The 65939-nt window shown below is 37.8% G+C and overlaps 1 protein-coding gene across 7 annotated transcripts; it reads right to left on the bottom strand.

The window, feature by feature from the left end:
• Positions 1–6505: 6505 nt before the first annotated feature.
• LNPK (lunapark, ER junction formation factor) lies at positions 6506–54677 on the bottom strand. 7 transcript variants are annotated; one of them, XM_068138532.1, is made up of 15 exons: positions 54600–54664; positions 53067–53294; positions 51015–51096; positions 50823–50904; positions 49571–49615; positions 48265–48452; positions 44616–44674; positions 41501–41541; positions 34626–34706; positions 34488–34539; positions 27213–27431; positions 23803–23908; positions 23164–23234; positions 21784–21954; positions 12992–14683 (listed from the first exon to the last, which is right to left on the bottom strand). In XM_068138532.1, exons 4-15 carry the CDS (start codon positions 50847–50849, stop codon positions 14493–14495), a joined length of 1251 nt encoding a protein of 416 aa, XP_067994633.1. In that variant the 5' UTR covers positions 50850–50904; positions 51015–51096; positions 53067–53294; positions 54600–54664; the 3' UTR covers positions 12992–14492. The 7 variants fall into 7 exon arrangements, 6 of the variants coding, with proteins under 6 accessions (XP_067994633.1, XP_067994630.1, XP_067994631.1 ...); XR_010987363.1 differs by lacking the exons at positions 51015–51096; positions 53067–53294 and adding an exon at positions 6506–9710 and having other exon boundaries at positions 14430–14683; positions 54600–54677; XM_068138529.1 differs by lacking the exon at positions 51015–51096.
• Between the last annotated feature and the right edge of the window lie 11262 nt (positions 54678–65939).

The raw sequence follows: 65939 nt of genomic DNA, 5'->3' as shown, positions 1-65939 counted from the left end.
GGATTTTTTTTCTTCTGGAGTCCAATTGGAATCCCCCTCCCAAGAGTAACTTGTACCTATTACATCTTTTCCATGTGCCTTGTTGCAAAAAGGGAGTCTCCATCATTCTGATAGCCACACTTTGTGTACTGGTATGCAGTAATAAGGTCTCACTTATGCCTTCCTTTCTCAAGGCTGAACAAACCCAGTTCTCTCAGTCTTTCCTCATATGTCAGGTCTTCCAGTTCTCTGATTATTCTCAAGGCCCTTCTCTGGATGCTTTCGAGCCTGTCTGCATCTTTTTTTGTACAGCAGGGACCAAAACTGCATGCAGTACTCCAGGTGTGGCCTGACAAGTACTGAGTAGACTGGGACAATGATTTCTCTCTCTCCTGGTAACACGTTTGTTGATGTAACCCAGCATCTTGTTAGCTTTATTTGCACACCATTCATTCATGACAAGCTTGTTACTCACCGCGGTCCCTCGACACATGGCTGCTCTCCAGCCAGGTGGATCCCAGTCTGAGCTGCACTCCTGGGTTAGGTATTCCTGTAGGTATCCATACATATGTCCCTGATGAACTTCACTAGGTTCTTGCTAGCCCACTCATTCAGGCTGTCCAGGTCGTCCTGGAGGATGGCTCTCCCTTCTGGAGTGTCAAGCACCCCATCCATTTTGGTTTACATTTGTGCAGGTTTTCGGTTTTGTTTGCTTTCTGTTTGGGGTTTTTTTAACCACTTATTTAAGGCTTCTCATTTCATAATACTGCATTGCAGTTGATTTCCCTCCCCATGTATCTGTTACTCAAGGCTGAGGAGAGCAAAAGGGACATGTCAATTTGTTTAGGCACTCTTGCTGTTTTAAGGCCAAGACCAAGCCCAAACCAAGGGAAACATAAGGGAAGGGAACAAGCCTTTGGAGTTAACCAAACAGGCACTCACTCAGCACCGGACTCAGCCACATGCTCCTGAAAAGCAGAGGATGGGATGGGCTAGCTCTACTTCACACAAGTGCAGTGTGACAGGAAAGTCTGTTAGTGTCCTTAACAGCTCCCAGCTGTCCACTCTTAAGAGCTAAAGACAGCTCCTGCCATTTGAAGGCACTATTTATAAGTACTCCTGCAAAGTACTGCAAATAGCAGAGGCATAATAGCCTGGAAATGGGCACTGGCCAAAGCATCAGAAGTCAGAACTGGCACACCTTCCTCTTGGGGATTCTTAGCTTCATGCTTGAGACAACATTGCCAGCAGTACCTGCTGTTGGTAGTCCACAACCTCCTCTCATGTGCTTCACCATGTCCTTCACCTTCCACAGACTGGGATTGGAGGTCTCTATGGTGCAAAGATGCTAGTCTCGCACAGAATCAGTTTTGCTGTTAACAGTCTTCAGAGATTTTCTTGTGCATTTGTTTAAATGCTCCAACAAAAAACAACAGTAGTCAGGTACACTGAAAAGCAAGACCAAACCTTGTATTGTCCCTTCATCCCATTCATACACTTTCTCATACCACAAATACCATGTCACTGTTGACATAAGTGCTTCTTCCACTCCTACCTGCATTTCCCAGAGCTCCCTGTGATTGTGTCTGTGATAACTCTGCAGTAACTACTACACAAGTATTTTTTTTCTCCTAAAAGAAGTCTGTAAGCTGACTTGAACTTCAGCCAGATGCTGTCTCTATATTTAACTTCTTGAGATTAACTGAATTCAAAACTGCCTGTATGGGGTTCTAGAAGGGATGGGGTGAACTTTTCACACAGCAGCTCCTCTGGTGCTGTGTTGTACAGTTGTGGCTAAAACAGCACTGGTAACACAGCAATATTTTGGCTGCTGCTGAACAGTGGTTTGCCCACCTCAAGGCTTTCTCTTTCCCACTCTGCTCCCCCAGTGAGAAAAGAGTGGGCAAGAAGAAATCTTCTGGAGATTTAATTGACAGATTAATAGTAAATGGGATCCACAAAAACCCTTTGCAGATTCTCCAAAGCCACTCAGCTCTTTAACCCTTTGTCCTTCCTCTGCCTGACACTTGAGCCACCATAGAGATGTGGGATTAAGTACAGGTCAGATTGGACATAAGAGTTTATAAATATTGTTTACAGACATTTTAGTAAGTCTTACAGTAGTGAGTTTGGCTATAGAGTTAATACTTCTATTCCTTCTATGAGTACATATCACCTTTCTAGTATAATCTATCTTACAGGTGTCTTATTAACTCTTTACTAATCATAGCAGGAACTTGACTGTCAAGTATGGCCAAGCTCCTGCCTGTGATAAAAAACTGACATGTTCTGCAATAGTCACTTCAGATAGCCTGCCCCAGCATGAAGCACTCCCAGGGGAACCCCAGACCTCTCTGTTACCCATGTTCTCCCTGCCTGGAGGGAAGCAGGAAGAAGACTGGTTTGGGGTTGTTTTTTTTGAGTGCCTTGGTTTGGTTTTCCTATTCTCCTCCAGTATTATTTCAGTCAGTGAAAACAGATTCATCCAATTAAGTTCTCTAGAGACACTCCCTGGAACTCCAGTAGTAATTCAAAAAATAACTTACTTACACAGTCATACTACACTTTCAGCACAAAAACCAGTAAGCAAACTACTGAAAAGTGCTTTTTCCCCTCTAAGGTCTCCTGGTTTCCTACCTTACATGGAAAATGACACCCACTGCCCACAACCCAGGAACTTTCAAAGAAGCATTATATAAACCATTAACTATTTTATCAAATATGATAAGCAAGAAATTAAATTCATACTTAGAGAAATACCACATTAGAACAAAATTTCTGAGGAAATAAATTATGCAGGTCAACAAAATGGTTCAATAAAATGGTTATGTCCCCTCATGGCTATACATAAAGTCCTTGTCCTTAAATCAAAGTGGGAAAAAAAAATATCACTGGTAGACAAATCATAAATCATGCTGTACTGAAGCAATCGAGCCTTTTTCTAAAGAGAAACATGAAATGAATCTTGGATAGATCAGTAACAGTTAAATGTTTTAGGAGTTAATATTACCATGTTGGGGGAAGTCCCTCCCCCTAAAAGAAGGCTGGGGAGGGACTTCTCAGGATATCAGATAGTGATAGGACTAGGGGGAATGGAATGAAGCTGGAGGTGGGGAGATTCAGGCTGGACACGAGGAGGAAGTTCTTCACCATGAGAGTGGTCAAGCCCTGAAATGGGTTGTCCAGGGAGGTGGTTATGGTCCCGTCCCTGGAGGTGTTTAAGCCCAGGCTGGATGAGGCTCTAGCCAGCCTGATCTAGTGTGGGGTGTCCCTGCCCATGGCAGGGGGGTTGGAACTAGATGATCCTTGTGGTCCCTTCCAACCCTGACTGATACTATACTATGTTCTTTTCTTTTTACATTTCTATACATAAGTATCTATTTTGATTATTCATAGAGTGCCATGTGCTCAGTTACCACCACCATCATTACATATGGCAGTGAACACATACAAGCCTAAGACAAAAACTAACTTTTCTAAATTCCAGCCCTGACCCTGATAAAAACTACCTACTGAAGACTTTTTTCATTCAAAGAACAGAGATCCACTCAAATGTTATTGGACTGATAACCCCCCTTTTGTTTTGTTATTAAAACAAAATATCAGTTAATATTTCAGTGTAATACAAGCTCATAAAAAGTTTATTAAATCATTCTTTTTGCAAAGGCTGAACAATTAAAACAAATACTTTTTTGGTTGCTATTTAACATGTGTATTTACCAAATACATGTAATCCTGTACTTGATGGATGTATCATAGATTTTAGGCTGAGATGGAGTCCATTGACTATGAAACCTTACAAACACATCATTAAAGTTGTTTTTAACCAACTCTGTAGAGAGCATAAGTCCAAAGCGTAATGAAAGCCTTGAAGACTTACACTCCTCAAACGCAGCAGAAAGCCCACTTCCTTGACAAATAAGGTTTTGGGAGACGTAGATACATGCTTCTTTGGCCAGTCTTGGGCAACAGGGCATTTGTAGAAGCATGACATTTGATTTTTCCACCCTGATGCTCAAGGAATTTTTTTTGCACTTAAGCTTTTACGCTGGTGGAGGAAAATAATGGCGTTAGCATCCTTACACTGCAGAGTGTGTGCGCCTCTGGAAACCACAAGACTCAGAGGAAGCTCCCTTTATCCTCAGTGTGTCAGCCTTTGGTAGAACCTGCAGAAAAGCAACAGCCATGCAAGACACATACTTTATATCCCCTGTGGAAGGCTCTTGCAACCCTTAAGCTTAGTTTTCAGTGGGGCACTAGACTCAGGGAAATCTCAAGACTTTAACCAGGACACACTGTTGCAAAAAAGGTAGCTGGATGCCCCACACCAATGTGAACATTTGGCTGTTTATCACCTCACAACGCAAGCCTGTGTTTGGCAGCTGAGCTTTTTGATATTTGTTAAGTTTATCAAGCTACCTTCTGATCCCAGAAGCAAAGATAATGGAGAATCGCCATTAGTTTCTTTGAGGGAAGGCAGTAGGAAAGCACATACATTCTTGTACCATTTGTTATGCATGTTTTTAGGAGTTATACAACTTTAGTTTTGCAAAGCAGTTTTCTGAACTTTCACTGACAAACAAATCTTATCCGAAAAATCTTACATCAGCAGGGTTGGTTTGCAGATGTTATTTGCACCATTTATTTATCAAAAATAACTAGAAAATGTTTTTAAAACATCATTCCAGACTGTACAAATAGGAATGTGACATGGGCTGTCTGTTTTACTTATACCGTTTTACTGCTTCATATTCTGAGCAAACAGAGAGGCTATTTTCCCCAGGGGTTCAGAAGGGCATACTATTTCATTTCTTCAGAAAATTGTTTCTCTGGATTTCAATCTTTTTGGCTAGATATGACAAAATATAATATCAAGAACACTTATGCTTTTTATCAGCTCTACTTTCAAAGCATAAATAATAGATCAGTATATATTTAAGTCAGGTGACCAAGTCTTATTTCAGAAATCAAATAAGCATTTTGCAATTTTTAAATGATGCTGTATATTTTCACTACAGTATCATTATGCCTTTAAAATGCTTTCAAAAAGCCCAATTTGTAAGCACGGAGCAATTCTGAGAATATTTCACTAGCGTTAATAATACCTCACTCGGGTGGCATTCAATTTTCTGAATCCTTGGGTTAATGAGCAAAATAAATCAAAATTAAATTGGCGTTGGGAAAAAAAAAAATTCAAACAAAATTGCATCTATCACTTCATACATCCTGAGGCTTCCTCAGTACCGCTCACAATGGCTAACAATATTCCAGCTCTCAGAACCATTACACTTACTCATAAGGCAATCTGAGCTTTTAAAAAAAATCAAATAGATCAGACTTCATGACTAGACAAACATAACACCTCATTATATCAGGAGTATTCACAATAATTTGCACACAGCATTAGTTGAGTACTTTCCATTAGGTGTTCCTAAATTTCAGCTGCCCACCATTTGTTCAATAATTCAACAATCTCCTTCCAGGAGGATTTCACCATTGCAAACCATTACGTTTTAAGATACGCCGTAAAAATAAAATACGTTCTGCAACCGAGCTGTCATTCACCATCTCTTTTAAAAAAAGCCCCAGCAACACAGAGATGTAGTGAAGGAGCTGAAATAAAAATCCTAGCACTTTTTAAAAATAAGTATTTCGAGTCGTATTGCTGTAGTAGCAATGGTGGGGAAAAAAATACATATTCCCTTCACTCTCACTAAAATATGAGGGAAAGGAAGTATTTGCCAGGTATTGTAAAAAGGATTCTACCACTGGGGAATGTCAGTGTGTCAATAAAATCACACATGCTTCGTGCCAATACAGAGTACTAAAGATACTTAAGTTGTTATCAGAAGTAATAAGTGCATCATAAATGAACAACCACCAACAAATACTGACATGTAATGACACTGCAGTTGCCATTATTTTGTTGCTGTTACTTGTAATGTCCAGTTCTGGGCCCCTCAGTTTAGGAAGGATGTTGACTTGCTGGAACGAGTCCAGAAAAGAGCAACAAAGTTGGTGAGGGGTTTGGAACACAAGCCCTATGAGGAAAGACTGAGGGAGCTGGGATTGCTTAGCCTGGAGAAGAGGAGACTCAGGGGTGACCTTATTACTCTACAACTACCTGAAGGGAGGCTGTAGACAGGCAGATGTTGGTCTCTTCTCCCAAGCAGCCAGTACCAGAACAAGAGGGCACAGTCTCAGGCTGTGCCAGGGGAGGTTCAGGTTGGATGTTAGGAAGAAGTTCTATACAGAGAGAGTGATTGCCCATTGGAATGGGCTGCCTGAGGAGGTGGTGGAGTCGCCGTCATTGGAGGTTTTCAGGAGGAGACTTGATGGGGTGCTTGGTGCCATGGGTTAGTTGCTTAGGTGGGTTGGACTGGTTGACGGGCTGGACACGATGATCTTGAAGGTCTCTTCCAACCTAGTTTATTCTATGTAATCAAGTAACAAATGAACTTTTCCACTCATGGAGTCACCTACAGGCAGGAGGGCATCCATTCACCCAAAGGAACGTCCTAGGAACACAAGGAGGAGTTAAAAGCCCAAGCATCCTTACATGACTCAGGCTGAAAGTAACAAGGAACAGCACAGAAACGTGTCTGCATTATTTCCCCCGGCAGCATCTTCCCTGTGGCTTTGCGTAAGTTTTTATGAGCAGAAGTTTAAATAATAGCAAACTGCTAATCTAATGTATTGGGTTTGCTTCTCATCCCAGAGTTAAAACTGACACTACAAATATAGTCAAGAATTTTCTAGCTGTTGCTAAAAAAATGGTGCGAAAATCTGTTAGAAAGACTGTTACATTTTGATGAAACTTCCATTACAAAAGTTTTTCAATTTATTATCAAAATGCAACTAGTGTATATGGCCAGCTAACAAGCAATCTCCACAGACTGGAAGATAAATCTGCTCTAGAGAAAGCACAGCCCTCTGCTCACAGCAAATTTGGGAAAGATAGGCTCCATTCAGCTCCCATCCCACATCGGCAACTTGGGTCACCTGTTTTGTGCACCAGGGTCCCGGGGCAACCCATGTTATTGGGAAGTAGCAGTTTGGACTTTTGACAGCTTAAAGAAAACCTTTCCAAAAGGTGTTGATTTCCCACTACTACAGAACAAAATAAGCACTATACCAGCTCCTGAATTAAAGTTCAGTGCCTAATTCCAGCATGCCACCAGTGCTCAGTACCCAGCTGATGAAAAAGCAAATATTTCAGTAGAACAAGTAGTTCTATTTCAAGTTATTCCTTCGAGTTTTGGTTGTGACAGACAGCATCGATGAAAAGTCACCATTCAATGGTTACTCAATTGCTTGCTCAGAATGACACACTAATTTTATTCTGATTTTTAAGTCCATGGAAGAGAAAGTCCAACTACTATCAGTCCTTTCAAGGTTTTGATCTTAGGCAGAATATTGATTTGTGTTTTTATAGCACCTGCCAGATAGCGGTTGAGCACTATTATTACACAATTTCTAACAACTGGTGAGGAAGAAGATTTGGAAACTAAACCAAGTGCACAATGATGTGCTCAAGAAAAAAAAAAAGAAAAACATGAAACACTGCTAGATCAGCCAAAACCACCTTCAAAATCAGTACATGGTGCATGTCTGAGATACTCTCATATATTCCAAACAGCACTGAGAAGCATGTATGCTTTCATTATTATCACACAATCAACTCTTACAAGTATTACCATGGGAGCAACACAGAGGCATGTCAACTACTTGCAGGATCAGGCTTTAGTCAAAAATCAGAATATGAAATGTAGATTACATCAGAAAACAAGGAAAAGGTTTAAAGAAACTCTCCTAGATATAATAAGTATTTTAAAAGAAGTCAGTGGCACAAGATTACTTTCCACCACTGAAGCAATGTTAATTTAAAAGCCAAGAGTAATTTGGAAACATCCACCTGTAAATCAAAGAGTCCCCAAAGATTAATTTCTGCATTTATACTATTTGCAAAATATATTTAACTTAGAGGCATCCTTTTTTTTTCCCCTGAAATAATTGCTTACAAGATGAGAGCTAAAACAATCTCAAGTGTAGTAAAGGTAATTGCTGCACTTACGGCTCATGTCATGTTGATGTATTACTACGTATCAAAGGTCACAGTTCTGTACTCATACATTATCAAATTTGAAAGAGCAATATTCGATTGTGACCAACCTTTAAACTGCCCAGAATGTGTGTGAAAATGGATGTTGGGCTAACCTGGGTTTTAAAAAAAATGAACCCATGTTTTGGAAGCTGAGGGGTCAATCAAGCTAGATTGACAGGGTTAGGTGTCACTTCTATGCGTCTAATACTCCCCTAGATTGTCAATGAGGAGCAGTACACTGATCACAAGCTAAAGCAGCTGTACTAATGAAAATGAAACAGTCTGAAAAAAAATAGGTAATACAGGTCTGTGACACAAGGCAGTACCTTGTGGACAATAATGTAGGAATAAGGACATAAATCACCATTTAGACACAATAAACCTGTAACACCCACCCTGCAGTGTCTGTGGAATCACAGGTCAAAGTCAGCATCTTCAGAACTTCACAGTTCTCTCTGAAGCTGCCTTCCCCCCCCCACCCCCGACTCTAGGCAGGTTTTCCATGCATCTACTTCAGTGAGCACACAAAATTTTGCAGTCATATGCCAGCCTGACCTTTGAAGGTGGCTAGCTGGTCCATGCCATGAGCCAGCTGTCCTCACAATTGGTTGTAGCACAGATAAATGGGTCTTATCAGAACCTACTCAACCTTGAACAACTTTCTTTTCCTACTTATGCCAGTCCAGCTTAGGGGTGCACTGAGGAATCTGGGGCACCGTCATCCTTGTTTTGGTAGCATACCAGGCTCTCTGGAAAACTCAAAAAAGCCCTCCCCCCTCCCTCTTTTTTTTTAAATCAGCTATGAAATCCAAGTTGAGTACAGATAGCACAGAACTGTCATCTAAAACCACAAATCACTGCTATCCAAAGAGCAATCTGAATCATCCTAGCCATCATCTGCATCAGAATATTCAATAGCTTTCTCAGAATAAGTTTTCCTCAAGCAACCACAAACACTGAAAAGACAGCATATATAGTTCAACATCAACCTATATAATCTAATTTCACACTCTAGAATTTACTTAGTTTTGTAAAATACCAGATTTCAAGATAAATGAAATACAAGTTCAATTACCATCTCAGTGACAAACAGAAAAGCTGACAGCCATATCATGAAGTCTGTTAGACCCTAAGAATTTACACTAATTAACATATTTTCCATTGATTTTAACTGAGTTTCAGCTGCAGGTGATAAAACTTCCAGTGAAGGCCATAGCTAGGATTAAAATAATACTTGTGATTAAAGATACTATTCAAAAGTACCTAAAACACACACATACTTCACTAATGTGGCAACAAGGCTATTAAAACAATGAGAAATTATAAATGGACAGGATCTCCTGTTTAAACAAAAGTTCAGTATACAAAACATACAAGATACACATACAAATGTTAACTTAAGAAATACCGGCTTTCACATGTCTTCTGAAACATCACTTAAATAGTTTTCTTAAAATGCATTTTCTCTGTGTTTTTGTAAAGTGTTTTTCTGTCTACTGACAAGGTAAAAATTAAGTTTCATCAGCTTAGTAGAGCTCTTTGAAGCGATGCAAGGAATTATAGGGCAGACCATTTCAGGAAAGCTGGAAGGCCTTTGTTTCTTGAGTTTTCTACAAATCCAGCATCTCTATTTTCATTTAGGCAGCAAAAAGGAGAGAGAAAGAGAGAAAGAATTATTTCAATATAAGTTACAAATTTAGACTTGAATTTGAATTTACAAATCGAACATCCAAAATTGCCAGATCTCCAGCATCTGCACCCCTTGTTTCCTCCTATATCTGATTACTTCAGGATTTTGCTGCATGTATTTCTCTCTGGCAGCTGCAATCTCCCTTGTGACAATTATTCTTGTCACACAATAGAAGAAGAATACATCATTTTACTGTGGCAACAGCTCACAAAGCCCTCCTGAAAAGCATTGCTAATTTTTTTACTGAAAGTTCTAGCAGTGCAATGCTGGGTACAGAACCAGCTCTGAAGTAGTTTGTTCCCCCACTAACTAGCGTCAGAAATCACTAGCATTACAAGAACTGGTCAGAAGCCTTCCTCCTATGCAAAAATTAAATCGTGATCAAATTGATTTTATGCAACCTTGAAAGGGTTATATTATGATTCAGTGCTTTAGATTTTGCACTGTTGCCAAGTTAGATAATCTATCAAGAATCTTAGAAGTATTTGCTTGAATCTCAAAACCCCATGGCCCGGGAGCAAATTATTGTATAATCAATATGTTTCATTTTAAAGCCCTTCTCTCTATCCTGCCCATCATACACCTCTCCAGATCCTACTCTTGCAGAGGAAAGATTGAATGTGACCTGACAGGACCTCAGAGAGCTTCACAAATCAAAAGCAATGTGAAGATAAGTCAAATTCCTTGAGATTCATGATCTTTAAGGACAACTCAATTTATTTTTTTTTTAAGTGCTGCAGGGGAACAGTTTCTGTTGTTAAAAGCTATTAAAACTTAAGTGCATTTGTTGTGTAAGCAAACCTCCAGTAAAGACCAAGTGCTGAGAAATTCCCACCTACTCAGGATACCATTTTTTTCCTCCAAAGAAGCAGAATTCAGGGCAGGAATCAATTAATTTCAGACTAGCAGATACAAATCTCAGGTATGGCACGCTTCTGAAGGAAATTTACAGTTTGTCCTCTGACAGAAGCTGTGATGTGTTACTATATGCCAAGACCTGGAGGCCAACAACCCTATGCCAATCAGTCCCCTAGGAACACTAGCATCAGAAGAGAAGGTTGTAATTCATCACCTTCAATAACTTAGGACTTGTGAATTCCACCTAAAGACCACACACTGGAAGACAGGAACACTGCTACAGATCAGTAACTAAGTTTCTCGAATGCTTTCCCTTCAGTGAATGAAAATATTTGGGTAACAGCCAAAAATCTCTTCCATGAACTAATCACACAGATCCTAGTTTTCAATACATTCTTTAACAGAAAAGGCACACCATTACAAAGCATCCACTGCTCGCTGGGCAATCTGCTATTGTCCTTTTATTCTTAAATTTAATTTTAAACCTAATTCCTCCTGCAAAGTTATTTGTACCAACCACTTGAATTTTTCAAACTTCCATTCACAAAAAAAAAAAATATTACTTTCTCCCTTGTGTTTATGTACTCAGTGTATTTGCAGACTTTTCTTAAGCTATTTGTTAGGAATATGACTTCTATACAGTTTCCTCTGACTGCAAACATATGCTCACTATACCATAAATCTGGACAGGTTTGCGTTTTCAGTTATAGAAACTGAAACATGAGACACTAAGATCTAAGCACTTTTAACCACATGGCTGGGTAGGAAAAAACATCTTGGAGATACCAGGAAAAAAAATTTTTAAAAAATAATAAATTATCAAACCACAAGACATGGAAGGAAATAAGAGCCCAAAAATGTTGCTTGAGACCACTCAAACTGGTCAAATTATTTGTCCTCACAAATGAAAAGTCATTGTATCCAAAGTTACTGTTCTAGTGAAATATTCACAGAAAGGCCATTGCTTATCCCACAGATAGTCTTCTTCATTGTAGAAGACCTAACAAACCTCACTCCAGAAACAGCTTATTTTTAAGAACTGTCTTTACATCCATTTTTCTTCTACATAATACATTCAGACTTTATGTTAAGGTTTGAGTCTAACTGCAGACAACTGTTGAACAATGAACTTAACCCTCTTACTTATCCACTACCATTAACTATAATTTTAGAATTAATTCTAAACACCAAACAAGCTTCTCCAATATTTGCTGTCAATTACATCCTTATTATTTATGGCATACAAACCTGGTATTAGCCTGGGGTATGTACTGCCACATAGTAATACACAAACCATGCTACATTTAGAACAAAACAAAAAAATCTTTTCAAGTTCTTCTCTTTATCTCTTAAAAACTTGATCTGACAGGTGATAAGGGGGTTTGTATAACAGTTCTCAGAAGCAATATTTTGACAGGACCAGACTTCAGTACATTTAGGGGGGGAAACATATTCAGGTATGTATTTGGAAGTCATAAAACAACAAAAACTACAGCATCTGTTGCATTTTCCCCCTTCCTTCATTCTATCTCCTCATCTTTTGAGAGCCAGTCTGCAACTGGATTAAGTATCACTGACAGCTGCTGTACCTTTTTGCTCTAAAACTCCTACTTTCAAGTTTTAAGGGGTTACAAAGACATGAGTAAGTGTAGCTACTGCTATTCACTGACAGATATGTTTGGATTTTGATTCAATTCCTGTTGAACAGGTGTCTTTTACTATTGCCACACCAGCAGCAGACAGAGCCAAAAAGCAATTGCAGCATAAATAGAATCTCACATCCGTACCAGGACTGGGACATACATACTTGGCAGGAGTAGCATACGAACGCTTACTGTAAATTGAGGAAAGCCTAGATACTATTATTGTCATATGTATCTCTCCTTGAGACTGAGCTCACTTGCAAATTAATTAGCCCTCTATCCTCATTCATTACAGCAGCTTTAAAACCAAGAAAAATTAGAAAGTTAAAAGTAGGTATCTACTCCTCAACATCATCTTCAAGCCTTCTGAAGCAATTAATGGGAAAGACTGCTTGGACACTCTTTTTTCAGTATGTTCAGGAAAACTAACTTACACTTCCCCTCTTCAAAAATCCCAGGTAGTCTTCAGACTCATAATGCTAGGTTTTCACATTTTAACAAATATTTGTCTTCACATTGGGCTGTCTATATTTGATCCTTCAGTGACATTAATCAAAGTACCAATCATTCCTATAGAAAGTTGCTAATGTCACATTTAAGAATGTTGGGAGAAATAACACCCTACCCCACACTAGATGCTGAGTCTCCTTTCAAAAAGACTGTTTCCCAGCAACCTAAGAAGTACCAATCTCCTTGACAAAAACCACAACATCTGAAAACAGACATCTTCCAGGCTAACACAAAACTCTTTAATATACATCTCCAATATCAACAGATCTATTCTCAATTTAATATATGGTATATGCATTAACAACTCCATGGTTGCTTGTCATGGTAGTACCCAAGTACTGCAAAAGTACCCAAAACTGCAGAAAGCCTGAAGCTTAAGATACTCCTTTTTAAAAGTAAATTATATAGGCTAAATTAAGATTAACTTCTGAAATGTAATTCATGTATTCACATGCCATATAAGGAACACCCCACACACTGTTTGAAGTTTTTCAAGATATAGAGAACATTGCATAAAACTTTTATCAGAACTACCACTAAATCAAATGAAGCTACACATGATCATCATCTACTGAAAAAAATCTGATTCCATTAGGTACCTCAATGCCAGGCACCAGAAAAACTCTAGTCCAGGTTTCCAACTGTTACATTTAACAGGACATAACACACGTCCTTAACTTGAAAAAATGTACAATTGAAAATATTTTTTCAATAATCCAGCAGCAAATACTCGTAATTTTAACAATAAGTATCAACAGACTTTAGGCACAGTTAAGAAAGTCTTCTGGCAAATGGACATGCACTTCCCCTATTGCTAAGGGATCTATTTCTACACCAAAGCCACCTCAGCTACATACAGATATGCTGCTCTGTAAGAGTTGTATTTCTTCTGAACTTCCACAATGTAACTAGAAAAGCTGCATACAGCAAGACACATTCTCTTCAGTTTTAGGAATCACAAAGCAAGTAATGCTGCTAGATCTCTTTATTTTCCTTTAACAAAACACACAAAGGCACAAAATTCACTTATATCTTGTCATTATTGTACAGGTATAAATAGTGCTTTGTATTCAAGTACAATCAAGTGCAAAGACTTTCTATATTTTCTGTAAACACAAAAGAGTATGTATGTGCCTCTGGTTCATCTGCAATGCAAATACCAAAGGAGATGCCATTTATCTGAGTGCAATTTAACTGAATTCTGTCAAAAAGTTAGACAATGAATAACATTAACACCACTGTAATGACACTTCCATAAGCTTAAGTCAAATTTCAGATGACACTTCAGCTTGTAAACTTCTGTGTATTTAAAAATGTACTCAGTTCATTTTAACAGGGAAGCATTAAAAAGTATCTTAAAGTTCACTAGACCAAACTTACTAGGTCAGCTGCTGCCAGTAATTGTTCATTATGTGTGACAGCTAAAGAGATGTCAAATTATACATCACCCTCAGCAAGGCTTTTTTTTTTTTTTAATATGCAAACTGAATGATGGCTACAACTTCAACCAACTACACATTCTATGTGCTAACACATGCTTAATTTACAATACCCACACTTTTACACATAGCTTTGACATACTGTGGCAGTTGAGGCAGTTCAAGCTCAAGCAAGATTTTTAGGTTGTACCATTAAAAGAGCTCACCTGAATAGTAACAACAGCCATGAACAAAGCTAAAAACTAGCTACAGAAGGCACTTGAAGTACTTTATTCTGCTTTCATTAAAGATTCTTCACTTTGTTCAGCCGAAACAGACTCTGAAAGAGTCTCTTCTGATCTTGAAATGTTTTCTGCTTCTTTTTCAACATCTTCGGCTAGCTTATCATTTAGCTGCTCAGAACTTGGTGCTTTATCTGTCTCATTTGCTTCAACAATCTGGGCTGTGTCTTCTTCAGATTCTGTGAAAAGAAAATTAAATAGCCATTTTCAGAAATTAAGAGGTAGCTAAAATACTTGAAAAGCAAATGAAACAACATACTGCAGTCACAAATGTTTTAACGAGTCACTGCATGAAGTCCCAAATGCCAAGAACTACTTTTTCCTAACAAGTGCGTCACAGGTAAAACTGGTAAAACCCTATGGAAGGGTTCCGCTTCCCATTTCTAAGCATGTTCATTAATGCAAGACAGCATCAGAAAGACATCGTGGTGATTCAGTTTCTTAGTAATGGAAGTTTTTCTTTAAGAGTTCTATCTGTACACAAAACCTAAACATTCTATTTGGTGGAAACTAAACACCAGGAACCAGATAACCAGAAAAAAAGGGGGGGGAAAAATTAGAATAACCTAGTTCTCAACATCTCAAAACAGTCCCTGAAAATTACTGCATGTTTTCAATCCTCCCACATGAAGTGCAGGGCAAAAAAACCCAGGAATATCTCAGCCCAGGGTGAGAGTTTTTTGTAATAGGCAAGCAGTCCAAAATACTAAGTACTCTCTCTGAAGAAGTAAATTCTGTCTTTACAACAGGAATTCAGTAGAGTACAAGACAGTCACATTTTGAAATAAGCATAAACACTGAAAAACTGAACAGGAGTGATGCGCTACACAAAGGTGCTATAGAATGATACCATCAACAGCAGGTTATTTATTGACTAGCATTAGACAATAGTACACAGGATGACTGCATACTGTGAAGGCAAACCGTACAAAACCGATGCAAAGTTACAGCTCAAAAATTGTAACCTTATCAAATGCTTGTAATATATTTATCTAAACATGTTGGGTGTCAAAATAATCAGATTGCTGCAAGTTGATATTCATAGCATTCAGGCAGGGCTGAAAGTTTTAGGACCACTGCTCTAGGTCATGATTCACAGCTGGTACAACTGCTGTTTATCACCAAGAACTCAAGATAGCTCTTTCCACATAACATCACAGTCAATGCCTTTCTCCACATCTAGACAGTTCCAGGCTCCACTATAGACTGCTCAGTGTAGCCATTTCTCCATTTCCTCCTCTGGCTTGATTTTCCATCTTAAGTTTCCAGACAACTCACATCCCAATTCAGCTTCCCTGCCTTCTCAATCACAGGCTACTCAGCACTGGCTTCTTGTTCTAAGGTGTCTCCCAAGTCATCTGTCAGAGGGTCAATCCTCCTATCTCATCCCAAATTAATGTTTCCAGTTTCTTACCAGACTATTCTAACTCCCCCTTCCTGTTCCTTACTTCATTCTACCCCAGCCTGTGCTAAATCTATCTGCCAACTGACACTTTAGTCTCACTTCTCTCTTTTCAGCCTCAAATTCCACAAATAAGTTTGGGCCTTTTCCTGCTACAAACCCTGGAGACTTGAGTTACATTCTTTATTGCTGCTGTTCCAGCTGAAGTCAAAGTATAGAATTTGAGAAAACTTTGTGTCCTTTCAATTAATTGGTAACATTGCCTAAGTATTACTTGTTCACAGAGTTTCAGGCCTGTCTGGTTTTTCAGGAAAATGCCCCAATTGCTGAGGTTTGTCTGAACATGCACTAGGGTCCATGTGGGCCAGGTGTGTGCACCTTTGGCTACATTTGGAGAAAACTCATTCTATAGGTTAAAGTGTCAGGTTTTTATCTCTTAATCTTTGTTATCATTGGCCATCATTGTCTCGAGAAATCTATAAATACCAGCCCAAAGAGAGAGTGCCTTGCCTTGCAATTGTCCTGGGAGAAGCCACCAGCTTTGCTTGTCTTGCAATTTGGAATCCGAGCTGTGCTTCAGTTTACCAGAAAGACTGCAAGACTCCTCGCTGCAAGCATTGTAAAGCCCAGGAGCAGACAGACACGTCTTGCCGACTGAGAGAGACAAACCCCAGGATGGGCCAAGAGTCCCTGAGACAGTTTTGGTTTATTGCAAGAAGCAACGAGCACTTCTGTGAAGATTGCAGCAGAAGAACCTCTCCAAACAGGTAAAGCTACAAAGCCAACAAGCCCTGCAAGCCTGAGCAGCAACCTCTTTTCTACAAAGCTTTCAGACATAAATCCTGTATGTGCCTTAGAGAAAAGCCTGAGAAGCCAACAGAGAGTGAAATTGTGTCTAGTTCTGGGCCACTCAGTTTAAGAAGGACATTGAGACATTTGAACATGCCCAGAGAAGGGCAACGAGGCTGGTGAGAGTCCTTGAGCACAAGCCCTATGAGGAGAGGCTGAGGGAGCTGGGATTGTTTAGCCTGGAGAAAATGAGGCTCAGGTAGAGAGCAGTAATGTCTCCCAACTACCTGAAAGGTGGTTGTAGCCAGGAGGGGGCTGGTCTCTTCTCCCAGGCAGCCAGCATCAGAACAAGAGGAAACAGTCTCAAGCTGCACCAGGGAAAGTTTAGGCTCAAGGTGAGGAGAAAGTTCTTCACAGAGAGTTGTTACCCATTGGAATGGGCTGCCCAGGGAGGTGGTGGAGTCACCATCCCTGAAGGACTGGATGTGGCACTTGGTCCCATGGTTTAGTAGTCATGCGGTTTTTGGGTGACAGGTTGGACTTGCTGATCTTTGAGGTCTCCTCCAACCTTATTGATTCTATGATTTCTTCAGCTTTCACATGGTTGATGCCATTTTGGTTTTGTTTAACTCCCCACACATGCCACATTGGTATCACAATCAGTGAGTAACTACAAAATCATATTTTTATAAGCATCTGTTAAAGGTCTGCTGCCCTAGACCCCACCCCTCCCGTTGTGGGCAATCTCCAGCATGTTGCCAGTGTTGTTCTCTTTTTTTTCCCTCCAGTTTAAATTAGTTTGTTGTTTCTGGATTTTTGCTTGTGTTGTTTAAATTGCTACATGTTCCTGCTGGTGGGGTATCTGTTCCACAACCAAATATTTTGAACCAGTAAATAGGTTTTATTAGTCTTTTCCACTGGATTTTTTTATTAATAAAGCCGTTAATATTTTTAATTAATCATTCCACCTATTGAATATTAATAACCTCCATATGATCATAACACTGCTAAGCATTATGTACCTCACACTAAGTTTTCAGCTAACCCTCCACTTATTGTACAGTGAAATATTCTCTACAAAATGTGAAATCACAATACTGTATCATTATTAAGCAGAGTGTGTATGTTGTCCATTAGGCAGAAACTCACAATATGTTATAAAATAGTCATCACTAAAATATAGCTATTTTACTTGTGCTTAGTGTAAACAAAACACACCACATACACACAGCCTTAGCTCTACTAATGACTGAAGGACATGAGACTTGCACATTTTCAAGACTTTTAGGACAAGTTTTATTCACTACTGTAGCTCCCCATTAGGACAGACTTTCCCACAGTGCCATGTGTCTGAAATATCTTTAAGGAACATGTGTTTCACAGCAGTCTGGGGCTTTAATACCACAGAAGTTAGTTTGAAACCTTTATAAAGAAGTCTGATAATGGCTTAGCATTTGATTTCCTGTACCCTTTATGTCCTAGCAAAAAGGCAGGCTATGTCATTCAGCAAAACTAAACTTTGGTAGACTGGGAACATGACACATTTTTAAACCAAAAGATCTTGTGAACAAGTCATTAAACTCAAGGTGAGTTGACCCATATCTGCTTGAGAAATTGAATTCTAGCCGTATTTGCTGACATAAGGCAAGAGTACAGCAAGCAGAAACTCCCATCTCCAAAACGAAACAGTGGCTCACAAAAAATATCACAGCCTCATGCTGTCTTTTGAAAGCAGAACATATTTGCTCAGAAATATTTTTTTATTTTTTAAACACAAACCCAAACAAAACCCATACAAACAAAAAAAAAACCACACAGAAAGCAAGCAAACAACAACAAAAACAAATACACATACAAAACACCACTGAAAAAAAAGGACGCTACACACTAAATTCAGACCACTCTGACCAAAACAAGTACTCAAGTTTATTTCTTAATACTTTGTCCTTAAACACTTTTACTACTACAGTTTCTGCTCCCTCTCTAACACTTGCCCAAAGGTCTACTTTTGATAGAGCTCATAAATAAGCATTCACTTAAAGTAACATTATTTTTAGAGAACAGCATTACTGTGAACCCTTCTGTCGAACAACAAACCAGGTCTCTGCATCTGCCTTTTAAATTAATGCCCTTTCAAACACACTAGCAGTTCCTGTATTCCAAGAGTCCTTAAAAGTGATGGATTGTTAAATCAAAATATTTCATCAGGGTAGTCAAGAAATTCCATTAACATCTAAACACCACAGGAAGCTGTCTTTATAAAATGCTGACCACCACAGTGAAATCTGAAGTTCAGAGGCAGCATCTAAGGAAGACTCTGGAACATCAGCACCACATATTCACCACAGAACACTGAAGTAGTCAAATTTTATTTCCACCTGCAAAATAGTGCCAAAAGCTAAACCTGAACCAAGAACACAGCATAATATTATCAAATATAGGCAAGGCAAAATTAATCAAGAGGATAAAAGATGTTCCTATTAACTTTCTCAATATGATCCAAACATTAATACTTCTAGGAGAAAAACCTAAGACAACAGACCAGTCTTTGATGAAAAGAAGTCAAGATTAAGCCATTTCAGAAACAAGTGAGAAAAGAAATTAAGTATATTGCTTCATTCTGGTACTTTACCAGGTACTCTGCTAAACAGAGGCATGACATTTGTGCCAGTAATCTGCACAATCTACGCTGACAGCTGATGACTCCTTATTTCTAAAGTGTTGAAAAAAAACCAAAAGAACATCCAGGGTCTAGGGCAAATAGCACTCCCCATAGTCATTCTTCAGATTTCTTACCCAAAAGAGTTGCATGTAACATGCTTGCACTGCATGAGCACCACAACTGGAAAGACTCAGCTTCACGCCCTACTCATTAGCAAAAGTAGCTGACTGGTGAAGTATGTTTATAGCACTTCCGTATCACAAAAGCTTGCGGTTTCTTCAAGCTATACCACTAGAGTTACAGGTGAGAGTTGGATTTCCCTGTCAGCAACACTGTGGTGAAGTGTGTTTCATGATGTTAACGTTTACTTACAACAGTAAGCAAAGATATTTTCCATTCATGTTACGGCAGCCAACAAAAGGAACAAAAGTCTTCCTATTATCTATACCTCAGTGATACCTTCATTCCTTAAAACTTGCAGTCAAGGAATATGTTAATTCATCAACAAAGCCAAACTGCCTGTAAGCAGTTATGTTTCAAATTAAGGTTCTGATGGAACAAAAAAAAATTTACTGAAAATTCTATTTTTTTCCATTCATAAGAGATTACTTTGTCCAAGTGACAAGCAGTGAACAAAGAGTGAGAAACTGACAGGGTAACACTGGCCTTTTGTAAGACACTTCTCAGATTCCATTTATGTAAAATATGAACACATACTCTATTTCTGGCTGCTTACTAATTATAAAAACAGAATGGTTTGTCATATTGAAAATTAAATACTCATGAAAGATCAGATATTTAAGCTAGATAAAACAGAAAGTCAGTATAGCTGTTATTTCTTATATCTGTCATGAAAAATTTCACCCCACACTTTCTAGCAGGAAAACAGAACTGGGGTACAATCCCCACGGTGGGTTTTTTGTCCTATATTTTATCTTGAAATACTTGATAAAATTCTGCTTTCAAAAGACCCAAAAATTATTTTCCAGAATTTTTGCTCCTGCATCAAGTGCCTAACAAAAATCTCACACTAATTCTTAAGGGTTTACATTTTTTTCTATCCATAAACTACTTCAGCATCTCAGATCCATTAAAGGCATAGTTTGCTAAACATTCCTTCAATGATGATGACAGCTTCATTAGCACACCTCCCTCCCAAAATCTCTAAGAACATGCAGTTATAGATAATACTCAGAAGCCTTTAAGGCACAGATCTCCAAGAGCTGAATAATCATCCTGAAAGGCTTTCCCATTTCATTAACACAGAGGAAAATAAGTAACTTGGAAGACCCCTGGTTAACACATGACATCCTTTTTAATAACAATCCAAAAGTAATCAAGAAGCTGCTAACCTATCCTTCACTCACTAAAACGATTATTAGATCATTTGAGAATAAAGATGGTATTTGATCATCTTTGCTTCATGAATTTGATTTGTCCTACCTTCACACCGGTAATAGTACTATTAGTGAAGTAGGAGCACACTATGGCACAGGAAAAGAAACCAACCAAGTTTTCCCTATAACACAAATGTATCAGACCACACTCAGAGATGCCTACAGTTAGGTAGGACTTCCTCACTGGTCTTACGTAACCTTTTCATGCAAGAAAGTAAATGGCTATGCCACTTTGTTCTCCCTGTTAAAGATAACCAAGCTGAAACATTGCTTCTGTTACACTCAGCCAGCATCCCACAGCTGGTGCATTTCTAGTCTGAATCTTGGGGCTGTACATGAAGCTTGCCCCCACAATCCCTGTTTACACTAACATAAAATTTCATCAACTATTCATCACATGTCTAACTGGAGATCCTCTGGGTTGAAGTTATAATTTCTGGAGCCTTAAAAATACTGCATCTTCCTGTTGGCTGTACACCAGATGCCTACTGTATCTGCACACTATAAAACCTCTCAAAAGGAACTATGTTAAATTTAAATTGACAATTTGTCTTTGAACTTCCCGAAATTAAACACAGCAGTTTTACTGGATTTTCCTGCCCTGAGGAAAACAGCAAAAGGAACAAAGGCAGAAATTCCAACACACCTCAATGACCTGCTTAACAGTGAAAGTTAACCACTTCTGGACATGTTCCCTTTTTAACTATTTACAGTGCTGTTCATCACTAACATTACAATGAAAAAAAAGAATTATGCCATTGTTTGCATAAAATATGCTGCCTAATATGAAGAAATCTTAGGATACAAGATAGAAGACAGTAGTATAAACAAAGCTTGAAATAAGAACAACAGAGAAAACACACCTGACTGTACCCACTATGGAAGTCAGAACAGTTGGAAAGGACCAACAACAATCTAGGCCAGTTCACTACTTATTCTTACAAAACCTGATCTGAACAGAGAGGTGCATGACAAGGAGATTTCATTAGATGTTACAAAAAGAGCAGACTTCATGAGATTACCACATACCTTCTGCCTGCTGAGTCTCCTGGGGCTCTCTCTCTCTAGGTTCTGGAGGCTCAGTTTCAGATTGCAGTTCTGTGGATTGCTTTCTTTCAAAAATGAAGTCTGGAAGTCGTGGAGCCTGAGGTCTAGTTTTTCTTGCAGGATTCAGGAAAAAGCAGTAGGCACACCTAAATGCTACACAAAAGCACATCCAGTAAGAAGCCAAACTAATTTCACCTTTATTCCTACACTGTCTTCTGTTTGTCCAAAATACCAAAACCACAATTTTTTGAAAGTGACCAAAATACTAAAAACAGAATTAAAAGTAATCATCAATACCTGAGAGTACTTCCATCAGATTTACAATTAGCAAAAATTTGCTTCTCAAAAACCTGTTTGCTTTCAGCTTTGCTGCACTATTGAGTGCTGCCCACAACCATGGAAGATTTGACCACAGTGAAGAAAATAATCCAAATTCAGTTCCACCAGATGTTGCTATATGGTGGGGTTCTATCCTTTCTTATAAAAGAATTAAGTTGACAGATAATTACTTTTTTCTGTCCTTAAGATGCCACTTTTTTCATCTTTGGAGCAAGGAGAGGCTATCTGTTCTGCAACATGTGTGTCTCTGCTTTTTGAGGAGAATGCTCCAGTAATGCTTAATTAAGAAGAGGCAGTTTTGTCCTAGACTACTTGTTAGTTAAATACTTATTTCTCCCCTTAAAACAAGGATAGAAGTGGCAATGTCTTGCAAAGTTGAACTGGGAACTCCTTTGAACTAAGATGACAGATTAGGCAGTTTTTGGCTCCATAGCAAATGTTCAACTTTTTCTCACAATGCTGCATAGTTGCTCATAAAATTAAGCAAAATAGAATGACAGAGGATGTATTTAAGATTCCCTCATTACTTAAGTATCAGGCTTACAGTTGCGGTAGAAAGGAGGCAAAACATCTGTGTTCAATAAACATCTGTGTCTGTCTTAAGTTACTGTCAGCCATAAATTCACATATAGTCCCCTAGGGCTTGTTTCTGGTACCTCCCCAGGATCTTCTTGACAAAGCAAAATTGTTTGAGTTCTGGTAAAAAAGGTACACTTTAATGTCAAGTAGTTTCTCAGTATAAAACCCTTCTGAGATCCATTCGTAGCCGGTAGCAATACCCAGGGATGTGTTGGAGAAGGCTCATTTCTACTGAACAGTTTTCTACACAAAATCCTTGGCCTGAGGTTGCAATGAAATACTTCTCTAAATCTTGATGCGAATCTTAAAAGTAGTAAGTTACCATGAAACCAGTCTTATATGAAGTGGTATTTCACTGTACTTAACTGCCAACAAAATTAAGTGTGATGCGTGATAGTTATGAAACCTAAGACAACTAACAGTCTACCACAGATTAGCTCTTACCTATGTATTCAAATTCCTCCTTCAAAGCCATACCATTGTGAGAAAAACATTGCTGACATATAAGGGCATACCTAGAAAACATGAATAATATAATTACATACCTTTAAGTAATAACTTAAAAGTAATAACTGAAGTGAGATGTACTTTATCTCTGATATTGACCAACAGCTTATTTAGTCTTAAAAGGCTATTTCCACAGTGAAATTTTTATCCTTTAAACTATTATGTAATAAACAGATTGTTTGCTTTAAGTTGGTCTGAAAGCAATTAAGTATTTTTAGCCATAATTTAAGCTTTATGGTTCAAACTATTTTTAAATATCGTCTTTGTCAGAAAATAACATCCAAGTTAAGTTTCTATTTCATTAGAATACAGTCAACATGAAAAGTGACTGGTTAACATGGAAGCTTTGGTATGTTTGCACCATTTTGAAGGAAATCTGAAATCATTTATAATGGTAATAAAGACAGAGCCAAGATAATCGATTATCTTTTGAACTTTCAAAAAGTTCATTCATTCACCCACTTAAGCACAGATGTTTCTTTTTATCACATGACTTATACCACTTAAGGCAGAGGGTAATTTTGTGAAAATAGCATTTTTCCTACTAAGAGATTTCAGGTAAAGCAGCAACACTACCTGTTCTGAGGACCATCACCAACCAAATATTCAATAACTCTATCCACAACTCCTCTTTCTCGAGGAAGAATAGGTCTTGCTAAAGGAGGGCCTGGAGGATGAAGACCTAGGAAGACATGAACCACATCAAAATTATTTCCAACTATATTATTACATATCATATTTCACTGTGTGCTTTTGTAATAAATCCAAATGAAGGATTATAAAGAGAGTAGAGTTTGTTAACAAACTGAACTAATTCAGAAGGACATTTAATGGAAAGATACCATGGAAAATAAAGGGTGGACTTCAAGCTTAGAAGACAGATTTTGCTTTTTTGTAGCAACTTTGCTGGGGTCAGAACCAGAAGGTGTTCAGTCACAGCCTCCAACACAACTGATGCTTTCATGAAGCATACACAGAGAAGTAACACCTATCTTAAAAGTATATACAAGCAAAGACAACATAGCAAGTCTTCCTATTTGTTAAGCTAATCCAAGATGGGCTTTCAATTTAAACAGAGCATGAAATATGAAATGTAATTAGCATTTCAAGCTTTGGACCTTTTAACCTTCACAGACTGGAACAACAAAGGAGAGTAACTCACAGCAAAACATGCTACACTGTGGTAAACAACCTCAATGCTAATGTTCAGCTAACCTCCCATTCTCTATGGCAAACATGAGAAACATTGCTGGAATAAAAGATTTTCAGCAGTGCTCTCAAAATATTACACATAGAACAAGACTAATCTTGCCATTAAGGCTGCAATATTTCTAACATAGAGGCTCTCAAAACACCTCTCATCAATACTATGTAATAGACCTAAATGGACCGTCCTAGTCTTTACAAGCACAAAATTCGATCAGAAAAATACTTCAATTTACAACCCTTCAATAAGCACCAAAGTTTCACGCTCAACACATTTTTAAAATAGCCCTCATTTTCACAAGTGAGCTGAATTCAGGAGATATCCATCAGTGAATACATTCCCGGCTTACTCCTCTATTCTGCCAGCAAGCATGAACCCAGACAAAGAAAACCCTCACAGCAGCAAGAAAGAACAGACTTGATGCAACATCAACTGGACCTAATACTTTATACAGATTCTGAAAAAGCTACCCGGATAAGCATTTAGGTAAAATGCATTTCCTAAAGCTTCAAAAAAGAGGAAAGACTCAAAACTTCCATTACATAAAAATGATTACACATCTGACAAAGTAAAGACTGGTGCAAATTTTCACAGGACCTGTGTACCAGCAGTATATGAAAAGTTTCTAGAATTAATAAACAAAGTAAAAATTAAAGTTACCTAGAATGAAACATCACAACACACTCCAAGAACAACTTCAATTACTTGCCTACTAATAACTCAAACCAACCATCTTAGTTCTCATGCTGTTATGGACACCAGTAATTAATATAAACATCAAAAGCAATCATTGTACAAAGACTGGTCATTTCTGCAAAGCTTGGCAAACTCTCAACTACCTGCTGGTTATTAATTTTCAAACATATGGGAGCTCTGTGGTAATACATGTTAAATTGATTCTCCTCTACGAAATACAGTATAATGAAAATGAATTATTAATCTTCTCTAAAGTAGAGATAATTAAGGCTATTCATATTTGTTGCAAGCCATGCATAAACTGAGATGCAACATTACTCTTATAGATACTGAATTTACGTACTTTTCACTACAGCTACACAACTGAAACTTTATATGGCTGAAAGGTTTGGAGAAATACAAGAGAAAACACGGCTTCCACAGACAATTGCAGCACCTTCTACCGCTATCTACAACAAAACAGTACATTTGGTCAAAAGACCAGTTATTAGTGGCGGGGGGAGGAAGTAGTGCCTAGAAAGCATTATCACAAAAATATTAAATATTTAAGTTAACAGACTTGGCAACTATTCTTTCAAACAAGTGCATTCAATTTTTCTCCTTTTTCCTGTATACCATTTATGCAGTAAAGACTGAATTTCATCCAGCTCATTCAATGTGCCTCAATTTTCCCCTAAGAATAAAACTATTAGATAGCTAACATTTTATTAGAGAGTCAGCCTTTTAAATGAGAAGGAGAATGCCATTTTAAACTCATTAAGGAATTTTCAGTAAGCAGGTTTCAGTAAAAGTGGTTTATAACCAAATGACCAATTTCCTGGTGCAAAGAGCTGATTTCTGGTACTTCAAGATAATCAAGACTTACTAATAACTTGCCTTTACAGTTCACTTCAGGGACAAAACCAAATTTGGTACTTTCCTAATACAGATAAACAATTACTAACAAAAAATAAGGCCCAATGGGCTCTGCACAGAAATGAGAGATCACAGCTTCTCATGACAAGTTTCTTCCACTACACTAAACAATACAAACAAGCATTTTAACATTTAGCTGCAAAAGACGTAAGAGGACTAGGTGTCAATATATTATGTATAGTCCTATGTTCAAATTGTATCATGGAAGTTATCAAGCTGGGACATGAAATTTTTATGACTCAAAGTTAAAAATCAGAGAAAAAGGTTAGAGAACTACTCTGTATTAGTGCTGCTCATAAGGTTGCTCGCAAGTTGCAGACCACCTGTTTTCAAGGCAGCATTTCATCTCCCTTCTTGCCTTGTGATCCAACACTAGACATCCCACAACAAGTGAACGACCTGGCACTAACCCATGCATAGCTCTACCACCCATGAGGAGAACAATGCCTCCTACCCAAACTCTCAAATTTTGCCATTCCTCTTATGGAATTTAGGTCATATTCTATTCAATAAAGTCCATCCCATCCGATCACCAAGTGAAAAACCAAAGGAAAAGCATTTTCAGGATATGGAACTGAATTTTAAAGAACACTCATTTCTACCAGATTTCAACCTGTTGGTCAACTTTTGTACCAGAATAACAGTGTGATTTTAGAACTCAGCTATGACACAGACAACTTTTCTGGTGTATCTGGTATTTTACACTTCAATCTATGCATATAGATTGCATGACTATAACTCCAAGACTAAAAATTTAAATAAATGTCAAGATGCATGTTAAAAAATATGTGCAGGGTTTAGTGAGAAACATGAATGTATTCTGAAAGCATTCTCCTCTGTACCTGATTTATGTAAGTGTACAGCTCTTCTAAACTAAGAGCATAAAAAGGTATGCTGTATTGTTGACTACAGAATACTGCAAAGTTTTATTGCCATTTAAACAAAGAAGCCATAACAGTTAAATGAACTCAAGCAATAGGTTTCAGCATCAAAAGGTGCCAGCTGTAAAGAGTTATGGCTAATTGAATATGGAACTCCTGCTTAATCAGATAACTGCTCTGCTATTTCCAAATGAAATGCCATTTCCATACTGTCTGAAAATGGCCTATTTTATTGGTAACCAGAGAAAACAATATCAACTGTAAACAACTTTAAGTGCTCTGTTTACCCATTCCAGGCACTGGAGTAGCAGGAGATCCATGGCGCCTTGGTAAAACATTTGACTGCAAGGATGGCACAACAGTTCTTTCTGGGGTTCCACTCACAGCTGATGTCTCTCTCTGCTGATTGGGAGATGCTGGAACCAGTGATTTTGGAGAGCCTTGTTTAGGAGTTGCAGTCTGAGGGGTAGAAGCATTTCTTTGACCAGTGGTCCTCTGACGGATTTCTGACAAGAACATGTGCATACTGAATTTAACATCTAGCATTATAAGCATAAGATTATTAAAAGTACATTAATAGCATCATTCCAAGCTGCAAATAGTAGATAAACAAAACCAGAAAGGTCACCTAAAGGTCAACTAAAGATCACCAGCTGCCTAGCTCAGCATGCCAGAAAGAAAACTCAGACTACTGTATTTTAATAGCAGGAACAATTGATTGTTAAATACTCAGGGCAAAATTCTTATACAAGAAAACTGGATTCCTACCTTACAACTTTGCTAACGTGGAATGTTGGGAGATATAAACAGCTAGAGTCAAACCACAATGTACAGACAGAACTGACTACTGTTTTTACTCAATGCTTTAATCATGCTTCCAAGTATTTAGCTTGCCGTAAGACCAAAAACCATTCAATGTTTAAAATATCCAGGCTAACTGTTCAGAGTTAAAGATTTTTCTGATTGGATAAATGATACTATTCTAAAGCCAAAAGAAAATGTAATGCTTCATTCAGATTATTTAGTTTCATGTACTTTTTTCAGCAACCCTACCAACAAGCCACAAAGCAATAGACTCTGCTGGAACATATTCTTAACCTTTAATTCGTCTCACTCCACTATCAGAGTTGTTATTATTAAATAGCTATTACAACAAACTTGGTAGGTTTCCTCAGTTGTTCTCATCTGATGCCAGTTATCAATAACAAATGAGAGTATCATCTCAGTAATACATTATGGTCTAGATATGTTTTTTTTATTAATGCAAACCCAAAGTTCCATTTTATTTCTACAAGTTTGTTCTGTGAAAGAAGACAGGAACACTGCTCATGAACAGCAGTTAGTATCACCTATTTCCCATCCTATCTCTACCTAATCACCTCTAGGGAGCCTTTGAAATACACTATTGCAAAAAATCAAATTGAAATGTAAGCCTTACTTTAGGGCTGCAGTCATTAATATTGTTAACAAGTTATAGTTTAGTCCCAGAAGATACACTCCCAAGAATGGCTATACCTACACACTTCCTGTCTAGCACCCACATTAGTTTAAAAAAACCTTGTTTCTCTTTCTTCACAACAAATGGAATTCAACATTTGAAATGGACTTCAAAATCTCTCATCTTGAAACTCAGGGATTTTACCTGCTGACTTTGCATTAGGCTGGAAAAGTTTAAAACCTTAGAAGGCAGTTTATAGGTCCACTGGCAACTGGCCAGGGGGAGATGAGTGTGACGAAGTCAGAAAGAATGATCCCTGTCCCAGGAAGTATAATACTACCACACTAAGCTTCTCTATGGGCTGCAGAGGAGGCAGGCAGTGTGACAACACCAGGCTACACTAGCTAAGAAATAGTAGCTATCACTGAAGTACTAGGTTAAATATAAAAGTTGTTTTGGAAAAAAAATCACCAATCTCATGTGTCATGAAACTGCAATATACACAGCCTGTGTCACCCTTTAGGAAGACTCGCTGAAAATCCACCTAGTTTGGTTTCCTACAGGACAGAACAGATTACAAGTTTTCCTCTACCACACCTTCATGTACATGACTGAATTACTTCACACAATTTTTATCATCTAAGTTTAGCAAGTTCATCTCCTGTTTAAACTCTTCAGAATCTCAAAACCAGGATTAACTGGTAAGAGCTGAAGAAATTCTATTAAGGTTTCTTTGCTAACTAGTTTCTATTTTGAAAACTGCTCCTATGTTGAAAGTTTTATTTTAATCAAGAATTCATTTATGATGAACCTCACCACTGACAGTTCTCAGCTTTTTATGAGACTTTAGTAGCAAATTTTAAAGTCTTAACTACACTAGAATAATTGCAGCATCCTCTCCATGTCCACAAATTATATTGATCCTGTGCATGATTTACCCAGTTTGTGTTTTCCCACTCATGTACCAACACCAAGCTAAAAGGTATTCAATTTTTCAACTCTTCTCAGCTCCGCAGATCTTCAAAAAGCCTAATTCCACTTTTTCCAAGATAACTTGAAATATTTTTATCCACTGCTAAGATTTTCTTCATTCTTTCTTATTATGTAGCATGCTTTATTAGTTTTACATATAAAAATATAAATGATCATGACTAATTTCTACATGTGGGTGTTACTTCTAACTTTGAAGGCTGTCTTCCTATTTCACGTGGTTTAAGCATATCAATTTTGGTTGCTTAACAGTTCTCAGTCTGTTCTGGTATGTCATGGATATACTCACATTAATTCTGATCCCATAACACACTATTCCTAAGCAATCTGCTCTTATCTGTTCTTTCTCAAGGGTCTTTTTTTTTGGCAAATCTCCTTTAAAAAGGCTTTCATTTTTAGTAAGTTACCACCACTTTAATAGCACTACTGCTAATTCAATTTGTACCTACAATGATACTGAACACAAGTATTATACAGTTAGTATAACTAAGAGGCATGAGACTAAAACTACTGGAGTACATTATAAAGGCAAGAATGCAAGAGTCATTTCTAGTTTCCACAAAATGGCATTGGATTATTGACAAGACTTCCCTTTGCTTCTCTTCCACTTAGAAGTTCATTTGGCTTTCATTCTATCCTTATACTTAATAGAAATTGCCACCACTTTTCTGATCTCCAAGTAAGAGAGGTTATCAGAACTTACAATATAAGAAAATGAGAAATGTTCTCCTCAGTGAGACCAACAGCCCATCTATCCCCATGTTCCATCTTTTAGAATAATTGTATTTTAAAGACAGCACACAAACCTGAATTATTTCTGTTGCCTAAGTCTTTGATACCATCCCTAGGATCCATAAACATATTGTCATGAATGTTGCTGAGTACAGCCCTGTGTAATCATTTTAGTATCACATATTAGAATAAACTTTATTAGAATAAACCAAACCAGGTTGGAAGAGACCTTCAAGATCATCGTGTCCAACCCATCAACCAATCCAACCCACCCAAACAGCTAACCCATGGCACCAAGTACCCCATCAAGTCTCCTCCTGAACACCTTCAATGACGGCAACTCCACCACCTCCCTGGGCAGCCCATTCCATAGCGCAATCACTCTTTCTGTATAGAACTTTTTCCTAACATCCAACTTGAACCTCCCCTGGCGCAGCCTGAGACTGTGTCCTCTTGTTCTGGTACTGGGTGCCTGGGAGAAGAGACCATCATCAGCCTGTCTACAACCTCCCTTCAGATAGTTGTAGAGAGTGATAAGGTCACCCCTGAGTCTCCTCTTCTCCAGGCTGAGCAACCCCAGCTCCCTCAGTCTTTCCTCATAGGGCTTGTGTTCCAAACCCCTCACCAACTTTGTTGCTCTTCTCTGGACTCATTCCAGCAAGTCAACACCCTTCCTAAACTGAGGGGCCCAGAATGGACACAGGACTCGAGGTGTGGCCTAACCAGTGCAGTATACAGGGGCAGAATGACCTCCCTGCTCCTGCTGGCCACACTGTTCCTGATGCAGGCCAGGATGCCATTGGCCCTCTTGGCTGCCTGGGCACACTGCAGGCTCATGTTCAGCCTACCACCGACCAGTACCCCCAGGTCCCTCTCCACCTGGCTGCTCTTCAGCCACTGACCCCAGCCTGTAGCTCTGCATGGGGTTGTTGTGGCCAATGTGCAGAACCCGGCACTTGGATGTGTTCAATCTCATGCCGTTGGACTCTGCCCATCTGTCCAGCCTGTCGAGGTCCCTCTGCAGAGCCTCTCTACCCTCCAGCAGATCAACTCTTGCCCCCAGCTTGGTGTCATCAGCAAATTTACTGATGATGGACTCAATGCCCTCATCCAGATCATCAATAAAGATGTTAAAGAGCACAGGGCCCAGCACTGATCCTTGGGGCACACCACTAGTGACTGGCTGCCAGCTGGATGTGGCACCATTCACCACCACTCTCTGGGCTCGGCCATCCAGCCAGTTCCTAACCCATCGCAGTGTGCTCCCGTCCAAGCCATAGGCTGACAGTTTGGCCAGCAGTTTGCTATGGGGGACAGTGTCAAAGGCCTTGCTGAGGGCCAGGTAGACTACATCCACAGGCCTCCCCACATCCACCAGGTGGGTCACCTGATCATAGAAGGAGATCAGGTTGGTCAGGCAGGACCTGCCCTTCCTAAATCCATGCTGCCTAGGCCTGATCCCTTGGCCATCCTCTAAGTGCTGTGTTATTGCACTCAGGATGACCTGTTCCATGATCTTGCCTGGCACTGAGGTCAGGCTGACAGGCCTGTAATTCCCTGGCTCATCCAACCGGCCCTTCTTATGGATGGGCACCACGTTGGCCAGCTTCCAGTCCTCTGGGACCTCGCCAGTGAGCCAGGACTGCTGGAAAATTATGGAGAGTGGCTTGGCCAGCTCATCTGCCAGCTCTCTCAGCACCCTAGGATGAATCCCATCTGGTCCCATGGACTTGTGGGGATCCAAGCTGCTAAGGAGAGTTCCAACCACCTCCTCATGGAACTAAGGGAAACTGTGCACCTCCCTGGCTCCTTCTGCCAGCTCTGCAGGCCAGCTGTCAGGAAGACGTTCTGTCCTTCTAGTAAAAATTGAGGCAAAGAAGGTATTAAGTATCTCTGCCTTTTCCTCATCCTTTGTTACAATGTTCCCCTCCGTGTCAGAACCCTGTTGCCCATGAACTCCTTTAATCCCTTTCAAACCTGCTGCCCACTTCCAAAAAACCAGCCCTAATATTCATCTGCAGTAACTGGATATTATCCATACACTTGTCAAATTGCCTTATGTTGAGATGCAACATGTTAATAATGAACCTCCTGCAAAGTTCCAGGTTCCCCTAACTTAGGTTCCACAAGCTAGCTGAGTAATGCATCCAAACTCAAGATCCATCCCAATCTGTTAAAACTAGAATTCAGTTTAAAAACTTCTTTCAAATCTAAAAGCTGAAAAGATATGTATGAAAATTGGAATGCTACCAGTTGCTTTTCTGAGAATCAACAATTTAATGCTGATTAGATCTTTGTATGAATTAGTATGATGTGTAAGTTTCCATTTCAGCTGTCGGTTCACAAACATACCAGGTGCCTCATACGCCACACCATCCAACACATTACTTACCCTCTTTTCAAAAAGGCTCAGTTACAGAGCTCAGGATGAATTCTGTTGCCTTGTTAGTGTGTCCAAAATGAGTGAAGAAAAGATCAAGGAATGTCTATTTGTTTACAGGCATTTTACTATTCCCCATTACTGTAATTCTACCATATATTGCATACACCAAATTACACTACAATCACAGTAAAACATGATCTAGTTATAGTAATTTATAACTGCAGAGAAGCTAGCATTTGTTTTGGGCAGATGTTTAGTATGAAAAGCAATAACCTGGTAAGTTTTTGACAATTAAAAATTGAAATAATTACTGCACACACCAAGAACAGGTTTAGAAAGTGAGCCTCCACAATTTTACAAGTGAAAGCCAAACAAAGCATGACCCTCCTGAACTGTAATGTGTCCACAAAATACAGTAGTCTAAATAGCCACTTTTACATGGACAAAAAGCAGCATCAATTCTAAATTCAATGTTTTAGAAAACAGGTCAGAAAAAGGGAAAAAAGGAAGTTGTGCTATATACAAAGAAAATACAGAATTACAGAATCACTTAGGTTGGAAAGAACCCTTAAGATCCTCAAATCAAGCTGTAAACCACAAACTTTAAAAGATCATTTTTCATCAGGTCAAACTGCACTTTCATTCAGGATAGGCTGCTTAATGTTTCACTCAGTGCATAACATTTTCTGAATTGTCCCCACTTAGAGGTCTCTGATTCACACTACCACACAGTCTCAGAGAGCAGCGCATAGCATTCTTCTAAATGAAACTAAACTGAAAGATGCCTTCCACCAGGTCCACAATACTAGTTTATAGCTATCCTTAAATAAAGTACCCTATACAGATAGTCTGGGCAAACTCTCCAGCAACAACTTTTACACATCATGACAATTTGAAGCTCAGCAAGAAGAGAACAGTGGATTTCACCATGCAGCTTAAATGCGTTTGTTAGTAATATCCAGATGTTCTATGCCCATCAAAACTAGCACTCCAAGAGCAAAAAGAAAGGGCCAAATGAAAAATTAGTTACAAGAATAAGACTCAAAACTCATAATTCTAACATATGCTCTGAAACAATCTAGGGGTTTTTATGGAAAATCATGCACATCAAATCCTGCAGTTTATTTTGAGCACCTATCCCCTACAGGTCTGTGATGGTTGTAACAACAAATTACTCCTTTTGAGACAGATCTTTGTAGGTATCTTCAGTATTATAATACAAGGCGGCATTTATACTGTAATAATACTAGTATTTCCAGTTTAACTACAGCACATATTCCAAGAAAAACTTGGTAGTAGGGGTTTTCTGCATAAACATCTTTCTTTTGCTGTTCATAGCCAACATGCAGGCATTATACAAGGGAGAGTGAGAAGCAGAGAACTTTTCAGTCTTAAAAACCTGTGTGTGCAACCTAGAAACAAGGCTTCCTTAACACACATGCAAGTTTGTTTGTGGTTGTTTTGGGGGTGGGTGGGATTTTTTTTTTTTTGCAGTCAGGGCTCTTTTATTTTTATTCAACGGCACCTTTAAATGGAGCATAACATAGTAAAGAACTGTCCCTTCTTTGCACACAGAAAATACCAAGTGTCTGCACTGGTTTTGAAGAATCTCTCCACCCACCATATGTAAGTAGTTGAAATACTGCATGAGAAAAAGTCTAAGCAGCCAGGAATCAGAACAGGACTGAAAAGCTAAGTCAACAAACATTACATACAATTTGAAAGCACCTTAGCATCCTGTAAAAGTTGCAAGTATGCCACAGTAAATTAATTTTCCCTTCTGCTTTACCATCAAGCTGCAGGAAAGATCCTACTGTCTCAAAGAGCAGCAGCCTTTAGTAATAGATCCCTTACCTGAAAAATGCAGAACAATAATGGACATAGTTCTAATAAACAGTATTAACCCTAAATAAAGGGCAACTGATCTACAACTTTTGCCATAAAGAGAATTCTAGAGTGGAAATTGCTATGGAAGATGAGAATCTAAGGTAAAGAGCAGGCATTTTACAGGGCTATTACCTTGTCCAGGTCTTGAGGTTGCAGATGTTCCAGCAGATGGCAGTTCAGCCTCCTGCCAATTAATTATAAATAACATTATCTGAATGTTTGGCTCCATAGTATCTCTCATATTAAGTCAGTATCAATCCCAGTTCTTACCTTTGCTCTTGATTCTGGATCAAACCTTTCAAGGATTAATTTAGCAGTCTTGTATGTTTCCTTCTCCATTACTTCCTCAAGCTAGAAACGAAAGGTTCCAAACATTAAAACGTAATTCTTTAGAGTACTTTGCCTCACATCCTCTCATTTACAAACAACTTACTAACGTTACCAAAACAGTGAAGCTCTGTCCGTTGAACCAGTAGTGTGTTCAGATACTAGAGGATTTCCTGTACTCAGTGGAAATAAAATCTTGCTTCCAGAAATAAGTTTCTAAACTCTAATGGGCTACTTGTATCTAACAGCTTTATTGCAAGGAAACACCAAATATTGCTAATTGTTTACATATAATGAGGAGAATAATTACATGCCCCAACTTCAATAATGGAATGTGCAAAAATCTATCAGCCATCATTATTGGAAGTTATTAGACATGACAAGAGAATGACAGGCAATTCCTTAGATTTATTTCCTCATAGCACTTAATGCTATTAATTTAAGGAAGGTCGTTAGCCAAGTGCTTTACAGAATAAAGTCTCTATGCCAATTAACTGCTGTCAGCATCGATTTTAGATTATTTATTAGCAGAAGCAATTAGCTTGCTGCAAATGCTGTGAAGACTCACTAACTAGAGAGCAGCCATGGAATTTGCTCAAATTACTTTAAAGACTGGATCTCCATCTTTACAGTGATTGAAAGCGCGTTTCAGAAAAAAAGGCAGGGGGAACATGTTAAGAATTTTTTAAAAATTGCTGAGAACTATGCATACTTTAGGGAGCATAATTAAAGCACTTCATAATTACAGCATTTTATTTACAATGCGCTCAAGTGGCTTTATTGCTAATACATGGGCTTAATTAAAAAAGTAATCACTAGTAAAGTATCATTTCAGTGGTTAACAACCAATATCAGAAGAAGCTTAACTTTAAAATGGAGACAGTTGAAGTTATGACAAATAGCTAATAGGTACAGAAATTATCATGCATTTTACAGTATCTTAAGCAGACCTTTTCTCCTAGAGATGCTGACTAATGGCTATGCTCAGCTAGAAGTGGGGGGTTTGTTTGTTTTTAAGTTTGCTGTTGGCATGAACTGCAAAATTGAAAGGTCAATGGTCAAAAAATTAAGTACTCTCAAACTCATTTATCATTGCTAAAATAACAAATGGGGCAGGCTAACATGACTTTTATGCTATTATTTAGCTGGTGAGAAGCTACAATTTTAGCCATTCTGCATATTAGACCTTGTAGGGGTTTTACCTTTAGACAGACCTCAGAAGCTAAATAAAATTCACTCAATTTAATGGATACACAGTATCCACTTAAAACTCACTCCTACGTTACCAGAGATTTGAGGTAAGGAATACTACCCAGGCTGTTAATTAAGGACTGTTAAAACAAAAGGGAGTAAAGAAAAAAAGTGAAAAATCAATTTCCTAAGCTTGTATTTCAGCAGGACTTCAGCGTTAACCCACTAACTTTGTAAAACAAACACCAAACAGTGAAGTAACATCAGAATTAAGGGTCCAATAAGAAAATTGAAGTATTTATGATTTTCACTTTTATAAGCAATAAGACAGAACTTTATATAAAAGGTTAGAGTTAGTGAGGTGAAGCTGCCAAGTGTGGAAATATTAACAGTCAGAGTCAGTATCTGGGCCACAAATCAAAACTTAAAAAAAGTGTTTAGAAGTCAATCTACATCAGCAATCATAACACATGCAATTGTCTTTGTAGCCACACAGAAAAATGAGGCATAACCTTCTGCAGAATAAAGTGACCTTTAGGAAGAGAAAAAATAGAATGCTCCACCATTCCTTGACACTTTCCTTATCTAACACACTTCTTTCCACCGTAGTATTAGATGGCAGTTATTTGTGGATCTAAGTTTTGCAAAGACAGTAACATTATTTTGAAATGGAAAAAAAATAGCTCTCAGTGCAAGATTCAGATGTTGAAGTTGTTCAACACAGTTATTGGATAATTGGATATTAGATATTGGATAATTCAGCAAGTTCTCATATTTTTGAAGTCTTATATAGCTTTGCAATTTTAGTAAAGCTGGATCTGACCAAGAATTGAGTATCACAATTGACTCTTTGCAGGTTTCTTTAAAATGTACAGAAATTATCAAGACTTCCATAAGCACACACAGTTTTCATGCTTTCATTTCTACAATATAATTTTCTTAACATCAATTGAAATTTGTCTACCAATACCAAATAAGGAATCAAATGGGTCAAATTTTACTTATTCTGAGTAAATTAGTATTATTAGCAGAAGCAAGTAAGGGCCTGTGTAAAGTTTTTCAGTATCACCTCTACATCTTCATAGCAGAGCAAGCTGGCTTGGGTACTGCCACAGCAAGCATCTTTATAAATGCAAGTCAACATACTGACTTGTGGATTATTCACCATCCTGAAGCACAACTTTGGAAAGGTTAACTAGTGCTGAGCACCAGCTTGCTAACACAGCAAATTGCTTGACACCTCTTGCTCGTTTTTCCGTAATACACCACTCTGAGATTGAAAACTTTTCCTGCATAAATATTTTCTAATTTCTGTCATGGACTAATTCACAGTGTACTATTATCAAGCTCAAATGCTGAGCAACCAGTGAAGTCTCTGAAAATTAATATGAGCCTAATTATGGATTTTTTCAAACTTATTTCATGGAATTAACCACATCTTCATAAAGGAGCATGGTCATACACCACATTTTCCTGAGTAATTGAATGAACAGCCTCCTTTCCAACTGGCAACCAAACAGTATTCCTGGGCAATGACATCAGTTGCCTATTGAAAAGTAATACAAGTAATGTATTTTAAGCTACTTGTAAATGCAATTTAGCAACTGGAAGCCTGCAGTACTGGCACCGTGCAAACTACTTATTCGACATACTACCACATGAGTTCTTAAACTGAATTACTTGGTATGTCAAACCCAACTACGGAGAGGTATTTCTTTACATTCACACAAAGGTACAAGATTGATTTCTGTCTACCATGCAAAGTATCAGTACACAGTAAAATTTTCCTTAAAATAGGAAAATTATTTAAACCACAATAATAAAGTGGCTGGATTATGAATACATCCATGTAAATAGTAAACCAAAGTAACTCTTTTGCAAGAACACTGAAAGAAATACCTCATTTGATCATTCATCAGTAAATATCATTAATCAGATTTTGAGATTCCAACTGCACATTTGCAGTACTCTACCACATACTAGGGAGATAAGAGTAGGTTTATACAGACAGCAGCTTCTTACAGAGTTTATGTCACATACTGAAGGTTATAAAAAAAAATTCTACAATTTCCTATGCCTGGAAGACTGAAGGTATTAAAGTTTTAGGCATCAGTTATTTTAAATAAAATTAATATACTGCTGTGGTTCCCCCCCCCCCCCCCCCCCATTATTATTAGAACTCCAAGGAAGCCAGGAAATCACTTTTTTCCTTGGAAAATTATTAGATTGAACTTTCTATATCTTACTTGAAATGTCTAGGAAGTCTAGTAGTATATTCAGCCTACTGTAACAGAATAGCTGAGGAAACTTCATAAAGTTTAATTCTAACATTAGCAAACTAATTACAATTCTATCTTCACAACTCTGTTCTCAGGCTAAGAATTATCCCATCAAGCCTGCTGCTCAAGGTAAAGTCTCCACTAATTCCCACTTGTAGCAGCTTAACACATGTCCTGCGCCTTTTCTTTAATATGCTTAACTCTCTGAACTTGCTCAGCTATATACATTGAGGCTTAAGAGCCGACATCCTCATTAACAGAGAAATCCAAGACCAAAATTAGAGCTACACAATCATGAACTCAACCACAGCATCCCTTACAATCAAAGAAGGAAAGAGAAGTTGTACCTTGAAGTAGTGCTTTAATTATAGCTAATGAACTTAATCCCTACCCCCAATCCATAATGAAACATTAAACATGTGTTTCATGAATTCAATAGGAAAAAAGTAGCATTGTCACTTCTGTGGAAAATAAGTATTACACAAACTTTGAGTAGAAATACAGTATTAACAGGCAATTCCAGATGAATTATCTGTATTTGTGTTTGACAGGTTTTTAAACCCACATGAATACCCACAGGATTACGCCACCGAAGACTAAGCCTTTTGAATAGAACTGAAGTTCTATTGAGCAGTTCACTGCAGAGCCACCGGGCCATTTTGCATAGTAGATGAGGAACTCACTCTACTGTAAGTACTCATCAGCATCTCAGTAATGTCACTAGGGAAGGTGAACCACATGCCTCTACAGCACAAGTATTGTAGCATTTTTCAAAGGACAATGGGCTTCAACATAAAACTTTTCTAGGAATTGAGTAGCTGAGCTATAACAGAGTAAAAAAACACAGCTGTTATGGCAGGCTGAAAGTGCCCAGACAACACTTTGCATTACAAATAAAAAGGAAATACATAATTTACTTATTCCATGTACTTTAAGGATCACATCACAAATACCTTAACTAATCCTATTTTCAAACCCAGTAGCACATTCAAATCCAACAGGAGAAAAAAATCCTCTTCCCTCCCATTACTCTACTCGATAAAGGTTTTTGTTTTATTAAAAAGTAGATGTTACTACAGTTACTCATAGCTAAAAACAGACCTAAGGAAGATAATCCAGAAAACCAAATCCAAACATTATCAAACCCAAATTATTACAGAATACAGCTTGGATTATTTTTTTTTTTAATCTAAAATACAAATTATATTCTGTCTCATTACCTGCATCTACTTACAGCTCATTTAAACATGCTAGGTTTCATGTATGATGATCTAATTTTAATGGTTGATTGAATACCTTTAAATTATGATGGAACTCCTGAGTCAGTCTTCCGAGTAAAAAATACCAACATCGCGCTGATTCAAGAGGATGCAATAAGTCTTCTGTTTCTGGTTCCTTGCTAGGAACCAGGCACCCACAAGATCAGGAGGTAATCATGGACTTTTTATTCCCCTCAGATTGAAAAATAACTCAGTTATAGATTATTGGGCTTCCCAGAACTCTGTTTTACTAATCCTATTTAGAAGTTTGTCTTTAACGATTAGAGCTTGACATGCATATATACTAATGGTAATTTATATTTCCAGGTTTAGACTCTCCATAGTTGTGTTATGATTTCTATATTATTCACAAAGTATTCATGCAGTTAACTACTACCTGTTCTTCTACAATAGGGAGAGGTGGGGGGTGGGGGTGTTTCGTATGGAAAATACACATTTACATCTCATTTCAGAAGCATCAATTCCCAAAGTAAAAGCCTCCCTTTCATAAGCCAGTTTCTCTGGCTAATCTTTTATTCCATGTCTTTTACAGAAAATAGTGCTTCTCACAAAAGTTCAGCATTCACGTTCTTCTAGAACATCATGATTCTCATGACTACAGAAAAATAAACTGAAATGAAGGCTTTACATGTAAGACCCCAAAAGCTGCTTTGTTCTCCATTGTGCTTTTTCTGTTCCAAGAGCTCTGCCTCCAAAGCTACCCAACAACTAAACGAGTTTTAGTTAATAAAACTAAAAATATTCAAACTAATTATTCTCAGAAAATTTCTTCCTCTCCTTTTTAATCACCTCTCAAACCAAAGAACACTTCAATGTAAGAGATTCCTTAATACAAAGATTAGCAGATATAAACATTAGTAACCCTCTTTTATCAAAGCACAAGGACGTAACCAGGTTACAGGTTATCATTTTTACAACTCCATTTCAAAAGTGATTAAAAAAAAAAAAAGAGTGAAAGATTAGTGAAATCTCTTTCCTCTGGAATCGCCATGTAATACCAGTCTTACCTGACTCTTTTCTAATAGTTTTGTTGGGGGTTTTCTATTAATTTAGCTATCGTGGCAAAATCCAGAGATCCTGAGGTGAACACTTTGGGAAGCTCATTAACAGCAGAGTCTTGTAATACAACTTTTGGAGGATTTGGGGGGAGGAGGGGCTGTTTGGTTACCCAGGGCAGGGTGATTTGGTTGGGGTCTTTTCCTGGTTTGGTGGTGGTGTTTTTTTTAAATTTTGCACCGCAACGCAGGAGACAAAGCCAAAAACGTAAGTAAACAAGGAGCTTCCTTATGAAGTGATTAAATAGAAAGGAAACAGCTTTCAGTGCTGCAAACTTCTTGAAGAGTGCAAGATATCCAAGACTTGCAATCTTCATCCTTATTTTGCTTTACTGAGATTAAACTCTGATCCAGTTGAAGCAAATATGTAGCATACACCAATTTATTATACTGTTAACTTATCCACACAACTCACAAAATAAGACCTCAAGACAACTGATAGGACTGTAAAAAGAAATTTTGTCGATGAAAGGAATTGAAGAAATATGTAGTACAAAAATAAAATGGAGGAGTATGGGCAGTAGTGATGCTTTTAAGATATAAACAATAATCTGTTACTTGATGAAAAAGAATCCAGTTAGAACAAAGTCCTTTCTGCTACATAGAAACAAGACATTAATTGACAAAGTAACTATTAAGGGTCTAAATGTGCTCTGTGTTTACATCGGTGCAACAGCTAATGCTTTTTACAATCCTGAAGTAAAAGTAGTCACCAATGTGTAGGCCAAAGTATACATCCCCATTTTCTGACAAAACAGAAATCACTTTACATAGGCCTAGCAACACTGAAACTGAAAGGAGACAATTTATACTGATACACAAGCAAGCCTTTGCAATTTTGGTGTAAGGAAAACCATGTACAGTACTAGAAAATGTATGAAAACAGTGGAATGGTAATAGTTTTACCTTCCTCCCTCTGCTATTCATCTGTGTATTACAATGAAACTCAACTAGCAGAGGTGCAAAACCGTTAGGGGACCATAACAACTAGCTTTTCTTGATGGTTTACTTACTATTTTTTTCTTTTGAGATTTTAAATCTTCCAGCGCATCATCTAAAAGAAGGACAACATGCATCAGTTTTCATATATAAATAGGTAATTTCAGCATACTCTAAGCATTGACTTCACCTTGTGCAATCAGGAAAAATTATGCACTGCACACTACCAACTCTACAACATTAGTAATTTTTGCATAAAATAACTAAAGTTTTTATGTGAAAATAAATCATTTTAAAGGTTGAAACTGCTTATAAATTGTAGCCCACTGTTATCACTTTACAGTTGTAACTATTAAAAAGTTTTATGTACCATTTCCTCATTAAGCAAAGCAATTTCAGCCAGTGCCCTGCTTTGACCTACATTAAAATTGGTACAACAATGGACCAAATACACCTCAACTCATGAGTCAAACTAGAGAAGAAAAAGCTTGAGGTCCAAGTATTAATACATCCAAGTACCAGATTTACTGGTCTCCATATTTCACATAAGCCTCTTAACACATGCTAGTTTCAAATGCCAGGTCAGTTCTGAGCTTCAAATCTCAATCTATTCACACTTTCATTTATTTTAGACTATAGCAGAAACCCTGTTTTGTATGAAAAGCTACCAGAAGGATCATTTTAATAGAAAACCTTAAGAGACTAACAACTAGTAGGCACAACACCTAACATCTCTAAAAAGGGAGGGAAAGAAGAAAGGTCAGATGCACATGGGATTTTCCTTTAAGTCAATGCTTGCAGCTTGGCACTCATGGAACACTCACTGAAATTAACCTTTGCCTAAAATAGTAGGAATTTGATGGATAAATCCATTTTCTCCTACCTATTCCACAACAGGCAGAGTTTAAACAAAAATAACTTTACAACTTTTTCATTTTCTCAGCTCTACTAGATAACAGCAGTTCAATTCTTATAAGATATAGCTATTTTTACCCACTACACAGTATTCAATAAAAGAAAATGCTTCGTAGAAGCACAAGAAACAAAACCAAAACCCATTAAACCAAATACATACTTAGTTTGCATCTATTTATATCATCAAATGACAGAATGGCTTGGGCTGGAAAGGACCTAATTAGTTCCAATCCCCATATATAAGTATTCTATATACACTTTAAGTTACTTCAGGAACACTACTGTTACTTGAAATTAAGGGCATACTTGAATAATTACTTGAACTTTTTTCAGCATGTAAAAATCTCATTTCATAGAATACACCACTTTATTAATTGTACAAAATATTACACATGGGCATGGGTGTAACTGAAATTATTCCTTATTAGTTAAGACAAACACAACATGGAACATATTTACCACCGGGCTGGACCACAGAAGATAGACAACTCTATCTTCAAATGCGCGGTGATATTAGAACACAGCATCTCATGTAGCACCACATGAATTCACACTTTTAAATGCACTGCAATGCAATGCAGTATCATGCAGTCAAACAACACAGGCTGGTCAGCCATTAAGAGTTACCTAAGCTACAGAACCTGCTTTTGGTACAGAAATGCCTAGAACATCTTAAAGTATAGCCTCCCACAAAGCAATACTATGAGTTTAATATGTGGGTGTTTGTTGCCAGTCACCTTACTCCCTGTAATCAACATGAACCTTATGAAACACCTGCCCCTTCAGTGTAGCCAAATGGCAACTACTGCAAAGCACTCTCAAAATAAGTCAATACCAACAAAGTACTTCATTTATTTTCCCAACAGTCTTTAAAAGTGAAATTCCATAATCCTTCTGCATCACCTTTCCCAGCATCCCACTAGTTTTCCTTGTTCAGAATATGGTTCCCAAAACCAACACATGCTGGTTATCCATGGTTAAAGTGTTAATCATCTCCAGTGACTCAGTGTGTTATATTAACTTACCCCAGAATAAAAAAAAATAGCTTTGAGCCACTCAGTTGCTAGTTTGCTCTCTTCTATACTGCTTTAACCTTTGCACTGCACATTTCATTTCTCTTCTGCAAACACATTTGAGGTAAAACATTTTATTTTTTACCTCATCTCTGGAACAATGCCGAAGTAAGTAATTTTTGAGTGTTCTAACAGCTACTAAACCATATACACACAGGTTCAACAAAAGCACTAGACTTGCTTGTGTGCTAAAAATGGCAATAAAGGCACTTAAGCAAACTAGAAAAACATACATACATTTTTTCTTATCCAGCTATGAAATACAAATAGATATTCACCTTAGAAATGAATCACAGCACCACAGAATATATGGACAATTTTACTTCTACATAAAAATATATGCCCTTTGCTTGCGTATCAAACAAACATTAAGTTTAAAGAAAAATTCCAAAAGTTACGTTTAACTCATAAGCTGTCACAAATTAAATACATCATGTTGTTCTGCAAGTCATAAAACATAGTGCAACGTGGAGGTTTTCTGTATTATTGCTCACATTGCCGTGAGATATTGTTACAGTCTGGACTGTCTTCAAAGAAACCCTCAAATTAATTCTAACTACTGCAGACAGGTGTCACAGATGCAGTTTTTAGGTTTTGCATTAGAATGAGCCTGCATGTTCTCTACCAACTTTTTATATACAATTGAACACCAGCATTACTTTTTGGGTTTATTACATGACTCTAAACTTTCCTTAGCTTTCAGAACCATACCAAAAAACCCAGTTATGATTTTTTTTCGATTTTGGAAAACACAAGCATGCTTTGGAGAGCAAAAAACTGTCTTGACTGTCTTGACACAGCTGCTATGAATCTCTTCTTTCCATGTGTGAGAACAGATTAAGACTGCTGGAATACCTGCAAGCACTAAAGGAACTGCTACTGTTGTTTATACTTTCTTTTTATACTATACTTCTACACTACATTTTATGCCACCACATTTTGAAGCATGCAATGATAGAAGGAAGTCACCACTTTTTTTTTTTTTTAAACTGAAATGAAAGATTAAGCAGTTTCCTTCCTGTTCAAGTACTGTATGGTAGAAACAACAGTTTAGCTAATGCTACTGTCAGCATCAACCAAAAAGCTACTCTTCTTTTCCTAGACATCAAATTATCCAAAATATTTGCATTTTCATAGCAAGCATCATTCCCAACTAGCTCTGTAGTCTAAAAAAACCCAAACAGGATAGAAAAATACTTACTATTCCTTTCTGTCCTTTTGGAAAAGAAAAAAATGAGCAGTGTTCTTATAAACCAGATTCTTTAAAACAGAAAGAAGAATTATATTAATTAAAATATATTACAGTAACCATTTCTTAAGTTATTCAGCAGACAAAAGACTTACCAGATGAATTTAAATATTTGTGTTCTTTGTATTTGCAAAGTTAAATAATATTTACACCGAAAAATAAAAATAAAATTTGTTTCTTGTCAACAATACTTTAACACTGATCTAAATTAAATCCTCCAGTCTATTAAAATTTAACCAAATCACTACCAGAAAAAATAGTAAGGAAGCAGCAGCAAGGAACATCATCACTTGCTAAAACGTTCAGTGTAAACCTCGAACTTTTTAAAATCAAGGTATGTGCCACTAGCTGAAAATTACTTAAGTCATCATTCCTTATTTAAGACACACGTTATCCAGAAAACCAACCTTACGAGCTAAGGCCCAATATTAAGACTTGGAAGATTGGAGGGAAGCATTCAATACTAAAGAAAACCATGAGATACAGCTATTGTACAAATATTACCCCGAGTAAGAGTTAACTGACCTTACTCCGGGCAATTTTAAAGAACTCTGAATTCATTCAGTTTCTATAGGGTTTCAGCTGACTTAGCTCAAACAATGAAGCATTTTATTCCTGCTCAAGATAAAGTTAAACTGATCTAACGACCATTTTACAGTTGGAAATTTTCTCTGCAATCATCAGTACTTCATTTGTTTTAAAGCTCAGAATTGATTATAATTACAAAGCTGACAATTTTCCCAGCAAGGTATTCAGCCTAAGCCAAGTTGCAAATCTCTTATTTCAAGCCCTTCCAAGCATCTTATCCAAAACCCTCCTAGTACCAAGCACTATAATCAAGCCTAAAGTAGCAATTCTTCATTTAAGAAAAAAAAACACACACCACATTCTTGAAGGCTAGAAAGGCTCTCTGAATAACAGCCAGCCTAAGAAAGCACACTACAAGATTTCAGAAAGAATTTCGACCTAATTCATACGAACATTTTTTGCATTTATACAATGGCTACCCAGTTCAAAACTCTTTCACGCATTAGGAACACAACCAAAGTTAGGTAAGTTATACAACTGGAATGCAAGAGCAACCTGTCCAACATCACAGAAAGAAGTTTAACTCTATTCTATGTTCAAAGGTGTGCTGTAATAACTAAGAACACAGATAGAATTGCCCACTTCCACAGTGCAAGATGTGCCTCTTCAGAAAGCACCAAAAGAAATGTTTTGTAGGGTAAGAATTGCCTTAAATTACACAGGCAAAAGCATTACTTCTCTTTTACTGTATATTTAAGTCTTCTACCTAAAGCTGTCATCTAAAATAACAGATATATGATAGGACTTGAGGAAACAAAAACATTTCTTTTAATAATTCTCAGGTGAAAGTTTAATATCAGACCAATTTTACAAAACAAATATTCCTCAGAAAAATCACAACATGAAAAATAAAACAGAATCTAGTTCAAATAAAAATAGTTTCAAGAGCAGCATCCTTCTAATGTGCTAATATATTTCTTCAACTCTTCATGTATTTCAACATATATTAAAAATTACGTTATATATTTCAAGAACTTAACTTGCTCTACCAGCATCAGTAACTTTCTAAGACCCAGAGGGAATGACAGAAATAAATTGGTGACTGACTGCAAGCTGGAAAAGGTAGACATATTCCAGTTTGATTAGGGCTGAAAAAAAATCTCTAGAGCTATTACTGGGTGGCACCAGGCATTCAACATGGAGTCACCTCTTGACCAAGAACAAAGACAACTGGCAGCTGCTTGCCGTTCAGATCTGCCAAAAAAAGCTGAAGAGAGAGGGTAGCCTAAGAGAAAAATCAGATAAACAGTTGCAAGACATATGAGAACAGTCTAATTCTAAATGTTAGTAAACTGATACCCAATTCAAAATTTTATAGAAATCCATCTTTAAAAAAAAAAAAATTTAAAAACCACCCAAACAAACAAGAACTAGAGGTCAAATCAGAGTAAAATCCCAGTGCAAAAATTGACATCACAGCACTAGAAGCCATCACATGCATTAATAATTTTTCATTTCTACAATAATCCTTTAGCATTTAAGTGAAAGGAGGCTCCCCCATTAGCATGAGCGATCCTCACATGCTAACACTTCCAAATCTTTGTGCTCATAAGAGTAAAAATTAATTCAAATTGCTGCCAAAGATTAATTTGAGCTTTAATTTCTATATTAATCCTTTCCAGTCAAGATATTGCTGCCCATGTATCTTCTCCACAGGATGCCACAGCAGCAGCATTAGTACATTATGCATAACAGTACGACAGACAAAATGCATCCTCAACTATTCTTTTGCATGCTGTTTCTGTATGCCAATTCACACTAGTCAAACTAGCAGTGTCTTTAATATTTACATTTTACTTTGCTTTTCAAGTTTAATGCTAGGGCACTCACTGACAAGTTATGTTTTCATACATATCTGCTGTATAAGTATGGACAGTATTTACAACGCTAGCTTCAGCAATTAGTAAACACACAATACTCCTCATAAGTATGAAAGACATCCCATAGGGCTGCTTCTCCTACCCCTTGATGGGAAAAGCAGTTTTCTTAGAAAACAAAAGTCACCCATGAGGATAAGCAATCAAACACCTCAGCGGAAGGAAAAAGCAGACAATACTTTTCTCTATTCACATAAAATCATGTTAGGATATTTTCTGGCTGAAGGAAAACAATCAATGATTTTTAAAAAACAGATTATGTAAAACTAATCTTCAACCTGTCTTGGCTGATGACCTTGCATTTTTCATAAGGGTGACATACCTTAGGTCACTTTCATATAGCAGTGATATTCTTTGGAACAGCAGTAGAAATAAAAAACAAGACTATATTCTTCTGTTTATATTAGAGGATATTGAGATTGCCATTGTTCCGGTATAGGTACCTCTCTAGCCATAGTAAAATTTTGATAAGCCAAGTAACTTTAGAACCTGTCATATGAGAAAAGGCTGAAAGAACTAGGTTTCTTTAGCCTTGATAAGAGAAGACTTACGGGAGACCTTATTACCACATATCGGTATATAAAGGGTGGCTACCAGGACAATGGGGGACTGAGTTTTCAGCAGGAGTCACGCAGAAAAGACAAGGGATAATAGGTACAAGTTACTCCTGGGGAGATTCCAGTTGGAATACAGAAGAAAACTGTTCATAATGAGAACAGTTAGACATTGGAATAATTTCCCTAGAAAAGTAATGGACTCCCATGCATTGGTCAGTTTTAAGACTCAGCTTGACAGCACGCTAGGCCATCTCATTTAAATTATACTATCACCTAGAGAGGTTGGACCAGATCATCCCTGGGGTCCCTTCCAACCTGGCATTCTGTGATCTTCTGATAAAACCTATTTCTACACCAAACCTAGACCCATGAGAGACATTTCCCTAACAGAATGGGTCTGCCTAACTACTAAGCTTTATTTTAAAATTTAAAAAAAAAAAAAACCACTCAAAACCAGCAAATTATGACAAATCAAGGATTGTCAAAAGCAAAACCAAACCCCTGCTGAGATGTATTTTCCATCTCCTTTTATCAAACAGACAGCAGTTAGAAAATTAAAAAAGAGGCTTAATTACTTACATCAATGGAAATGCAATAATTGGAAGTGTCATACGCAACCTTGATGTCCATTCATCAGGAAGACACCACAAATACACAATTAAGCAGGTGATAAGGTAAAGAAGTGAAGAGTAGAGAAGCAGCCTTCCAACCCATAGTTTCTGTAGCCTCTGATTTTTCTCTCTAAATTCTTCCAATGTCTGTATTTCCTATAAATAAAGCGAATTATCAGTAAAATCAGTAGGTGGTTTTACTAAGCTGCCATTAAGTGTTTGCTAAAAGTAGTCATATTGGTTTGATACTTGATTAGAAAAATCAAGCAGCGTTTTAATAAACTATTTTACCTGCTCAAATATAACTTTCCTAGAATAAATACAAGCCACTTGCACCACGTTAGCACTAACACATTGCTATTGGCAAGAATTATTACAAATCAGCATGCTTTCCTATTTATAAGGCATCACTGTATTTGGGACAACTGGAAAATCTCATGAATGCCAACATTTACAATCACATTCATCACTAGCAACCATACTTCACAATCTAAACTAGTCAGACGTGTGGAATTTCAAGCATTTCTAATACTTATCTACTAACATGGAAAATTATGGAAATCTGTCACTTCACAGGTATTCATTTCCATGTTTTCCTCACATTAAGAGTGAAATCCTGAACATCTCAATGACACTCTGCTATGTTACCATTTTGATCATATTAAGTGACAAGTACTCACTTTCATTAAAAGGAAATTAGAAAAAATATCAACAGTGTATTTCAAAAGTTAACTTCCCCATAGAGTACAAGCATCTGTCATAAATGCTGGCTAAAAAAGTCACTAGTGATTACCAAACCATCTATTCACTACTTCTGCCACAACCTGACTTACTACCACTACAGCTACATCTCTTACACTTAAAACCTTATACTGAAGCTTTTCTAATGACCCTGAGGAATGGAACTTTGCATTGGTGACATTTTCCATGACATGAGAGTTTAACCATTAGTTATAATTAAATTGTGTAATCAAGTCAACTACACATTTATTCCCATTTTCTCATTTCAGGCTCTCTAAATAAATATTTGAACTGCAGTTTCTCATTACCTATTATAGCTATGGGGTTTTTTTAAATGACTAATAATACTGGGGGGGAGAAGGTAGCAACCCACCTGAAACTCAATCTCCTATACATACAACTGGAATCATAAAATATTTATAATTCCATGACAATATTTTTTCCTAATATAAAAAAAATCATGGCCAGCAAAAAAGGATGCTTATTTCTTAACAACAAAAAAAATACACCACCACCAAAATGCAAATACATACCTTATCAATTTTTTCTAATACTTCTACAGTAGAAGGCTTTGCCTGCTTACAAGGGAAAGAATAAAGATGTTAATCCCACTAATGAAGTCTATTTTGAGAATTACTGTACATTAGTTTTCTATCAAAGAATCATAATTAATAGTATCTAACTTTTAAGCAAAGTAAGACTTTTCCTACTTTAATAGGGACAAAGAAGAGACTATAGTGAATCACTATTGTACAGCTGGTGTTACTATTAACTGAAGGCTCCCTTCCTACTCTACAAAAAGATGAAAACCTATAAAGTGCATACAGCAATAATGGATGTGTGGGTGGGAAGTAAAACAAGGAGAACTGACATGTGGAGGGAATAAACAAAACTAAGAATGTTTACAGGAAGCCTTTACCTAAGAAACTAAGCTTTTTATTGCTATGCATTACACACAGACACATGCTCTAGATAAATTATAAACGACTGCAAAAAAGCATCATCATCTCTATTTCCCTTAGGAGCAACTTTGAATTCATCTTCTAGGAAACTTTCCTGGTTTCTGACAAGTATAAAGCCACTAACTTCTACAACCCTTCAGGTATCAGGTTCAAAAAACATAGCCCATACCACATCCCCATGAAAGTGACTATTACATGAAACTGACATGTCACCTAAACTTTCACCTTTAAAGGAGTATTGGATGGGAGGTTCTGAAATCACCTGATAATGTGGCAAAGGCAAACCTAGACTCAGACAAATCACAGCTGCCAGGAGACTAGTCAAAAACCCCATGACTCTTCCTCAGACTCAGTACACCATTCAAGCCAATAAAAAGTTAGGAAGAAAGACTTGCACAGGTTTAAGTAGCTATCAAGACATTAGTGAAAACAGACAAAATTATATTCTGAATGTATCCATTTTGACCTAAAATACTCACCAAGCTTGGAAGTCACAAACCCTGCTGTAGCCTATCCCGATAAAGCACTACAATACTATGTAGTTTTACAGAAAGAGTTAAAACTATTTGTATACATTAAACAACTCAGTGCCAGGCCTGGTACTGCAAAGGAAATAGAGGACAGACACAAAGTTTTACAGTTAGAGATTTGGCAGAGAATATTTTTGGTCATTTATGTCCCTATACTGGACTTTTACGTGAGAAATTAGTGTGGAACATTTAGCGCTAACATTCAACAAGCATTAACAGCCAAGCAATGGGCAATAAGAAACACATACTCCCATCTTCTAAAGATTATTGTATTGTTACACAATCTTACTTACTCTCCATCTTGAAATTAATCCACCCATCTTCTGTCGTGGATAAATCTTGGCAGTGCTATCAATCTTCTACAAGATTTCACAGCTAGAAGTGAAGCATTTAGGAGTAAACCAATAGCATAGATTAATGAATTTATTCCATTATCTTAAGGAATCCAAATATTGCATAAAGCCATTGCCTAAGGATATACATACGTGTTATTTTAAAATCCAGTCTTCTGTTTCATATGTCATTTTGTAAGTCAGCTGATCAACCTTGAAGTGGCCAAACTTTTTTCTACTTTGGAAATATTTAACCAGAGGGAGTCCTCAAAAACAGGGGCTCAAAATAACAGCTAAAAATAACTACTAAAAAAAAGACACCAAAATCTTTCATCATCAGAGGAAAATAAATAAAACTTACTATTAAGGAAGATTACTTAAGAAACTGATTTCCATTTATTTTCTCTGCTACTCATAAGCATAACTCCTAAAGTTCCTTTTCAGCTGTCACTCCAGGAATCCAGTATTAGAATCCTACTGTTCATGAGATCATCTCCAAAAAACCTACTTCCTTTTCATGATTTCATCAAGAATATACTGGATAGAACTACTGTTCTTCCTTTGTACCATCAGTTTTAAGTTCAAATACTCAGTGTCAAAGAGATTTCACTTGGTCTAGAAAAGCACTACACTGGCAAGTGTTCCCTGCATACAACACACCGTCCAGTCACCAGCCCATCAAATGGCCTGAAAGCAATTCCAAAGGTGCAAAAGTAGCTCATCTTATCCTACAGAAATCTGGAACCCATGAAAAGTACTAATTTGACAATCCGGGTTTAGGCTCCCAAAACAAATGCATGACAACTTCCCAGTACAGTTTCAATCAACTGATCTTGAACCTTAGGACAGAATTTTTCTCAAGACATTTAATTTACAAGTTTTAACCCCATAAAGAGTGACAGGTTCATAGCAATCCCAACAGTAAATTACTGTTCAGTCCCAAGTAGGGTCAAACCTTTTTAATTCCAAAATGCAACAGTAAAACTTATTTAAACAAGGCATTGATCCAGTTGGGCACGAATACAAGTGATTGCTACCTATTATCCTTCAATTTTTGACCAAAAGTTAAAGAAACCTAATCTCAAGCTGAATTTGTTTCCAAACTGTCAAAGGCTGTCAAAACAAATTACTATAACACAGGATACACATTGCTCACTAGTACAAATGCTGCTACAGTATAGTAACCTCTTCACTTTTTGAGAAAGCTATGGACTTAAGAATCCAAAACTATAGGCCTCAATTGCAAAAACCAGTCCTCAAAGATAAGGAAATCTCTATTTGAAATGCCGCCAAAATGAAGGTAGAACAGATGGACAGATTAGCTCTGCTGCTGCCAAATTGCTAGCACAAAGGGGTGAGCTACAGAGAAAGCACAATTACCCTTTTGACTCAAGTAAATTCTCAAAATAATCACCACTACAGCAACTCAGATCAGTTACAGAGCAGCAATATTATTTTTCAAGCACACAAACTAACACTGAGAATTTTACACAAGTGCCAGTTCACAGTTAAAGGGGAGGTTTAGCATGGTAGGGACTACAGTGAACCTGAGCATACAGTTTCTTTGGAAGTCTACAAAGCCAGAGAGCATCTTTACTGCAACATAATACAACAGCTATGTCAAACAGCCAGTTAAGAAGTTTGTGAATTTAGCACAAGGTTCCTAGATCTAGGTTGCTTCTCTACCATTACCACTGCTGTTAGGAGCAACAGTAGCTCACAGCTGTGCACATAAAGAACATGCTCACACAGCCACCTTCTGTGTGATTTTCCTTCAGACCATAGTTTGAGAACACCTGTAGTAAAAGTGATGGAGAATCTTATAGTTATCCATGAGCCACTGATGACACTGACATGTCAGTAACACACTTGCACTGCTATCTCTACATATGTTTTTTGAACTACCTGGCACATACCTGGAAAAGAAACAGGTTTGACAAATGTCACTATGCACATAATTTTACATGAACTGTGATGCTGACAGGCTTTACACATGCTACTCTGCAGGTGATTAATACTACCAAAACCCTTCCCCAAAGAGGTATTAAGCAATTCGGGCCACTAAATTCACATTTAGTCACCGAATCCTTAGTAATAAGTTTCTACCGTTTCTGTGGAGCGCTTCAGATGTTCTCCTTCCCTCTATTCCTTCTCTTTAACATAACAAATTTTCTTCAACTGCTTCAAACTCTCCTCTTTTCTCACCTGCTGTTCCATGCACTAAAATCCTACTGTTCATGGTAAGAGTCCTCCTTCCACAAGTTTCCTTCCTTCCAAGGCTCTAAAGATCACATTATTGCACAGTTCTTTTTCCTTCCAAAGGCTGCATTTCTTTCCCACAGAGTTGTCCTTCCCACTCATTGAGCACTGCTGCAATCACTTACTTCCGCAAACATTATCACTGATTCAGCTGCAACATGTCCCAGCCCTACACTTAAAAGAGACAACAGAAGCTTAAGAACACACTATTACCAATGGTATTACTTGGCTCTCAAAAAAAGAGTTTCCTGATGGCATTGCCTCTACCCCAAAAATATGCAACTGAATTTGCAAAAAGCAAAGCAGAAGTACAACAGAGTACCAGAGTAGGCAGTTTCTCTTTCAAAAGAGGCATGAATCATGCACCATTATAGAAGTCATCCACCAACCTATTCATCTAGATGGAGACACGCTGAAATTCAAGACTGAATAATATCAAGGTAAATCACATTAGAAGAAAGAAGTTAGAAAATTGGAATAAAGGCTTTGCATACAGATGTATAGACCTTTCCCCTGAGCAAAGGGGGAACACTCTTTAATTTTTTGTAAACTTATGTCTTCATTTTATGTAAATATTCTTAAACATTCACCATTACAAAGAAGAACAGTTCTATCTTTCAAATGGAATCTCCAGTTGTGCTCACAATTCATATTTGCCCAGATTTACTGACCTCCGAAGCTTCCACATGACCACTGAAGGTTTTTCCAGCTATAAACACCATGGACAAGAAAACAAGTAAAACAGAACCCAGGAGCATCATCCACCAGTTACTGCTACCCTATCCTAGCACCTTTCAATTAAGGCAAAACACTGAATTTTCTCCAATTTAAGCTTCCTTTTCGGCTGGGTTTGGAAGCATCCTATGGAGGTTCCATGCTTTGTAAAGCCTTTATTAAAAAGGCAAATCAGTTCCCACACAGAGACTCCAAGATGATGGAGCAAGAAGTGGGAGGGTCAGGCGCTTTTTTTAAAGCCCAGTCTTGTTTTGAAGCCCACGAAAGCGGCCGCCAGTGACCTAGGGAGCGAGCCTAAGGGCCCGCGGGCAGGGAGGATGGCGGCAGAGGTCAGGTTCGGCTCCTGGTGCCTGCCTTTCCGGCCAGCCGCCCTGTCAGTCAGGAAACCCCCCGGCTCTACCGACCCTCTGCTCACAGGCGGGCGAAGAAGGCACCCACAAACCCCTCCCCGCATCCTACAGCTTCCCCCTCCAAGGCTGAGCCCCAGCCCGCCACCGCCCTACCACCCAGCAGCCCCCCGGCTGTCCGCGACGAGGCGGGAGCGGGCGGGAGCCGCTCCCGCCCTGCCGTGCTCTGCTTTGGCCCCCAGGGACGCAGGGCCGAACCCAGGTCACGGGGAAGCGCCGGGTGCTTCACTCCTGCCGCCCCGCCCATGGTGGAACTAGTCGGTAACGCGGAGTCGCTCCAGGCGAGGCGAGACCAGACCAGACCGGGCCCGGCCGCTCCTCCCCCACTAGCACATACCTGCTGCGGGACGGGCCGCGCATCCCGCCGCCACCCGCCGAAAGAGGGGACGGTTACCGGGGCGGTGTTCCCATCAGGCACCGCGCAGGCCCGGCAGCCAATCAGCGCCTCGCTACCGCGGGTCGCGCTGAAACAGGGACGGGGTTGGGCCAGGCTCTTGTGTGAGGGTGGCGGGGTGGGGCTGAGGGTTGTTGGGCGAGCGGGTGGTAGAGGCAGTGGCGGTGCGTCGAGCCTCGTAGCGTAGTGCTTCCAGGGGGTGGTACGGTACCGGGGGAGGGGTGGCAGTGCCCAGTCAAGTCGAGTCGCTTGCGGCTGTGTTTCTGCCGCCGATACAACCGGGGAGGCGGAGTTCGGCCTCCTGCCTCTCATGATGCTCATTTATTGAAAACGAAACGGCTCTCGCTGCACCTTTCATTCCAGTAGGCAATCTCTGAACTTCTTTCTGAGAGAAGCTGCGCTCTGTATTTGTTTAATCCGCTTTCTTTTGATGCTTTACCTTTTTTTTTTTTCACGTGGTGACCTTACTTGGCTGACACCCATCATCGTTTGTCCCATGATGAGAGGACTGAGAAACCGACTGGTTGATTTGTGTGCACCTTCTCACAAGGTCTTAGTGGCTTGCTCAGAAGTTTACCCCTACAGACACACAAGTGGAGCATCTGCTGAGATGTAGAAGTCCTTCGGAGTGCCTGAAGTAAAGATACCGATGCAGGAGCTGCATACCTTCAGAGTCCCCTGCACTGCTGAACTAGTTGTGTGTAACAGCACATTATGACAGCCTATAAATGTTCAGGTTTTTCCAGTCGTGGTGGATTGACCTTTGCCAGCAGGTGAATACTGAACTTGCTGCTCACTCCCCCTCAGCAGGATGGGGAAGAGATTAGGGTGTGTAAAAGTGAGAAAGTTCGTGGGTTGCGTTAAAAAACAATTTAGTAAGTGAAGAAAAAATAAGTGATGCAAGGAAAATAACTCACCACCTCCTACAAGCAGACAGATGCCCAGCCAATCTTCAAGCAACTGTCTATTCTGGAAGATTTAAAACATAAATAAATAAAAGCACCAAACTTTATTTTGCTACCTGTTTTACTGATGTGCATGATGTTACAGCATATGAAATATCTCTTTGGCTACTTTGGGAGTGCTATTCTGCCTGTTTTCCTCCCGCAGCTTCTTGCCTACTCCCTCAAGGAGCAGGAAAAAGACAATGCCTTGACACTGTACAAGTACCATTGAGAAATGGCTAAAACATTACTGTTATCGGTGCTGGTTTAATCACAGAATGCAAAATACAGCAGCATAAGGGCTGCTATGAATAATATCAACTTCAATTTATCATATCAACTTCCATTTATCTCATCAACTTCCATCCAGACCCATTACATCCATTTTAAAACCAATTCAAATCCAAATGAAATAGGCAAGGCTTTTAGGTCACAGAGGAAAACCAAAACATCCCACCACCTTTCCAGGCAACAGAGTCAGCTTCCAGCCTTAACCTTCCAGGTTTAATTAGTAGAGCTGCTAAATCTGATCACCTACCAGACATTTGTCCTGTTACCAGTTGAGATGGGCTCGCTAACTCCTCTCCCTTCTCAGAATGTGAAGGAAAAGGAAGTAAGAGAGAAAGACTTAAGGGTTGGGGGGAAAAAAAGAACTAAAACAGTATGAAACAAAATGAAACAGTAACAATAAAAATATAATATGAACAAAATCATGAAACATGCCTGAAACCAATAGCAATATTCCCTGACTGTGAGCGCATCACCACTGATGTTGCAGGGTTAACACTGAGGAAGTATCAGAGTATTTGAAGTATTTGTGTTCAGTTCTGGGCTCTCCAGTTCAAGAGGGACAAGAATATACTACAGAGTATCCAACAAGGGGCTATAAGGATGTTTTGATCTCAAAACAGAAGATCGTTTTGCCTTCAAGAAGAGTTTTTCCATTGTAAAATTCATATATGTTAGCAGTATATAGAACCATTGAATCATTTAGATTGGAAAAAAACTTTAAAATTACTGAGTGCAACCACTAACCTGGGTCAGTCAAGTCCATCACTAAACCATGTCACTAAATGCCACATCTAAGCGTCTTTTACCTCCAGGGTTGATGACTCAATCACTTCCCTGGGCAGCCTGTTCCAATGTTTGACAACCCTTCCAGTGAAGAATTTTTTCCCAGTGTCCAATCTAAACCTCCCCTGGCACAACCTGAGGCCATTTTCTCCCATTCTTTCACTTGTTACTTGAGAAAACACCCAAATTCCATCTCACTACAACCTCCTTTCAAGTATTTGTAGAGAGCAAGAAGGTCTCCCCTCAGCCTCCTTTATCCAGACTAAACAATCCCGGTTCCCTCAGCCACTCCTCCTAAGTCTTGTGCTCTAGGCTTCTCACCAGCTAGTTTCCCTTCACTGGACATGCTCTAGAATTTCAATGTCTTTCTGGTAGTGAGTGGCCCAAAACTAAACACTACTTGAGGTGCAGTGGAATTGAATACAGGGGGACAATCGCTGTGCTAGTGCTGCTGGCCACATTTTTTCTGATACAAGTTGGGATGCCATTGACCTTCTTGGCCACCTGAGCACACTGCTGGCTCACATTCAGCTGTCTGTCAAGAAATACTCCAAAGTCCTTCTCTGCTGGGCAGCTTTCCAGCGACTCTCCCCGACGTCTGTAAGCATTGCTTTGGACTGTTGCAGCACAAATGCAGGACCCAGCACCTGGCCGTGTTGAACCTCATACCAGTGACTTTGGCCCATCAGTCCAGCCTGTCCAGACTCCTCTGTAGAGTCTTTCTACCCTCAAGCAAAACAACACTCACACCCAGCTTGGTGTTGTCTGCAAACTTAACGATGCACATAATCCCTTCATCCAGATCACTGGCAAACATATTAAACAGAACTGACCCAAGTATTGAGCCCTGGGGAACATCACTTGTGACTGGGCATCAGCTGAATTTTATTCCATTTACCACCACTCTTCAGGCCTGGCCATCCAGCCAGTTTTTTACCCAGCCATCTAAGCCATGAGCAGCCAAGTAGTCCAAATAGTCCAAATTTATTTTTCTAAATAAGCATACGAGTCCATTCAGCCCTGGGATAATGCTGTCTGGTTAAGGGAAGCTTAGTGTTGCTAATTTGTGTTTACTTGATTTTTTTTTTTTATTTAGACTTCCAAAGCATGTTCAGCATTCTTTTAAAGGAGACTCTCCTGGATATCTCTGGCTAATGAGGCCACATAGTTTAACTCATTCGATGCTGGAAAATTTTAAATGCTAAAACAAAAGCATTGTTTACTTGCAAATGTCAATGTGATTGTGACAAATGGAGGTAGGTAGATAACTTTAAGATCAGAAACTACACTACCCATACCATTATTGACTATGGTCTGCATGTGCTGCTGTCTAACCTTTTTTTTTTTCACCATGCCAGTGAATGAAGTTTGGAAGTTAGGTGCCACTGTATGCTGCATTGCTCAGACCAAAACTGGGGTACCGTATCCTGTTGTGGTTAATTATTCTGTGCTTATTGTTGTACACCACAGGGTATTCCTCAAGAGCACAGCTTTGTTTCAGGCTACTTTCTTGTGTCCCGTGGGCACCTCAGCAATTAAAGCAAGCCTGAGGTGTTAGGGATGCAGTCCAGACGCACCTCATGACAGCTCTGCTCTCCCACTGCAAAAACCACTACCACTATTGAACAGAGTTGGTGTCAGCATTTGGGTTGCTGTAGTGTCTTTATATCCCATCCTCAGCTGAACATACCACAGGCAGTGGTGTTAGCATAAGCCAAAACTGAATCAAGCCAACAATGGTCTGTATCTCATGAGGCCTGGACTCTCTTTCCTCTGCATCTGGAACAGAATGCTGGCATTTCATAAATGACAAATGCATATTGATTAGCACATGTGTGAACGTCTTGCATGATTCATCTTTGATCAAAAAGGGAACTTTCTAATATCTTTGTTAAAGTAATATAGAAATATAGAAACTTTTTTTTTTTACTAAAGCAAGAAAATACTGATATAATTAAGAACTGCCTTGTGTGGGATCTCTCTTGTAAAAGTTGCATCAAACCTGCACTTTACTCTTCACTGACATGACTGCAGTGACTCCAGATTATTATCTTGTCTTGGGTTTTGTTGCAAGTTTCAGTTAGGATTGGGACTGGGAAAAGAGATAGAAAAAAATTCAGATTACAAAGGATGAGTAGAGCTGTCATAGAAAGAACAGGAAAGCTAGAAATAATTGAGGCCAGAAGCCACAGGGCACGTATAAATTGGAAGCTTTAAGAAAGGTTGGATTAACCAAATAATTCATAACATCTGAATCATTTCAGAGCACACAAAAAAACACATCATTCCTGAGGTGGGGTGACTTCAGTGATATACTTTAGTAAGATGTTCTTTAGAAATTCATTCTGAAGCATCAGTATTGCAAAAGGCGCCATAGCTTTTTTTGATGTTCTGATGCAACTGTAATGTTTGGAGTGTCAGATGTCTGTATTCCTATGCTTGCCTATAATTCCCTGAGCTTTTCAGTATTTTATGAATGTTCCAGCACTTTCAAGAAGTACTTTGCACCTGACTTTTCCTAATAAATTATTATCTCAGAAAGAAATATATAATCTGTCAGGTCAAAAGTGAACAGCTTTTATAAAAATCTTTTAACAGTTACATGCAATCATCAGAAGCAGCCAAGATCAACTTTTCTCCTCCATAAAGTATTTGTTGTGACTAAGACCTTTGCATTTATTTAATTATTACTTACTATTGCTCTTGGCCATTGCTAGCACTGCTGTTGCTGTTACTACTGCAATATTACTATTGCTGATACTTATTATTACAATAGTTACTATTGTTACTACTACTATTATTTGGTGATTATTACTCTGTGGAAAAAATGTAAACATTTAAAAGCTTAAAAAAAACCACACATTAGTGTCTTAATTCTTTTGGCTGATATGCTGGAGTGCAGGTATATACATGTACTTGAAAGACCATGAAATTTAAAGCAGGAATGGCAGCCTCATCTTCATTTGAATACCATAAATTCTTGACAGTATATTTAGGAACATGATTAAACTTTGGATTATTTTTGTGGCACAAAGAATCAGGAAAAGGGTTTAGCATAAACCACTGAAATGCATATGTTCGTTTTATCATTAAGATTTCATGAACAAACAGAAGATGCCTGGTGTGAAATTGTCACACGGGAAGCAGAAAGAGGGTTTTGCCTCTACCTGAAATAAGCTCTTCTACAAATCACATATAAAGTTTTAGAAGCAGTTATTACACACATGTAAATACAATCCCTTTCTTGATGGTCATGGCTTCAAGCTTCTGACTCTTTAATGTTTCTAATGAACAATATATGTTTACAGTTAGAAAAATTATTGTATAAACAATAACTTAATGTTCTGTAAAAAAAAATACTAAATCAATTTTCCCTAACCTCCAGATGAAAGCATGATTATTCTCACTGAAAGTATTTGAACTCTACTAATACCTAAGTCAGCTATATTATTTTTGCTTCCTGAAGCAGTTTGCTCTTTAAACAAATTAGGGTTCTGATTCAACAGGATTCCTCCTCTTTAATAATCACATAAGTACATCCTTAAATTTTATTTCCTTGAAGCTAAATAAAATAAGAATGCTTTTCAATAGCCTTTTTAATATGGTTGTGCCTACTGGGCAAAGTGGGAACTAACCCAGCAAATTGAGGGCCAAATTATGAACTAATTTGAATGAAACTCTTGTTGACCTTAAGAGGATTTTTACTTGATTAAGAATAATGGAATCTGGAACCAAATAAAAGTGATTCAGGGGGCAAATGAGAATGTGCTGTTCTTCCTGCAGCAAGCCTCCCTTCCAGGGTGCTGAGTGTGTGTGCAGAAACAATGTCCTGTTTCTATTCAACCTGACTGAATTTTAGTGCTTTCATATTAGTCAAGCTGGAAGAGACAGGCAATGAGAAGGAAAGCTCTAATTAGTACATATATTTTGCTTTTGATAACTGCTCAAAATGGTAGATATAACATTACCTCTATTAAATGCATTACATACATACTCCTGATTGTTACAAGACCTTACTTTAATGAAGTATTAAATTTACATTAAAATGGTTTTCGGCAAAGTACCAAGAACTGGATCTGCTAATTAGCTTTGTTCTGTGTGGAAACCAAACAGAACCACAGAGTCCCAGAATGCCAGAAATAAGACAATAAATATTTCTGGCACAATTTCAAAGGTGCATAATGCCAGACATAGACATGTAAAAATAATGGCAAGCTATATAGAGATTATAAAAGAAATAAAAATCACAGTTCGTAATTCATATAATCATGTTAAATAGCAAGGTCATAAACCAATTCATATAATAAAGTCCACATGTAAAAGTATCTGTGATTCCATTCAGGTAAAAATGACAAATATTGGAATTCCTCTTAAAAGCAAATATATATCTTGCAGGCTGAAGGACAATGAACAGTTGCTTTTGGTTCATGTTTCATGGTATAACCTCTGTTAGTCTTTTTTCACGTGATGTTAAATTCCTCTGCAAATAATATGAAATTTGAAAGCATTCAGAATTTCAGAACATATTTCAGCTATTGAAAATCCTTTATTACTATTATTACTGATTAAAGTTTAGATAAATTAAGATCTGAATTTACAGTCTCTTCAAACACAAAAGTCCCAGGCAACATGATTTTCTCCTGATGTGTGATACTAATAAATGTCTGACACAGAGCTTGAATTAATTATATTAGAATGATATTAAAAAATTCCCCTTCTTAAAATAAAGTTATTTCTATACAGAAAATGGACAAAAAGCAGAATTTTTGCTGTGAACATTCCAGTAACTTATAATGTCAAGATTCAAAGTCATTCTAAGCCTGCTTTGGCTACATAGAAATGCTTACATAAAATTAATATGTCTTGAATTTTAAAAGCACATTTGGGAACTGGCATTTTGGAGAAATTATCTGGGTTTTTATTGCACATTTTTGGGGTACTCTCCATGTTCCTGTCATAAACTGACCCATAATTAATCAATGAACCCATAACCAACCAGTGAAAAGGCCAATGATAAAGATGTAATGAGTCAAAGATAAAGCGCAGTTGAGATGCGGGGGAAGAGAAAAATATGAAATACAACTTCAATTCTTCAGGCAAAATAAGTCAGAAGAAAATACATTAGAAAAGGCTCATTTTCCAGCACAGACAACACACCAAATTGAGTCCTGTTGAGATTAAAAGAGGCTACAAGGAAATAGAAATAGCATGTAGAGATGTCTAGGAGTTTTGCTTTAGAGGAAAATATTTATTCATTTTTGTTAGGTTTGGGTTAGTTTATTAAGTAATCAATACTAGATCAGTTATTTCATTACTATAATATGCTTGTTAGTGACTTAGATTCTTTATAAAGCATAATCATTTTACATATTAATTTAATTATCTTCTCTTTAAGTCAGACAGGTGGCAATCTCAAATATCTTAACCCAATGAACAATGAAAATTTACTCCCATTTTGTTAGCTACCTGGCTTAGGAGTTTGTTCTTCAGAACATCCCAACTTCTTCATTTTCACAGTTCTAATGCTGAGGCACACTGAGAAGACTAGTGAAAAATGCATGTCACATTACTAATAAAACAGTATTGTCTTGTCAATAGCTCATCTGCCTTTTGTTTCTTTCCCTATAACAGAGATGTAAGCAATTTAGCGCTGACTCTGTTGTATGCTTGAACTGCCAATGGCTAGCAGTTTGGCTGCTGGGATTCCTGGAAGTTTTGTCAGTGTAACTATCCATTTCCTTTTCTGTAACATACTAAATAATACCCATCTGATACGTGCATGGACAAATCATAAGCTCTCATCTTTGGTTTGTTTGCTTAGCCTTTTATTTTCAATAAGAAACTTTCAGAAGGGTTTTCCTGGTACAGCAAGGGATCTGATTTTCAGAAAGTATTATGATTTGAAAATTAAGTGTTTTTAACATGTCAAGAGCAGAGGAATACATCCATACTTGCTGGGTATTTTTAAAATCTTGACCTATGCATCTTCTTATTTTTTCTAATTTTTAGGAAAGTCACTTCTGATGTATTAAAGTTATTTTCCCCTTTTTTTAATATAACTAAGAAATTAACAGTAAGAATAAATCATTACTTTATTGATGAGAAAAGTGCAGGCATCACACATATTTCTAACAATCTATAAATGCATTCCTACAAACTTGTTTATTGGATAAGTCTGGCCATAAATTGGCCAGGATACAAAACTTTATATGAAAAGAGCAGAACATTGAACAAAAGCATTATAAGTCCACAGTATTAGATTTAAAGTAACTACAAACTTCCAAACTCCAAGATCTTTATAATGAAAGGAAAAGACCACATCATATAACTGTCTTAGCCAAGCAATTCAGAATTTAACTTGTTTATTTTTAAGTTAAACAAAATCCAAATATCTCTGGGGAAGACAATGCTAATAACAAACATAACCACATAAGCTTTGTATGTAAAATTCAATTTCAGCTTTAGTAGGGCCTGTCAAATTGGAAATTGTAGTAAAAAGCCAATAAACCTTAATAAAAATCTATCACACAGAGAGATTTGGCATTTTGTTTTTACCCAGTTTGCTCCAGAATTCCTGCTCTGATCCTGAGTCCTGAAATACTTGTATATTCCTTTGATATTATTCTTAGCTTTGCAAGTAAATTACCATATTTTTTAATAAGGAAATTCCATATTAATAGAAGAAATCCTGCTTAATGAGCACATTTGAGAAAACAAAGAATATTTGCCTTTTGGTGTTATTTTTACAGATGTTAAGTATTTCTTTGAGTTTATGATTCCCTTCTGGTAGAACTACTGTTGATTTCCCTAAGAGCAGAAACAGCCCGCTCACAGAATAGCCACTTGCACTCTGCTGATTTAAAGCTCTGCTGAAGACACTTCTTTGGTATCACTTTCAAAAGTATGTACATTGACATCTATTTGTTAAACTGCCTATACATAAAATAATATTTTGCTTTTTCACACTATGCTTAACTGTTTTTATTACACTGACATCATCTTGCATTCTTTAACTGTGATTTCCTTAATTTAGAACTTACACATTCTCTATTCTTTGAACATTGCATGAAATTAGACCCTAATCCTTCATCAGAGTCTAAGTTGGATTTTTTTAGTTGTGTGCTTATCCAAACATTACAGTTCTAGGCAATTGTAGAGGTCAATACATAATGCAGGACTGAGACCTGATTCCCTCTGATAATTCTGGAACACAAATCTCCTACCTCTTTCTACTTTTGCCCTTCACAGTTTTGGCAGACATCATTTTTCTTTTTTTATCTTTGCTGCTTCATTATCTGAGCTATGCATTGGTCCAGGAGATTGTTCTGTTCGTCTAATTTTATAACATGCATGCCTTCCGAAGTGATAGCTTGCCCTGAGTGCCACAGTGGAGAAATCATGCAGATTCTGACTTTTGAGTAGACTACATAAAGCATTGAGGGGATGCAGTAAGAACTAAAAATGCTAAGGATATGAAAGAATGGTAGACTCATCTACCATCTGAAGTCTTCTCTGGGTGTTCAGATATTTCCTATCTCATTGCTTTATTGAAAAGCTTTCCAATTATTAACTTAAATCACATTAATACTTTTTCACATTTCAAATTAAAATTCTGTCTTCAGATGAGTGCAATCAGCTCTTTGACTTCATCAGAATTTCGTGCAAGGACATCAAGCTCTCTGATAGAGGATAAGACTTTTGTCTTGACTAGAATAACAGAAAAGCTTTTCATACATTTCCAAATGCACCCTAGGGTAAGAGGTGGCACCCTCATTCTTTACCCCAGCTCTCAACAAGAGAAAGGGCACTTGTGCTTATAATTATGACAGCACTCATTGCACATCTATTTAAAAAAAAAAAATTTGCTGAATAGTCTGTCTTGTACCCTTACAGATCCACCAATGAATAATTCCTTCAGACCTTCAGACATACTCATTTCCCAGAAAGTTATTTCACATGAGCATGAAAGCAGAATGGGTGAAAAGAAATAAGAACCCCTCCATCCACAGCCTTAAAACCATATCAGTGCCATTGGAATCATGACTCTGCTCACCCACTTTGGGCCTGAACTGGATTTGTCCTCCATGATCAAATACTACAAGGGAGACATTCATCCTCAGTACAAAGTCAAAACCACACATCTCCAATTCAAAAGTGGGTGTGTTATGAGGAGTTGACATCCAGTTCATTGTATTTTTTAAACCTTTGTCTTTGGAATGAGAATTCCATGATCCACACAACTCCAGATAATTAATAGATAGGCATAACAGGGTGAGGAGCTTTTAATGGGTGTTTATAAGCTGAAAGCATCAATCTCTCTTTTAAATGAAAGGAGCAGTAGAAGAAATAGTAAGCGCTAAAACATAACACAGAATTCAGAGTGTCCTTAGAAGAGGAAGGTCTGTTATGCTTGAAACTTCAAAATACCAGTCCTTCAGAATATCTCTGTGTGCCAATGCCACCAATAAGGAGAGCAGAAAACTACTTTTCAAATCTTACTTTGAGGAAGATAAAACAGAAAGTTGCATTAGCATTTTTTAGCTGCTTGGAAGGTTAAAAACATTCCAGCAAAAGGGTCTAGATTGATGTATGTGAGGCAAAACCAAATATTTTTCCATAAAATGTCTACAGTACCATAAAGAGAGATACTTAGTAGGCTTAAGGTGGGAATTTAGGGAATAATATTTTTGCTTTTTTAAACAGGAAATACTATTTAGGCATTTTATATAGTTTAGGCATTTTATATAGGGGTTCTGCATTTGTGAAAGGATAATTTGCTCTAAAATATGTGGGCAACCAGCCTAAATTCTCTAATTGAGTAGTTTGCTTATAACCTCAGGCTATTAGGTGAATGTAAACTATTACAGGCTTAGTAAGAAAATAGTCCCATTAGGATTTTTGTATTTGTATGTGCTTGTGGGTTACTGTTACTGTTTCCAAAATGATGAATTAATGAAAAGGTCTTTTTTTCTTAGTTTGCAAATATGTCCTTTGAAATACCCAGACTCAAATTAAACTGAAGAGTTTGGGTTTTTTTCCTATCAAAAAATACCAAATCGGGGCTTAACTATCAGTTCCAGTGTGAGTTATATAAGATAAATCACAGCTATGTTTGCAAACTTCAAAAAATAAATATTCCTACTAAAATACCTGTTTCAGTTTTACTCCACAGTTCTTAAACTCCCTGTGACAGCTATTAGTGCAATAAAAAGTGTTCTCTGTCCTTTGATAAAACCATGGTCTTTATGGAACTGTAAGTATTTAG

The sequence above is a fragment of the Melanerpes formicivorus genome, unplaced genomic scaffold (genome assembly GCF_026170545.1).
Source record: "Melanerpes formicivorus ecotype bairdi unplaced genomic scaffold, bMelFor1.0.p_v2 SCAF_5, whole genome shotgun sequence".
NCBI classification, from domain to species: domain Eukaryota; kingdom Metazoa; phylum Chordata; class Aves; order Piciformes; family Picidae; genus Melanerpes; species Melanerpes formicivorus.
The sequence above is the reverse complement of the archived record's forward strand: the minus strand, read 5'-3'. Positions and strand labels throughout refer to the sequence as shown.

What these genes read in the sequence shown, in the direction of transcription:
- LNPK (XM_068138527.1), bottom strand. Translation starts at nt 50,849, where the DNA reads ATGGGTGGATTAATTTCAAGATGGAGA. An exon ending in GATTAATTTCAAGATGGAGA is followed by an intron (nt 49,616 to 50,822) that starts GTAAGTAAGATT and finishes TTCCCTTGTAAG; the next exon opens with CAGGCAAAGCCTTCTACTGT. An exon ending in TATTAGAAAAAATTGATAAG is followed by an intron (nt 48,453 to 49,570) that starts GTATGTATTTGC and finishes CTTTATTTATAG; the next exon opens with GAAATACAGACATTGGAAGA.